Below are 72,089 nucleotides of genomic sequence, written 5' to 3'. Positions count from 1 at the left end.
AATAGCAGGAGCATTCGTTAATCCAAAAAGCATAACTAAAAACTCATAATGCCCGTACCTCGTTCGGAAAGCAGTTTTTGGAACGTCTGAATCTTTTACTCGCAACTGATAGTATCCCGATCTCAGATCTATCTTTGAAAACACAGTAGCTCCTTTCAACTGATCAAAAAAATCGTCAATTTGGGGCAAAGGATATTTTTTCTTAATAGTCACTTTATTCAACTGACTATAATCAATACACAGTCTCATCGTTTCGTCTTTCTTTTTCACAAACAGAATAGGAGCACCCCAAGGAGAAAAGCTCGGTCATGCAAATCCTCTATCGGTCAACTCTTACAACTGAGATTTCAATTCTTTCAATTCTGTCGGAGCCATTCTATATGGAGCTATCGAAATCGGAGTAGTCCCCATTACTAACTCAATACGAAACTCAACTTCTTGTATCGGAGGTAATCTCGGTAATTCTTCAAGAAACACATCAGGAAACTTACAAACAACATGCACTAATTCTATTTTCCTTTCTGTCATTTTCATATCAATCACATAAGCAAAGTAGGCTTCACAACCCTTTTTCACATATTTTAGAGCTTTCGTTGTAGATATCACAGCTGGTAGCCCATTCAAATCACTGGACTCAATTTGGATTATCTCATCATTCTTGCATCTCAAATCAATAGTTTTTCGATTGCAGTTCACAATAGCATCATGCAAAGTTAGCCAATCCATGCCTAAAATTATATCAAATTCGTCAAAAGGTAATAGCATCATATCAGCTGAAAAATAAATATCTCAAATCATCAACGGAAAATTCTTGCACACTATATCAACCAGGACACTTTTGCCTAAAGGGTTCGATACTCTAATAAAAAATTCAGTAGACCCTAGAGGTAAAGTCTTACTAGATACTAAATTCATGCATATATGCGAATGCGTTGATCCTGTATCTATCAATGCAATCACAAAAGTATCGTAAAGAGTAAATGTACTCGTAATCACATCTAGAGATGAAGCTTCCTCACAAGCTTGGATGGCGTAGGCTCTGGTAGGTGCTCTAGCCTCAAATCGAACAGTTATATCTTTAATAGCTCTTCAACTACCACTCACATTTCCCGTATTTCTGAGAGGCCTACCTCTAGCTGCTGTAACACCCCTTACCCGAGTTCGACGTCAGAACAGGATACGAGGTGGTACAGGACTTGAACACATACATACAAACATGTTCGAGTCATAAAATTTTGCTCGAATTTAAAACTTTCAAACTTCCTCTTAACAACCCTAATCTAGACCTACGAGGCCTAAAACACGCTTTTGAATTGGTTCGGGAATAAACTAAACACTTTAGAAAACTTTGTAAAATTCCAAAGCAGACAGGGGCACACGCTCGTGTGGAAGGGTGACACGCCCGTGTGCATTCTTAGCATGGCCATGTTGTAGGCCCGTGTGGCTCACACGGCCTGAACATATCGGGATACGCCTATGTCCCTAGCTCGTGAAAATTTATTTCTCGATTCGAACCTACAGGGGTTTTTACACGGCTTGGCACAAGCCTGTGTCCATGGCCCGTGTCCCCCACACGGCCATGATACGCCTGTGTCTCAGCCCGTGTACAAAAATCTTGACATTCTATTCCTGACGTCAGTAACCCTTTAGAGGCACACGGCCATGGTACACACTTGTGTACTAGACCGTGTCCTCCACACAGTTGGGACACATGGCCGTGTCTCTGCCCGTGTGGTTACTACTGGGCATTCTGTTTTGCCAACTTTAGGTGCAGGGGACACACGACCTGACTACACGCCCATGGGGCAAACCGTGTGTCACACACGGTCTAGACACACGTCCGTGTGTCTGCCTGTGTAGACAAAAACAAGGCTATCTACCAAGCCTTTTTGCCACCCTTACTTGCACCAACCTACACAACATCAAACATATCCAGTCCAAGCATAAACACACATAACTAAAACAACCACAACCTTGAAAATTTTTATCAAATGCATTTAATAATAATCAATATTAGCCAATATCAATGGTCTATACAAAATGAATATCACATCCATATGAGACGACACTTGTGGCTAAACTAACATGACATTAAACAAAAGACCAAGTCCCTATACATGCCACACTCAAAACATTTAAACTAGCTATACCAAAAGCTTCAGGTAATAGTGTGATAGATGCCTCCGACGTCCCTTAATTTTCGAACTAGCTTTACGGCACTATAAGAAAATGGAAAAGAGAAGAAGTAAGCATAAAGCTTAGAAAGTTACAAGTAAATAATTAACATTGATTTACCAAGTAACATCATACTCATAACATATCATACACTTGCACAAAATTCTTGAATGACTATAGACATAACTTACTCATTTCATCCTTCCTACTCATATACATAACTTGATCTCATTCTCATGAGTTTCATGTAGGTACCTGTACCACTCGTAACGTAATCATAACTTTTCTTAATCATGGTATAATCTTTAAATCACCCATTGAACCATTTGGAAAATAAATGTATATTCGCTAAGCCTCATTCAAAAAGGTAAGATGCCGATGCCATGTCCCAGACATGGTCTTACACTGGCTCTCATATATCTGTTTCGATGTGATAAACCGTGATTTATACATATTTTTACCCCATTCTTAACGCATTTTATGGATGATTTTCCCTTAGAATTGGTGAATTCGATGCTCCAAATGCTTTAATTTCATGTTTTATACTTAGGAGAGCATAGGAGAGCGAAAGGAACAAGAAACAGGCCAAAAACGAAGAAAATGGGCCAAAGTACGAAATCAACACGGCCTGGACTTCCTCACACGGGCAGACCACACAGTCGTGTCAATTTGGCAAATTCAAAGCACGATTCACACGGGCGTCTCCCTACCGAGCCCAAGTTGAGTCGAATTCGGAAAAGGCCAATTTTGAGGGCTCTTAGGCATTCCAAAGCCTATAAATACACCCTAGAGGAGGAAGAAAGAGGACACACAGAGAGGGAGTAAGAAATTACTCCAAGGAAGCTGATTGATCCATCTCAGAAGCCAAATTCATCATCAAGACTAAAGATCTCTCATCAATTTCCCCTTTAGGAGTTTTTGGATTTCTTTATGTTTTGTATTCTTTATTATTCTGAGATATTTTCTTATTTAGTTATGAACTAAAACCCCTAAATACCTAAGGGGAATGAAACCTATGACAAATCTTGTTATTATTTTCTGAATTGTATGATAAATAATTAACTTGTTCTTAATTATGTGTTCTTAATTCTTGTTTTGATATCCTAGGATACCGATTCAAGATAAGCTCTTATTCATAGGAGGAATAGACCCTGTCTAAGAGTACATTTGTCATAATTAAGCGGATTTGATTGCGCGCCTAGACATAGGGTGACAAGATTTTGCCGGATTAGGGTGAAACCTACTAAGGGGATCCACAGATCAAGTTAATGCAACCCCAGGGTGTTAATTAGAGAAAAGTCTCAATTATTCAATCTAGGGATTAGACGTTATTAGTCTTGAATATGAATAATAACATAACTTAGGGATCTCCACGAAACAAGTTAAATGAATAAATCATCCAATTCGGAGCCAGAATAACAAGTACAGTCTAAGTGGATTTTTCCTTAGGTATTGTCTTAATTCAATCGTTTTCCAAAAGTAATCCCCCAATTCCATTCTCTGTAAGTTCTTAGTTTAGATAATTAGTTAGTCAAAACAAAACCTCTTTATTCTTAGGCTAGATAATAAAAAGACAGTCATTACTAGTACTTTTAGTTCCTTTGGGTTCGACAATCCGGTCTTGCTAAAACTATACTACTGTTCGATAGGTACACTTTCCTACATCGTGATAATAGTTAATTTCAAGAACGATTAATTATAAATATTTAAAACCTATCACGAAATAACGCGATCAAGTTTTTTGCGCCGTTACCGGGGAACTAAGATATTAGGAACGCTCAATTTTTATTACTTTAGCCATTTATTTTTCTTGCAATTTAATTTAATTTTTTTATTAATTTATTTTTCTTTCTATTGGCAGGTTTATATAGTTTATGACTAGAAGAAACCCGTCAAGACCACTACTTTTTGACGAAGAAATCAATCGCACAGTTCGTAGAAATCAAAGAGAAATAAGGCGAAGCTTAAGATACACATAGAACGAGCAAGAGAAGGATACTCAACCCCCAACCGAAGAGATGGCTGAAAACCAAGACAAACATCTACCTCCTGCAATTGCGGTTAATCAAAATCCTGCTCCACGCACTATGTATGGTTATGCTAAACCTTCTTTAACAAGAACTGAATCGAGCATAGTTAGACCTGCTGTAGCTAAAAATACTTTTGAACTAAAACCTAACACTATTCAAATGATACAGCAATTTGTTCAGTTTGATGGTTTGCAGGATGAGGATCCCAACACTCACTTAGCAAACTTCTTGGAACTATGCGATACATTTAAAATTAATGGTGTTTCTGATGATGCTATTCATATTCGGTTATTCCTTTTTTCATTGAGAAACAAAGCTAAACAGTGGTTGAACTCATTAACACGAGGGTCAATCACTACTTGGGAACAAATGACCGAAAAATTTCTATTAAAATATTTCCCGCCAGCTAAAACGGCCAAATTACATATTGGTATCTCTTCGTTTGTGCAGATGGACTTAGAAACTCTTTACGATGCATAAGAGAGATACAAGGACTTACTGAGAAGGTGCCCTCACCATGGGTTACCGCTTTGCCTTCAGGTTCAAACGTTCCATAATGGCCTGAATCCTTCGACTCGGCAAATGGTTGATGCAGCTGCTGGAGTAACCATCAATAATAAAACACCTGAAGATGCTTATGAGTTTATAGAAGACATGTCACTGAATAACTATTGGTGGCAAGTTATGAGGACAAAGCCAACAAAAACAGCCGGTGTTTATAAGTCGATTCAATCACCATGCTCTCTAATCAGGTAGAACTCTTGAATAAGAAAATTGATGGTTTTCTTAGTTCTTCACAGGTTCACCCAGTAATGCAGTGTAAAGCAAGTGGAGGTGGAACAAACCATTTGGAATACCAACCTTATGGCCACAACATGGATAACGAGTAGTTAAATTACATGAGTAATAATTCTCGATCTCAAAACAATCCATATAGTTAACACTTACAATGTAGGTTGGAGGAACCACCCAAATTTCTCATGGGGAGGCCAAGGAAATTAGAGACCACCTCCAGGCTACCAACAACCACCCTACCAACAGGAAAAGAAGCCGAACCTTGAAGAGATGCTCTCAAAGTTTATATCGATGTCAGAAACCCATTTTTAAAACACCGAAACAGCACTTAAAAATCAACAAGCATCAATCCAAGGGCTCAAAACGCAGATAGGCCAACTATCCAAACTAATTTCGGAAAGACCACTAGGAAGTTTACCTAGTAACACCAAATCAAAAGTGCATGTAAAAGCAGTTACACTAAGGAGTGGGAAAGTGTTAGCGGAATTTGAAAAGAAGCAAACACAAGAAGCTTTGACAAGCGAAAGGGGGGAAGAAAAACACAAAAATAGTGACAACCCAGTGCCGAAGGAATATAAACCACCAGTTCCATACCCAGCAAAATTGAAAAAAGACCACATTGATGCACAATTCAGTAAGTTTCTTGAACTTTTTAAGCAATTACATATCAACTTACCTTTTGTTGAAGCCATCTCGCGGATGCCTACCTACGCAAAATTTTTGAAGGAGCTTCTAACAAATAAAAGGAAGTTCGAGGACTTATCTACAGTAGAACTCAACGAGGAGTGCTCAGCCACACTCTAAAACAAGCTGCCAGCCAACCTGAAAGATCCAAAAAGTTTCACTATCCTTTGCTTAATTGGTAGTCTGAATGTTGAGAAAGCACTAGTTGATTTAGGCGCTAGCATTAATTTGATGCCATATAAAATGTTCAAACAACTTGGTCTTGGGGAACCTAAACCTACTAGGATGAGTATTCAATTAGCCGATAAATCTGCTAAATATCCTAGGGGTATTATAGAAGACGTACTTGTGAAAGTAGATAAATTCATATTTCCTATTGACTTTGTTGTGCTTGACATGGATGAAGATGTGGAAGTGCCTTTAATTTTAGGGCACCCATTTTTAGCCATTGCTAGGGCTGTAATCGATGTGAGAGGCAGTAAATTGGTACTTAGAGTGGATGACGGGGAGATTATCTTTCAAATTTATGATGCTATAAGGTTTTCTAAGGAACAGGATGACTCATGTTATTTTATTGACTCTATTAATCATACTACTCAAGACTCTTTTCAGGAAATTGAACAAAAGACATGACGGAACTGTATCTAGCTCAAGAAGAGGAGACAGATGATGAACCTAATGAGCATTCTTCAAGACAAGTAGAATATGAGGGCATTAAGATAAATGATGAACTTAAGCAAAAACCCTCTGTTGAAGAGCCTCCCAAACTGGAACTTAGACAATTACCAAACCACTTGGAATATGCATTCCTTGGAAATAATTCTATATTACCAGTTATTATTGCTTCTAACTTGCAACCTAAGGAAAAAGAGGAATTAATCCAAGTATTAAAAGAACACAAAAAGGCCATAATATGGAAAATTTTCGACATTAAAGGAATTAGCCCTTCTTTTTACACCCACAAAATTTTTATGGAAGATGAATACAAACCGTGTGTGCAAGCTCAAAGATGACTGAACCCCAACATAAAGGAAGTTGTTAAAGCCGAGGTAATTAAACTTCTAGATGCTGGAATTATTTATCCTATTTCTAACAGTTCTTGGGTAAGTCCAGTACAGGTTGTCCCTAAGAAAGGAGGCATGACGATTTTGACCAACGAGAAGAATGAATTAATCCCAACAAGGACAATCACAGGATGGAGAGTTTGCATTGACTATAGGAAACTGAATGATGCCACAAGAAAAGATCACTTCCCCTTGCCATTCATTGACCAAATGTTGGAAAGATTATCCGGGCACATGTACTACTGCTTTCTAGACAGACTCTCTGGTTACTTCCAAATCCCAATAGCTCCTGAAGATCAAGAAAAGACGACATTCACATGCCCATATGGTACGTTCGCTTATCGAAGAATGCCTTTTGGATTATGTAATGCTCTTGCCACTTTTCAGCGCTGTATGATGGCCATCTTTGACGAACTCGTAGAAGATATCATAGAAGTATTTATGGATGATTTCTCGGTATTCAGTAACTTTTTCCATCTCTGCCTTAAAATTTTAAAATGAGTTTTAATAAGATGTGAGGAAATGAATCTTGTGCTTAACTGGGAGAAATATCACTTCATGGTTCAAGAAGGTATTGTATTAGGGCATAAAATTTCTAGTAAAGGGATTGAGGTGGACAAATCTAAAATGGAAACAATCGAAAAGTTACCGCCTCCTAGTTCGGTTAAGGCTATTAGAAGCTTTTTAGGACATGCTGGTTTTTATAGAAGATTTATTAAGGATTTTTCTAAAATACCTAAGCCTTTGACTAAATTGCTAGAAAAAGATATACCTTTTAGTTTCAATCAGGAGTGCTTAGAAGCATTTAATACTTTAAAGGATAAATTAATTAATGTTCCAATTATAATTGCACCTGATTGGAACTTACCATTTGAATTAATGTGTGATGCGAGTGACTTTACAGTAGGTGCAGTATTGGGAAAGCGAAGAGACAAGCATTTTCAACCTATATATTATGCTAGCAAAACTTTGACAGCTGCACAAGAGAATTATACTATTACAGAAAAAGAATTGCTAGCTATGGTTTTTGCATTCGATAAATTTCGATTACATCTCATATTGTCTAAAGTCATTGTTTACACTGACCATTCCGCCCTTCGCAACCTTTTAACTAAAACTGATGCAAAACCTTGACTCATTCGATGGATTCTCCTATTGCAGGAATTTGACTTGGAAATTCAGGATAAGAAAGGAGCTGAAAATCTCGCAGCTGATCATCTGTCCAAGCTTGAGAACTCCAATACCAAGGAACTAGATGAAGTTGAAATAAATGATTCATTTCCTGAAGAAGAATTTTTCGCTATATCTGACTCCAAGGTACCTAGGTTTACAGACATCACAATTTTTTTAGCCGCTAAACATTATCCTAAAAGGGTTAACACACCAGCAAAAGAAGCGATTCTTTAATGATGTGAAAAACTACTTTTGGGACGACCCCTTTCTTTTTCGCAGATGTGCAGATCAAGTCATTAGAAGATGCGTTACAAGATCCGAAACATCAAAATACTAGAACATTGCCACTCAGGGCCAACTGGAGGACACTGTAGTGGAACTACGACCGTACATAAAAATACTTGAATCAGGTTTTTACTGGCCCTCGTTATTCAAATATGCTAATAGGTACGTTATTTCATGTGACAAATGCCAACGGACAGGTAACATATCTAAACGTGATAAAATGCCTCAAAACTATATGCTTTCATGTGAAATATTTGAGTTTGGGGTATTGATTTCATGGGCCCATTCCCCAGTTCATTTGGGAATAAATATATCTTAGTAGCAGTTGATTATATGTCCAAATGGGCGGAAGCCTAAGCTCTACCTACTAATGATGCTAGAGTGGTAGTACATTTCCTTAAGAAACTCTTCTCGAGATTCGAAACACCTAGAGTAATTATCAGTGACAGGGGCACTCATTTTTGTAATACCCAATTTGAAAAAACTCTTAAGAAATACGAAGTTCATCATAGAACAACCACCCCATACCATCCTCAAACTAATGGACAAGTTGAAGTGGCAAACCAAGAAATCAAACGGATCCTTGAAAAAATAGTAGAATCAAACAGAAAAGATTGGCTAATGAAAGTAGATGATACCTTATGGGCTTACAGAACTGCTTTTAAGACCACCATAGGGACATCACCTTACAAACTTGTTTATGGAAAAAGTTGTCATCTACCATTCGAACTAGAGCATAAAGCTTTTTGGGCTATTAAATTTCTAAACCTTGATCTCGAACTTGCAGAAAAAACAGGTTGATGCAGTTGAATGAACTTGATGAGTGGCGAGACAATGCATACGAAATCTCTCGCCTATACAAAGAAGTAACAAAGCGGCGCCATGACACTCTTTAAAGCAACAGAAACAATTTGAAGTTGGAAATCTTGTCCTCCTATACAACTCAAGACTCAAATTGTTTTTTGGGAAACTTAAATCGTGCAATAAGAGAGAAGGGTAGTTTGATTCCTAGTTAGGTTTCCGGCTCGGTACTGAATTTGTTTTCTTTAAGAGTGAGTAGTAATTCAATCTGTTCTTCCATATGGCACAATAGAGGTAAGTCACCCATCACATGGTACTTTCAAAGTAATGGACATCGTCTCAAACTTTATAATCAGAAGAATTTTAAAGACGATGGAGAGGAACTACAACTCCACAAACTGCCCTGAATAAACCAACAAGGTAACAGTCAAGCTTAGACTATAAACAAGTGCTTCTCGGGAGGCAACCCAGGTACAACGGTTTTAAATTATTTAAATTTAAATTTTCAAACATCTAGGTCACTAACAGAGTCTTTGAACCACAGGTTCCCAACTCCACACGGCCGATCACACGGCCGTGCTTAAGGCCGTGTGAACACCATAGACAGAAACACGGCCGTTCGAGAAGGTCGTGCGAAAATAGGGTAAAAGTTATCTTTCACAACACGGGATGCGATAAGCCGTGGTCAAATCTGCCAAATGCAAATGGACGTGCGACACGTCCGTGTCTATCACCCGTGGACAACACTGTCAAAATAACACGGACGTGTGCAGAGCTACACAACCGTGGGAGAAGCGAACCACATCACACACGGTCGTGTAACATGATTATGTAGCCACACGGCCTAGACACACGGGCGTGCCCGAAGGCCTTTTGACAATATCTCACTTCGCGACAAGCATGGAAGGGACACGATCCACACGGGTGTGTAAACCGGTCGTGCCACTTGGGAAAAAAATTAATTAGATTATTGATTTTATTTTATTTTTGAAGATTCTTTTGTTTTTAAAACGGCTTATCTTTATGATTATTATCAAATTATTCCCCCAATCCTCCTTTTGTCTATTAGAATCATGTTTGTCTTCCAGCTTTATTTCCATCAACTCGCTCTCACTAATCCAGGAATATCATCCATTTTAACTCAAGAAGTTTCACTTGTCTCCCTATCTTCTTTCTATATTCTTATATCTATCTTTGTACATTGAGGGCAATGTACATCTTAAGTGTGGGGGGATATTCATATTTAGGATAAATTTTGATTGATTTATGATTTTGATTGATATATCTTGAATTAAAACATAGGCATTTATGCATTGATTGTTTAAACTTTAAGACATTAGAGAATCAAGCATTATAAGTTGATTTTTAAGAATTTAAAATCTTAGGTTGTTTCCCCAAAGTTTAGGTATTACCTTGAGTTGGAATTCACAAGTTTTAAACATCAAAAAGCCATAATTTTTGCGATATTTTTGAGCCTTTTGAGCATCTATTAATCCTTTCATGCTCACTTTTATTATTGCTTTGAGTGCGTCAATATTGAACTGTTATTCTAGAACTTACTTGATTATACATGTCAAGACCACACCATTTGATTTGATATGTCAAAATGATTAAGGCACTTAGGATTAACCCACTCATGCCATGAAAAGCCTACCTCCACGATTAACCCCTAGTAAACCCCCTTGAGCCTAACAAACCATTTCTTGTATTACCCTTAATATTAACCCTTAACCCATTATTGTTGAAATCCCCTAAATTAATTTGATCCCTATTTTTGTCGAGATTTGAATTGAAATAGTTGCTTAACTATGTTTTATTCTATTTTGTAATTTAACTTGTTCTTTAAAAAAATGTGTACATCTTAATAGTAGTAATCTTCTGAGCTAAAGAAGTTAAATTTCATATTCTGAGAAAAAGCTCTGTTGTACGCAATTGATGACTAGCTATTTTTCTAGTTCGCCAAATTTTTCAAGTCAATCTCAATTCTAACCTTTTCTTTCAGCTTGTAACCACACCCCCTAACCAAGCCTCATTACAACCCTCTAAAGACCTTTTGATTGATGTATCATCTCAAATTATAGTGGTGGAGATTTGATTTTCATACAAGCCTATGGTAATGACTTTTCATTATTGACTATTGAGTGCTTCATTTATTTTCCTTAAACATCTCAAGTGATTTGAGTGAATCTTTAGTGAGGATGTAAAACTTTGTGACATTTTGAATACAAGGTAATTACTAGACGATGGGAGACACCTATGTTTCCAGAATAAAATGCTCAACTTAGAATGATTGAAACTGTGATATTCTTTTAGTTGAATTCTCAATGTATGATTACCTATGGATTATTTTGAGATATTATCGATATAAATTATAAATTGAGAAGAATTTATTCTGATTATGAGTTGAGAATTTTGCTTGAGGACAAGCAAATGCTTAAGTGTAGGGGTATTTGATAAACCGTAATTTATACATATTTTTACCCCATGCTTAACGCATTTTATGGATGATTTTCCCTTAGGATTGGTGAATTCGATGCTCCTAATGCTTTAATTTCATATTTTATACTTAGGAGAACATAGGAGAGCGAAAGGAATGAGAAACGGGCCAAAAACGGAGAAAATGGGCCAAAGTATGAAATTAACACGGCCTGGACTTCCTCACACGGGCGGACCACACGGCCATGTCAATTTGGCAGATTCGAAGCACGATTCACACGGGAGTGTCCCTACCGAGCCCAAGTTGAGTCCAATTCGAAAAAGGACAATTTTGAGGGCTCTTAGGCATTCCAAAGCCTATAAATACACCCTAGAGGAGGAAGAAAGATGACACACAGAAAGGGAGTAAGAAACTACTCCAAGGAAGCCGATTGATCCATCTCAGAAGCCGGATTCATCATCAAGACTGAAGATCTCTCCTCAATTTCCCCTTCAGGAGTTTTGGGTTTTCTTTATGTTTTGTATTCTTTATTGTTCTGAGATGTTTTATTATTTAGTTATGAACTAAAACCCTTAAATACCTAAGGGGAATGAAACCTAAGATGAATCTTGTTATTATTTTCTGAATTGTATGATAAATAATTAACTTGTTCTTAATTATGTGTTCTTAATTCTTGTTTTGATATCCCAGAATACCAATTCAAGATAAGCTCTTATTCATAGGAGGAATAGACCCTGTCTAAGAGTACATTTGTCATAATTAAGCGGAATTGATTACGCGCCTAGACATAGGGTGACAAGATTTTGCCGGATTAGGGTGAAACCTAATAAGGGGATCCATAGATCAAGTTAATGCAACCCTAGGGTGTTAATTAGAGAAAAGTCTCAATTATTCAATCTAGGGATTAGATGTTATTAGTCTTGAATAGGGATAATAACATAACTTAGGGATCTCCACGGAACAAGTTAAATGAATAAATCGTCCGATTTGGAGCCAGAATAACAAGTACAGTCTAGGTGGATTTTTCCTAGGTATTGTCTTAATTCAATCATTTTCCAAAAGTAATCCCCCAATTCCATTCTCTGTGAGTTCTTAGTTTAGATAATTAGTTAGTCAAAACAAAACCTCTTTATTCTTAGGCTAGATAATAAAAAGACAGTCATTACTAGTACTTTTAGTTCCTTTGGGTTCGACAATTCGGTCTTGCTAAAACTATACTACTGTTTGATAGGTACACTTGCCTACATCGTGACAATAGTTAGTTTCAAGAATGATTAATTATAAATATTTAAAACCTATCACGAAATTACGTGATCACGATGCCATGTTCCAAACATGGTCTTACACTAGCCCACATATTGAGGCCGATGCCATGTCCCAGACATGGTCTTACACTGGCTCATATATCAAGGACGATGCCATGTCCCAGACATGGTCTTACACTGGCTCACATATTGAGGTCGATGCCATGTCCCAAACATGGTCTTACACTAGCTCTAATATCAATGTCAATGCCATGTTCCAAACATAGTCTTACACCAGCTCACATATCAAGGCCAATGCCATGTCCTAGACATGGTCTTACAGTAGCTCTCATATCAATGTCAATGCCATGTTCCAAACATGGTTTTACACCAGCTCACATAACCCTAGTATCACGGCATGGATATCCAATCTATTCCTACGGTTCAACTAGGAGTTTCATAACATCAAATTTTGTCATGCATATTCTTAACAAAATCGAAAATTTCATGCAATATCCATAATTTAATGTATAATAAGAATAGAATTGTAATATTTACGTGCAACATACCTCAGTATACAAAAGGCGGGCAAATAGTTAGATTTAGTCTACTAGCTTGGTCTTCCCCCGGTCTAGGTCCGGATTTCGTATTTCTTGATCTAAAATGATGAAATTCACTAATTTAATCATCACATTAATTGAGACATATCATAAACTATATTTTGGCTAAATGACCATTTTGCCCCTAGACTTTCACAAAATCACGATTTTACACATAGGCTCGTAAATCGATTTTCATCAAATTTTCTCACTAACCAAGCCTAGCTGTATTCATTGTGTACTAGAAGCAGCCCACAATTCCAACTATTTCACACATTTACCACATAATTTATAACTTATGCAAAATGGTCCTTAGTTAGGGTTTCCATGAAAACTACTTCACAAAAGTGGTTTATTTAACAACCGTAACTCATTTTCTTCCATAATATTTCAGCAAACAACACAAAAGCTTTCATGGAAAAAACCCTAAACTTTCAACTTTTGCAAAATAGCCCCTCATTAGTTAGTTTATGCTACATGGGTCCCAAAAATACAAAAATTACTAAGAAAAGCCATCAAAATCACTTACTTGCAAGAGTAAAGAGTGGCTGCAATTTTTAACTCCCAAAACCCTTAAAATGGTTGGTATTTTCGGTGGTATGGACAAGAAGATGAAAAAGATGACAACCTCTTTGTTTTTGTTTTATTTCTAGTTAGAATAAGCTACCAACTTCACCTAACTTTGACTTTTCTATTCCTCTTTGTCTCTATGGCCGGCCACCCTTATAGAAATGGGTTTATTTGCCCTTTAAAGACCCCTAATTATGATTCTTTATCTATTTAACACCATTTTCTAGAAAAACAAAACTTTTGCCCTTTATACAATTTAGTTCTTTTTCGCAATTAAGCTCACAATCGCTAAAATTAATTCATCAAAATTTTCATGCATCCATGTAAACGTGCTATAACACATAAAATAATATTAAAAATAAATTCTTCAGCCTTGGATTAGTGGTTCCAAAACCATTGTTTCGACTAGGCCCAAAATTGGGCTGTTACAACTGCAGTGTTACTCGGCCTCGTATTCTGCACTGTATCTTGCTTGGTCAACTCAGGGCATTCACGAATGAAATTATCTAATGATCCACATTTGAAACAAGCCCGATTATTAAATCTACAACTCCCTGGATGTCTTTTACCATAGTGTCTACACTCAGGTCAATCAAATCGGACATTTCCAACACTTGCAATTGAAGTAGCTGGAGCTCTGAAGCTCAAATGTCCCACATTAACCTTTGAACGGTTATAATCATCTCAGAATTTCTTTGATGCAAACTAAAATTATTTACTTATGGATCTCTTTCTCGTATCTATAGCTTCTAATTTAGCTTTTCTTTTCACTTTCCCAAGCTTTTCGGCTTTACATGCTCGTTCAATAAGCACAACAAACTCTTTTATTTCTAGAACCCCGACTAACAAGCGTAAATCTTCATTTAAGCCATCTTCAAACCTTTTACACATTATTGCTTTAGGCGAGACACATTCTCGTGCATACTAGCTCAATCTCAGGAATTCTCGCTCATATGTCGTAACAGACCTACGACCCTGTTTCAACTCAAGAAACTCTTTGCGTTTCTGATCTATGAATCTTTCACTTATGTATTTCTTTCAGAATTCGGTTTGAAAGAAATCCCAGGTGATTCTTTCTCTCAAAACCACTAATATCAAAGTTTTCCACCAATGATACGCAGTATCCCTTAGAAGTGAAACACTTTAACACATTCTTCCGAAGTAAAGGACAATTCATCGAATACTCGAATTGTATTCTCGAGCCAGAACTCAGCTCTCTCAGCATCATCATCAGTAGTAGCATGGAATTCTTCAGCTTCATGTTTTTGAATCTTATCAACTAGAGGCTTATTCAGACAAATCGAATCTACAGCTTGGGGAGCTATGGGAACTTGTAGGGGCAGAGGTTGGGGAGCAGCTGGATTAGTTCTAATATACTGAGTGAACCACTCAATCATCATTTGATAAAAGGCTTGCTTAGCCTCTCCCTCATGACTACTTGTCACGGGTTTAGAGTCAGATTGCATTGTCTTTTCAGCAGAAGCAGGCATGTTACTCTCTACATCATCAGCTACGGCTCTTTCGAGATCCATTTACTATATAAAAGTACATTGTGCTTGTCAGGATTCATCACACTATAATAGTTCGTATATATAGCATGTATAGCTAGACTCACATACACTACGTTAGTCCTACAATCAACTAAACTGTAGCTCTGATACCAATAAAATGTAATACCCCTAACTCGTATCCGTCGACAGACTAGAGTTAAGAGGCATTACCAAACATTTCAGAACATTTTACGATCAATTCAAAAACATCAATCATATATCATAATTTCATAGCAGGACATACACAAAGAACCATTCTTAGGTCAATGAGACCTTAACCATGCTTTAGAAAGGAATCAGAACTAATCCAGGCACATACAAAATCTCTCAACACTGCACAATTTTTCCAAGTTACAAAGGTCACACGCCTGTGTCAACAGGCCATGCCCTTCACACGACATTAGACACACCCATGTGTCTAAGCCATGTCAAAACAAGGCATACATACTGACTTATCCATACAACTGGAGACATGCCTGTGTGCCTTGACCATGGTCGAACCTGACTTGTGTAACACAGTTAACCACAGGCTCGTGTGCATAACTCGTGTACCCTTCAAAATGGTTACAAACGCCCATGTGCCAAGGCCGTGTGCCTCACACGGCCACCGACACACCCGTGTGTCTAGGTCGTGCTTAAGACTGACTTTAAATTGTAAGGTTACCCTAGGGGACACACGGCTATGTTTCATGACCGTGTGTCACACACGGCTGAGACACATGGCCGTCTCTCAACCCGTGTGGACAAAATAGGCTACTTGAAAAGCCATTTTGCCACCCTATATACATAAGCTTTTAAGACCACATTTCATAACCCAATATGCAACCAAAACATTTCCAAACCAAGCATCACTCATACTTCAATATCATTAATCATTTCCATATATAATTCCAACTCAACTATACTAATTCCATGTAACTAATTCATACCATGAACACATGATTCATATCACATTTATAACCATTTCAACCACAAAACTAACTTACCAAAAAGACCATTTCACTAGGCCATATATATACACCAAATTTACCATTTTTGCATCACACATCATATACCAAAATCAAACCATATGTTCAACCATAATCAAGCCATATCTCATGGCATGATGTATCCATCTCAAAACATACCACATTAATCCTAGCCTATACATGCCATACTTTGATATATATTTTTTCAAAAGGTACCAAAATATTATTTGATAGTATGGTGATGATCCTTGACGATCCCCAAGCTTTCAGTAGCTTCGATAATCTATAAAACAATTGAAAAACACACAAAGTAAGCTTTCAAAAGCTTAGTAAGCCATATACAAATAAACTTATCACATATATCACAATTATAAACCAATTCATTCATATGAATCATGGCATAACACAATAGTAAGTTCATATTTCTCATTTAGCTCAATCGTTCATAATCACTTACTTGTAAGTACATCATATTGCCATGTAACTCGCATATCAAAAGATCATATTCATAATCACCTTTCATTGCCAAATCCTATATACAGTTCATACGTACCTGAATCAGATATACATTCACGTAGTTATTCATTTCTTGGGATACCCGTTGAACCGTACGAAATCAAATAGGATACGCGGATAGCTAAGAAAGCTCGTACAATGCCAACGTCCCAGACGTGGTCTTACATGTAATCAAATATCAATGCCTGTGTCCCAGACAGGGTCTTACACAAAATCAAATACAATGTCGATGTCCCAGACATGGTCTTACATGTAAATCTCAAATCGATTCCAACGTCCCAGACGTGGTCTTACACAAAATCACATATCAGAATCCTATGTCATGACATATGTATCCTAACTATTCCTATGGTTCGTACGGGGCTTTCGGACGTCGTCACATTATCGAAACTTTCTCAATTTCACATATTCAGCTTCTATAACCATTCATCAAAATTCAATATCAAATAAGCACGAATAATCAATTCAAACACGTTTATTTGTATATAGACTTACCTCATACGGGAATGAATAGAAATGAACGATTATTCAACTACTTTTGACTTTCCCCGATCTAATTCCGTTTTCTTTGGTTCTTGATCTAAACACATTCAAATTTGACTTATTCAATCTCACATTCATTCAAATCAATCCATAAACACATATTTAGGGCATTTTACAAATTAGCCCTCACATTTTCACATTTTAACACTTTAGTCACTAATTCATAAAATCACAAAATACACATAATTTCCTATTACACATGCTTGGCCGAATATTCCCTTACCTCATAGAAACCCACATATTTTATTTATTTCACATTTTAGTTCCTTAAAATCTCATTTTCACAATTTAGCCCAAATTACTCAAATTCATCAAAAATTCAAATACAAAACATATTAATCTAACACATGTCTTTCATTTTTCATCAATTAACATCACAAAGCTCACAAAATCAATAGTGACATCTCATGAAATCATCAACAATTTCAGAAATTGAGGCATGGGCTTAATAGAACACAAAGCAACTATCATAAAAATGTAAAGATTATCGAAAACTAATCAAAGAACATACCTTAATCATAATAAAAAAAAAAAAGCCGAACCCTAAAAGCTTTTATTCCTTTCTTATTTTCTTTGTATTTTCGACAAAATGATGAAAAGATGAAGCAAAAATAATGTTTTGTTTAATTAATAAACATTAATTCACCATTTACTAAAATAACCTTATTATATACATTTAAAATCCACTAACCCTTGGCATATATGTCCATTCATAAATTCAATGGTCTAATATCAACATAAGGACCTCATAATTAATAAGCCATGTCAATTCGGCACTTATTCATGTAGCACACAACTTTTATATTTTCTACCATTTAGTACTTTTATTAAATTGAGCACACAAACGATCAAATTTTCATACGAAACTTTCACACATGCTTAACCACATACTGTAAACACAGAAAATAATATTAAAATATTTTTGACTCGAATTCGTGGTCCTAAAACCACTATTCTGACTAGGGTCTAAATCGGGCTGTTACACATTATGAGTTTCGCGAAGTATCAACTTTTTCAATTTAGAAACATCTAGAACGCAAATTCGATTGTGAAATCTCAAGCAACCACAATAATCAAGGCTGAAATTTTCTAATATACCATTCTGAACCATTTCTCTTTTCTTCACCAATTTGTCATCTTCTAACTGCGCTGACTTAATTTGATCAACGTCACCGATTTGATTTTTAATTCAGCCAATAAGCTTTCATCATCGTTGATACTAAGCTGAGCAAACATTATTCACAATTCAATTATTGCTTTCCTACTCAATGCATCAGCTATACATTAGCTTTACCAGGGTAACAATCAATAACACAATCAATTTTTTTCAAAAGCTCTATCCAACGACGCTGCCTTAAATTCAACTCGTTTTGAGATAAAAAAAATTTTAGACTCTTATAATCGATATAAATATAACACTTTTCATCATACAGACAATGTATCCAAATCTTTAGAGCAAAAACCACAACAGCTAGTTCTAAATCGTGTGTCAGATAATTGCGTTCATGCATTTTTAGCTGATGAGATACATAAGCAATCACTTCCCGTCTTACATCAAAACACAACTAAAACTGCTCAAGGATCATCACTATAAACGACAATATCCTTTCCATAAAAATTGAAAACCTTTAGTAGATTATCTTTGAAGTTATTCTTATAATCCTATATTTCCTTTTTCTACTCAATTGGTCTTTTATTTCTTTTCTTTCCACTTAACTAGAAGTCTTTTCTTCATCTAGTTTCTTAAAATCATCTCTATAATTCTATATTTCCTTACTACACATATTTACCTAGCTAATCATTTATATTCATTCTCTATCCTTTCTTTTCGTTTGTTTTTATCATTATTCTTATCACAACTATCTTATACAAATCACGGCACTATTCTTTTTAACATTTTTTTTAGGCTCTACTTTGTTATACTTTTATATTCTCATTTTCGTTTTCTTTCTTTTTTTCTCTTTTTGAAGCAAACAATGATTATTCCAGTTATGAATCAGAGTTATTACTCTTAATCCAAACCTCTTAGAAATCTATTGGCCCAGTTGCTGTCAACAGTCTCCTTGAGGTAACTGTTCTTTCCAAAGTTTGCCTTTTTTATTATACAATTTATAACTTTGTTATTTCTTCTTCTGCTGCTTCATCTTCTTCTTCTTCTTTGCACACTTTAGATTGCTCTTTATTCACTAATTCTTAAAATCATTTTGCTACCTTTTTATGTTCTCTAAAGTACTTACACTATTTTTCATGGTCAATTCTATTCTTATCTTCTATAATCTATTTTGATTTTTTTTTATATTCAATTTATTCTCTTATTAATACCCATTACAGACTGTTTCTTGGTTTGCTCAACAATTTTGAACTATTCTTTATTCCATGTCTTTTAGAGCCATATCTAAAAGCATCTTTCAGAAAATATCCAATCTTTACTTCAATGAGATTTTCTTTTTCGTATTAATCACAATGTCGAATAGTTCTTTTCCTTAAACTTTTAATACTTGTCTTGGAGATAACCTGAAACTTCGTATACAAGTACAAATTCTCGAGCTTCTTTACCTTTCTTAATTGATCGTAATAGAATTGAACTTGTCATCACTCTTTACCTAATTCACTCTTTTACCTAATTCTTTTCTCTTTTCTTCTTTTCATACTTTTCAAGAAAATATCCAATTCATCTTCTCACTAGAATTTATACATTAAAATTTACCATTAATAATTTTCATATTTTTAACAAAATACTACGCTTCTTGACTATAACTTATCTCTATTAATACATTATAATATTATATACCATCAATCATTTAGACTTATTATATTCTCTTATTCAAGAACCTTTATTTTCTCTTATTCTCTTATTAATATTCATTATTATTTATTTAACTAAGGTCTTTATTTCTTTCTATACTTCTTTTTTTTAAAAAATCATTTTTGATCTTCATAATTGGAAAATATTACTATTCTATTCCACTTCTCATATTTCTATAGTCTCTTCCATTTCCAAAAGACTAACCTTATATTAATATACCAAAATTTTCATTCAAAAGCTCCCACTTTCTAAGTTATCATTTTGTACATGTACAACTATATATACATTTATACTCATTTTCCTTCATATTCACTAATCCCTAACTTTTACTTTTAACCACCTAAATCCATTTCTGCGTCTTCTTCCATCTCTAATTTTGTATCTTCCCTTCGAAAATTTTCTATATTAAGTTCTAAATTCTCTTCAAATTTATCTTCTACGACCCAATTTGGAAATTCCTCATGATCTTCTTCCTCTTCCATCTTTATAACGGGTATTGAATCTATAAATTCTCTCGGTAATTTCCTAACAATTAATTTTTTCATCAATTGCATATTAAAGACATTTTTCTTCCCAGTCAACTTCCGTGAGCCTACAATTTGTCTCGCTATTTTCCTTGCTCCTTTAGAGATTATAAACTTCGCGTAGTGTATAACTATATTTTAATAAGTTTGTGGTACCAATGTCTTCCAAAGTTGATCTAAAATCATTTGATGCTCTCGTTCTATTAATGTTCCTCTAAGGGTCAAGTATTGTACTTTATTCTTTTTAATTAGTTCATGACCTTTCCATAACACTTATTGCATCTTTCGATTTACAGTAATAAGGTGTTGAACAATGTCTTCTTCTGGTTTTATTCTATAATCTTGCATTTCTCTCATCATCCTATCAACTTTCTCCTTCTGTGCTGAAGTAGTTATCTCATCAGGCAATATCAGATTTATTGCCATTTCTTCCAATATCTATGACAGAAAATAAGTTTTTATCAAATTTATGTATTTATCTATCTCCTTTCTAAGTCATTACTAACTAATTCAAAATCATTTCCTTATCAATAACAATTCATATTTTCAAACTTATCAATACTTCTAATATTGATATCACATCTCATCACATCGATATATCATATATGACATGTACTTCTAAACTCGTTCATTTCCCAGAAATCAGAAAACCAAAGCTTTGATACCACTAAATATAACACCCCCTATACTATGTTCGACCCAAGGAACCTGATATAGAAATATTACATTTGGTGCCAAAGTGATTTTGGCTAATCACTAAATATATTTGAACATAAAAACAAATAATAAATTTAAATAATTTATATTTTAGTCCCTACTACTACTTTAAACATACTTGATCTTCGTAAGTACATGCCATTCTATTCAAAATTTTAAAACATACCCTCTTGATACTTGGAGATGTGATGAGATGAATGCTCGTAATCTCAAATACAACTCTTCAAAATTACTGTACCTAATCTACGCAGGAAAACAAACCATATGCTGATTATACACTCAGTGGTATTACTATAATTCAAATACTTAAGGTAAAAACAATAAATATACACATTTAATCTTACCACCATTTACTTTCAATGAATTATTCATGCATTTAAACTTTAAATTTTCTTAATAATATTTATCTTAAATAGCTTTTCTTCATTTTAATTTACATATCTACTTATTATATCAATACCCATTTCATGCATTTCATCAATAACCATTTCATAAACCATTATTTCATACATTTCATATCTAAAATCTTACAACATTAGTCTTTCAATAATTAGTTCATACGTTGTTCTATCATTTCTTATTAATAGCTATTTCCAAATAGCACTTCTTTACTTGGATTTAAACATAATCTCATTATATTAAAAATCATATTATTTCTTTTAATATTTCATTTTATTATCTTATTTGAATTCTTATTCAAAACCATTCAATATCTTTTCTATTACCAATTCATTTATTTACCCCTATTAACACGACTCAGACTTTAGCGGATACACATATCCAACCAAAACACACCAGCATGGCACCCAGTGCCTCATCGGATAGTTCGAAGCAATAGTTGACACCCAGTGTCTCATCGGCCAAGCTGAAGTAAGTTGGTACCCAATACCTCATCGAATCTATCCGAAGTAACAGTATGACACCCAGTGTCTCATCGACTCGAGGTCGAAGTATCCCTGAACACTTCCAATCCTATGACATGCCAACTATATCTGACTTAGCCCGACTAGTTAATAAGGAATTCAAAACACATTTCAATTTCACTCAATATTTATATCAATTTCACTTCAATCACAATTTCTCATACTTTCAATTCAAATCATTTTTCACTTTCCAATTATTATACATTTCAAATACTCACATATATTCATAATTCAATTCAATATCAATACTCACCTCATTTTACTTACCATGCATTTTAATTAAAATATAACAATTAATAATAAATAAATTTGAATTATAGTAATACAAACCATATATCCCCGTGTTATTCCTCGTTAACTTTCTCTTTCCCCTTCTTAGCAGATGTTTCTGGCAGGACATTAGCTACAAAAATTAAAACAATTTAAAATTATCAAAACAACACCAATTCACATCAAATACTTTGATTTTCTATTTAACTTTTGCCTAAATTCCAATTTAATCTCTAACTAAAATTTTCTCTATTTTCATCTCCATTCACTCTTTATTTTCACTCAATTTCTACTTATAACTAAACTTAACTCTCTAATTTTCTCCATAAAACCCTAATTTTGAAATTCTCTCAATTTAGTCCCTATTACACAAAACTTATAACTTATTTTACAATTTAATCCTTTAACCAATTCTAACTTGAAATTCTTTCAATTTAACCCCTAATTTATCAATTTGTTCAACATGAACTATGTTTAAAAATACAATAACTTCTAAACTTTTAACATAATTCAAGTAGTATTTTATTTTAGGATTCCAAAACTCATAAATCATAAGAAAAGGGGCTAAATTGACTTACCAAATTAGCTTGGAATCTTTAAAACCTTATTTTTCCCTTTTCTTTTCTTCCTTTCTGCTTTCTCTGTTTTGTCCCTTGCTATTCTATTTCTTTTCATTCTTTTGTTTTGTTTTATTTAGTTTAGTTATAATATAATATAATATAATATAATATAATATAATATAATATAATATAATATAATATAATATAATATAATATACTAATATGCTTATTTATTAAGTAAATATATATATTTTAATTATAAAAGTATTTGATATTTTCCATATTAAACCACCTCAACTATAGAAAATGATTTAATTGCCTCTTTAGTCCCTTTAGTTTTTCTTTAATATATAATTAAACTTTCACTCTTATTGCAATTTCATCCTTTTCCTAATTACTCCTAATTTAAGCTAATTCTCCTAACCAAAACTTAATCAACTACACAACTAACTTCGTAAATATTTTTAATAAATATTTACTAATCTGTTTTACGAAAAAGGAGACCCGACAACACACTTTTCCGATGCCCGTAAATTTTGGATGATTACAGAAATAAATATTTTGTTACTTTTATTGATAATTGTTCTAGATATTGTTAAATATATTTATTGCACTCAAAAGATGAATTGTTTGATAAATTTAAAGTTTATAAATCTGAAGTCGAACTTCAGTTTGAATCATTTATCAAGTGCTAAAGATCTGATAGAGATGGAGAATACTATAATCCAAGTTATTCTGAATCTACTGGAATTGTCCATAAAGTTTCAGCCCCTTACACACCACAACAAAACGATGTAGCTGAAAGGAAAAATAGAGTCTTGACTGAAATGGTAAATTCAATGGTATCATATTTAGCTCTTGGCAAGGTTTTTTGGGAGAAATTGTTCTAACATCTTGTCATATATTGAATAGAGTTCCTAATAAGGAAACTAAAATAACCCCTTATGAAAAATGGAAGAAAGGAAACCAAACCTTATTTGAAGGTTTGGGGCAATAGAGCTTTTGTCAAAGTTCCAATACCTAAACGTAAAAAGTTAGGTGAAAGAGGAATTGAATGCATATTTATAGGATATGCACATAATAGCAAGGCATATAGGCTCATGGTAATTGAACCAAATGATTCAATTTCAGTTAATACTATTATTGAATTAAGATATGCTATTTTTGATGAAAATAGATTTAAATCTATTTCAAGACAATTATAGCCACAACAATTGATTCATTCTTCAAATGAAAATGAGAATCCATTGGAACAAATTGATAATAATGATGAATATTGTCAAGAATTAAGAAGTAAGAGGATTAAAAAGGTCAAAGATTTTAGACCAGATTCCATTATGTTTCTTGTAGAAGGAAAATGTGAAAGTATATGCAATAAGATACCTTATAGTTATAATACGAAATCTGATCCAATTACATTTGAAAAGGCAATGAAATTTTAAGACTCTACTTTTTGGAAAAAAGCAATAAACGATAAGATGGATTCAATAATGGGAAACCAAACTTGGATCTTAGTTGATCTTCCACCTGGTTCCAAACCAATAGGTTGTAAATGGATCTTCCAAAAGAAAATGAAGGTCGATGGAACCATTGATAAATTTAAAGCAAGGTTGGTAGCCAAAGGTTTTACACAAAAACAAGGTATTGATTACTTTGATACCTATGCTCTAGTCGCAAGAATTGCTACAATTAGACTCTTAATATCAGTTACCTCTATATATAATTTGGTTGCTCACTAAATGGATGTTAAAACTGCACTTTTAAATGGTGAATTGGAAGAGGAAGTGTACATGGAACAACCTGAAGGATTTATTGTTCCAGGACAGGAGCAAATGGTGTGTAAGCTTGTTAAATCTTTATATGGACTTAAACAATCACCAATACAATGGCACCAAAAGTTTGACGAGGTTGTTTTAGTTAATGGCTATAAAAAAACGAATCCGATAAGTGCATATATAGTAAATTTGAAAATGGAAAATGTGTCATAATTTGCTTATATGTAGATGACATGCTAATTTTTGGCACGAATTTGGAGCAAATAGAAAATACAAAGAAATTCTTGTCAAACAACTTTGCTATAAAGGATATGGGTGTAGCATATGTTATTTTTAGGATTAAAATAACCCAAGATGAAAGCATTATAGCTTTATCACAATCACATTGCATTGAAAAGGTACTTAAAAAGTTTGATCTTTTCAATTGTATACCAGCATCTACACCCATGGATCCTCAAATAAAATTAGTATCTAATGTTGGTAGGAAAATTGATCAATTGAAATATGCAAGTGGTTGACTTATGTACATAATAACTTGTACAAGACCAGATATTGTGTAACACCACTAACTCGTATTCGTCACCGAAATAGGGTTACGAGGCATTACCGAATATTACACGTCATTCACATACATTTATGCATTCATTATCGTAAACTATTCACAAACATTCACATTATCCTTTACAAGGCTATATGAAACTTTAAAACATGCTTAAGAGTGGTTCGCGACTAAATCGATCACATATAAAAGCTTCCAGACACTTAGAAAAATTATGCAATCACAGGTCACACGCACGTGTGAACAGGCTGTGTGACTCACACAGTTATCAAACACGCCCGTGCCATAGGTCGTGTGAAAATAAGGCATACATATTGACTTGTACCACAAGGTCGAAGACATGCCCTATGCCTTGGTCGTGATTGAAACTAACTTGGGTCACACAGCTAACCACACGCCTATATATCTAGCCCATGTATCTAGCCCATGTACCTTTCGAAACGGCCACACGTGCCCATGTGCCAAAGCTGTGTGCCTCACACAGCCACCAGACATGCCCATGTGTCTAGGCCTTGCTCGAGACTGACTTTAAATTGTAGGACTACCCCATAGGACACACAGTAGTGTAACATAACCATGTGTCGCACACGGTTGAGACATGCGCTTATGTTTCTTCCCATGTGGACAAAAATAGGCCATTTGCAAAGCCAAATTGCCACCCTAATCTCAAGCACACAAAGCAACCAAAATTGCATCATTCCAATACACTTATAGGCAGCCAAATTCACCAAAACATACACATATCATGTCATCTAAACACAACCATTTCAACATCACATAAACAGGCCACACATAAGACATCAAATACATCACATTATTAACCTTTCAAGCTCATATCATAAGCCAACTTAAATGGCTAAAACATACCAACATTTACAACCAAAATTAAGCCAAATCTCATGGCTATAATATTAACACAAACTATATCATATACTTACTAGCCTATACATGCCATACATTAATATTTACAACTTTAAAAATACCAAAATATAGTTCGATAGTGTGACGACAATCCTTAATGATCCCCAAGCTCACGGTAGCTTCGATAATCTATAAAATAATTGAAAAACACACAAAGTAAGCTTTCCAAAGCTTAGTAAGCCATATACAAATAAACTTATCACATATCAAAATTATAACCAATTCATTCATATGAATCATGCCATAACACAATAGCAAGTTCATATTTCTCATCTAGCTCAATTGTTCATAATCACTTACTTATAAGTACATCACATTTCCATGTAGCTCACATATCAGAAGATTACATTCATACTCACCTTTCATTTCCAAATTCCATATATAGTTCATACATACCTGAGTCGGATATACAATCACATAGTTATTCATTTCTCGGGATACCCATTAAATCGTACGGAATCAAATATGATACGAGGATAGCTCGAAAAGCTCAAACAATGGCAATGTCCCAAACGTGGTCTTACATATATTCAAATGTCGATGCCACTGTCCTAGACAGGGTCTGACACAAAATCAAATATGATGCTGATGTCCTAGACATGGTCTTACACGTAAATCTCAAATCGATGCTAATGTCCCAGACGTGTTCTTACACGAAATCACATATCGGAATCCTATTTCATGACATATGTATCCTAACTATTCCTATGGTTCGTACGGGACTTTTCGGACGTCCTCACATTATTGGAACTTTCTCGGATTTCTCATATTCAACTCAAATAGCCATTCATCACTATTCGTTAACATATAAGCTGTAATAATTCAATTAAGACACATTTATTTGTATATTGACTTACCTCATACGAGAATGAACGGAAACGAACGGCTATTCAACTACTTTCATTTTCCCCTGATCTAATTTTGTTTTCTTTGGTTCTTGATCTAAACACATTCAAATTTAACTCTTTTATTCACCAAATCATTCAATTTAATCCATTTACACATATTTAGGGCATTTTACAAATTAGTCCTCATATTTTCATATTCTAAAACTTTAGTTCTTAATCACAAAAATCACAAAATATACAAATTTTCTATATACACATGCTTAGCCAAATTTTCCCTTAGCTCATATAAGCCCACATATTTCATTTATTTCATATTTTAACCCCTCAATTTCTCATCTTTACAAATTAGACCAAAATACTCAAATTCATCAAAAATCCCAATACAAAACATATTTATCTATCATCAAGCTTCCATATTTCATTAATTAATATTACAAAGATCACAAAATCAACAATGGCATAACTCAAAATCATCATTAAATTCTAAACTTGAGGCATGGGCCTAATAGAACACAAAGCAACAATCACAAAAACATAGAAATCATCAAAAACCGAGCAAAATACATACCTCAATCAAGCTCAACCATAGCCAAACCCTAAATGAAATTTTATATTTTCTTTTCCTTTGATTTTTGATGATAGTGATGATAATTTAAGCATATAATGACTTTGTTTTATTTAATATAACATTAATAATCAAATACCAATTTTACCCTTTATTAAACCATATAAAAATCACTTAATACAAGCCCATTTATGTCCATCCATCATTCAAATGGTTTAATATCATCATAAGAACCTTTGATTATAAAAGCCATAACACTTAAGCACTTTTAACATATGGAATGCCACTTTTACAATTTACGCGATTAAGTCCTTTTTAACAAATCGAACACACAAACGTTAAAATTAAATCACAAAATTTTCACTCATATCAAATAATATGATGTAATTACCAAAAATAATATTAAAATAATTTTCTGACCTCAGATTTGTGGTTCTGAAACCACTGTTCTGACTAGGGTCTAAACCGGGCTGTTACATATTGCATATGTTGTTGGGAAATTGAATAAGTACACAAGTAACCCAAGTAGTTTGCATTGGCAAGCTTTGAATAGAGTACTTAGGTACTTAAAGAAAAATATTAACTATGGATTGTGTTATAATGGATATTCTCAAACTTTAGAAGGGTATTCGGATGCTAATTGGATTACAAGTTTGGAAGATCATGCATCTACTAGTAGATGGATCTTCATTCTTGGTGGAGGAGCCATTTCTTGAGGTTCCAAGAAACAAGCATGTATTACTGATTCCACCATGGCAGCAGAATTTATTGTATTAGTCACTACATCTAAAGAATCAGAATGGTTAAGAAATTTGTTTTATGATGTACCTTTATGGCCTAAACCAATTTCACCTATTTCTATTCATTGTGATAGTGAGGCTACTCTAACAAAGGCATATAGCCAAGTATATAATGGAAAGTCTAGACACATTGGATTAAGACATAGCTATGTCCGGCAATGAATTTCTGATGGAGTGATCACTATTAATTATGTGAGGTCAAGTGAAAATTTGACAGATTCTTTAACAAAAAGTCTTGCTAGAGATGCAGTAAAAAGGACATCAAAAGGGATGAAACTCAAGCCCATTAATTAGAGTCACCCATGATGGAAACTCGACTCAACGCTTAGCATAATGTTAAGTCTTGAGTTCAATGAGACAAAGTACACCATTAGTATGTGACTGTTAGCACTATAAATAAATCCATCCTAAGATTAAAGTGCTAGGTACCCATAATGATAAGGGAATGATGAGTAATGTTCCCTTAATGGACCTATAACATAAACATGTTAGAGTGTTATAATTACGAGAACACTCTTGATGGGATCTACCTATGTGAGTGGAAGTGTGGCCGCTTCTAGGAGCTTAAGGACTTGGCTCTAACAGCACTCATGAGAAGAGGACACAAACACATGGCCATAATAGTGTCCCTAGATACTATGCATTGACCAATGTTAAAATCATTGTATGACATGTGTTCGGTTAATCAAATGGAATAGTTGGTTCAAAGTTTAGTCTACCATGCAATTTCGATTAACTTTAACATATTTTCACTAAGTGAAGGTTCAATCGTAAGACACCTTCATTTATGCAAATTGATTTCCAAGAATATCAAAATCTAAAATATTTTGAAAATAAGGGAGATTGTAGGAACATTTTCAAATATTTATAGTATTCTAATAACTATAAATGAATGGGTGTAATTAATCAAAAGATAAATCTTTTGGTTATTAGTCAAAAGTTATATTATTTGATTTTTGAAAAGAATTATAACTATTCAAACAATATTATTTGAATAGTTATAATATTAAATGAATAATTATGTGTTTATTTTAAAGACATTATTATTTAGAAAGACACCTATTAAAAGAAGTCTCTATGAAGAGCTATGAAAATTCCTATAAATAAGAATGAGATTTCATTTAGAAAACACAACAACAAATTCTAAAATTCTTTCTTTCCTTCCTCCATTTTCTAATAATATTAGATTATTCTATAAAATATTACTGCAGAAATCTTTTGTAGAATTTGAGTTTTTTGTTATACATTGCTCAGTTCTTAGTGGACTATACTCGTCAGTGCAAAACACAAATAGTCATTGGCTTCATTGTATCCTCGAGGTTAATTTGCTTGAAACTCTTTTGCACACTGAAGATAGGTGGGGGCGAATATAACCTTAATGATAGTGGCTTGATACACACCTTGAAGCCTTATCCTATTTCTTCTTTTTATGTTCGAGTTTCATTCGTGTGTTCAATATTTTCCTCACCAAAAATTTGTACTAACATATCTTGCTTCCAAGCCCCTAAAGATATGTTCCAAAGTTGGTCAAATCATTAAGAATTTTTTATGGGGACATAAAGAGAAGGGGTGTATGTTGCACTTACAAATTGGAACAATTTTCATCAATAAATCAATGAAGGTTTGGGTTCCAAAAATCCATAAAGCTTGAATAGAGCCATGCTTGTTAAGTAGGCATGATGAGTTGTCAAAAATGACAATTGGCTCATCTCTGACACCTTAGTAAAAGAGATATTGTCATGATGAGAAATTCATGGAAGCAACATGTAAGAAAAGTTACTTAAGGAGTTCAAAGAGTACACTAATTGGTATAGAACTTCTCTTGAAAGGCTTTATTTTGTAAGATGATGTTTCACATCATAAAGAATAGGAAAGGCCATGTATTCATTCCATCAAATTAAAAGGTTTTCAAGATCTAGATGTTAACTCCATTGGGTTGTAAGAAAATTCTCTCTTTTAAGGATAATTATCAAGTGATCTAGAAACATTCCTTTAATGGTTGTTTTATGATAATACCAACCTACAACTTTTATGTAAATCTAGAGGACGATAGGTAAAATAATAAGTAAATGGAAATAGGAAATTGTGGGATAGATTGTGGACTCTAAAACTACCTTTTAAAATTGTGATCCTTTTCTAAAAAATTAATAACAATTGTCTACCTTGTGAAGAGGGAATTTAGAAAAGAATTAACACTAGCGAGATGGATTTCCTATCGTGCAATGATGTAGAAGAACCAAAGGGCCATCTCTTTATTGTTTGTTGTATCGCAAGAGTAGTCTGTGAAGTCACAATTTAAGAATCTCTTCAGTAAAAAAATATGGTTATTGAAGTGCATTTGTATAAATAATAATATAATAAACTTGAATCAATACCTATACATCAAATACATTGCCTGCACCTTGTGGTCAAATCGCTTCAACATAACAAAACTTCTTTGAAAAGACGCAAACCAATGTTATGGCAACAATTCGATAAGAAAAATACATCTATCAACACTTTGTGAGTGCTTTCCAAAATAGTTCAATTGAAAAACAAGTAGAAAGAAGATGTTAGAAAACTTAAATGAGACTTTTGTTAGGGTAGTTCACAACCTGATTATTGAATGGAAACAATACCATGAACTCTTTGGAATTATCTTTCTACTTGAAAATTCCAACAAAGAAATAACATGATAAGAGACAACCTCCTTTTCTTTAAGGAACCTCCTTACAACAAAGCTACAAATAATGAGAATGAAATTGCCAAAATTATTGCACAATATAATAAATGGATGCACAATTTGGAATGGAGATAAATTGTTCATTCGCATATTAGAGAGGAAACACACCAAAGTACATTAGATGCAACTACTAAGTTTCTCATATATTCAATGGATGAAAATGTCGTTCATCAATCTTACAATAACTAAAGAACATCAAATAAGACATTGGGTAACAAAATAAGTGAATTAGACAAAGCTCGAAAGTCAACCATGGTTCCAAGCTCTTAAAACTTTTAATTTCGTCTAGATTATTGCATACCAAGATGTGGGTGAAAAAAATTATATAACAAATTTCTTTATAAAAAATTGATTTAAGGATCAAATAGAGCTTTAATTGAAATGGTTAAGACATTGAAAATTATAGTGTTTTAGGTTTGAATTCCATCAAGCACATTTTTTAAATTTTATATAATTTGAAATGACAAAAATATCTTCAATAGTTTTTATTATTTTATAAAATTAAGAGTTTTCACAATTGCACAATTGATTTAGGACATAGGTGATACTAACACGATAAATCTCTTAAATATAGTAAAATTACATCAACACATTTTCTCATATTTGTGTTTCGATTAAAAAAAAGTTCATAAGAGAGTTCATTTGGTTTCTTATCCTTTGTGCCAATGAAAATATTTTTTGTTGTTCATTTATGCCAATGAAAATATTAAGCAAAGTGTCGATTGAGTATAAGTTCGATTGATATAGATATTGTTGTTAATGTAAGAAAACATGAATTTGAGTGTGCTGAAGTGCATTATCCTCCTATTTTGTGTTTTAGTTTTAGGTATTGTGTTATAAAAAATAAATATGATCAAAATCTATATGTATATTGTTAAAAATAAAAAAAGAATTAAGCGTTAAAAATAAAAAAAAAGAATTAAGCAAAGCAAAATTCAAGATTTGAATTAAAGAACTAAATAAAGTTGGAGCAAAAATATAATGCGCGTGCCGGATTTTTATAAACGGATAAACCCGTTTTCTACTCGGATCTTTATAAACTTTAGCTTCTCCTTCTAGCTGCCGATGATCGATTTAATTCCCGAATATTATTAACTCGACGAAAATCCTAAACAATGCCAGTGAGAGTCACGGAGAGCTCTACACCTTCTCAAGTTTCAGGTTTTTCCTTTTTTCTCTAAGTCCCCTTTTTAAGGGTTATATATATAGTTTAATCTGATTTCGGCAGTTAAGGTTTCTATCTTTTTGCTTTTCTGTTCGATATATTTGTTCAATTATGAAGGTACAAATTCCGGAGATACTTCACCTCCAGCTTGTACACTTTTGAGTGTTGGACAGGTCAATGAAATTTCCCCCTTTCTTATTTCTTGGGATTTTTAACTTTTAATTGTATTCCTTAACAACCTTATGTATCCTTTGATAATTCGTTGTTATAGGTGTTTGATTTTAGTTTCTGAATAGGTTTTTTTAGTTGATTTGGGTTAGTTTACTGCAATTGGGTGAAACTTTCTATATGTTATCCTTTAGTTGATTGTATAATAACACAGTTTTATTTGCAGACATTTTCTGGCACACAAAATGTCTCTAGTTTACAAAAAGAGGAAGCTTGGCGAGTTAATGTTCGAATACAAGGATGTGATCTCGAACATGGGTATCTTTGTGGGACTATGGAAGCTCTAAATGTTCCTATGGCCGATACACCAGTAAGTTGAATGCTTTAACCATCTGGATAGGTTTTGAAATGTTTGCTGGGAGGCTTCCTCTTTAAGTTTCTTAGTGTAATGGTCATTTGATTTTACAATGTTTGATGAATCTTCTACCATCCAAAGCAGAAAGATTTTAACTTTGACATGGACACTGTCTTATAATTTGGTTGATTATATTCCTTCCAACATCTTCATTTCCATTTCTTCGTGGATTTTACCTGCCAAAACTATCCCCTTCTTAACCTCTTGTATTAGATAGTTATCTTTATGATATACATAAGAGACACTAACGCATAGGATTTTACTTATTTAATACAAAAAAAAAAAATCAAAATTGATAGATGGTAATAAAGAGATATTATGCATTTTTCTTTTCAGATTGTAAGCGGTTGTTATCACTTCTGCAATTGTTTCCTAAATGCGTTCTTGTTGACTTCAACCAACATGGGAAATCTAGTTGAACTGCGGGACTTTTGATCTTACCTCTTGTGTCCTTGCTGTTTTTCTTTTTAATGTTTCTCAGGTGGTAACCTTTTGGGAAGGGGAGATTGTAGATACAAAGAATTATACTTTCTATACTGGCAAGTGGGAAGCATCGTATGTTTCTTTCTGTCGTTCTCTTTTTTTCTTTCTTTTCAACAATGGAGCTGTTTTCCATAAAATTGATGATAAGCAATTCTTTCCATGGAAAGTTGGAAGATTGACGTAATTCATTTCCTCCTTTTTAACAGGCCTGAGGATGATAAAAGGCATTGGACAAAGTTTCCATCTTTTTCACCACTACTGGTAAGGAGTTAGAGCTTGTAACCTATATGCAGAACTGTGCTCACTTAGCTGGCCCTTTTTCTTTTCAGAGTCAAGTAGAGGTTGATGGTGGGAAATCTTTGGACCTGAGTAATTACCCATACATATTTATGGTAATTCAGTCTCATTTATTTTCACTAATTTGAAGAATTACTTAAATTGACTGATGATTTGTAACTCTTCTGTTGCTTTTATTTTCCTGGTTCAGAGATGGAAAGAGCAATACTTCGTAAATGTTGGGACAGACTGTGGGCTAACCATAGCCGGATTTTACTATGTTTGCTTCTCTTGCAGCGATGGTTCTATCAGCGGCTTCTATTACGATCCTAATAGCAGGTATCTGTATTTCTTCATGGTATTCCATAATTCTGTTAATGATCTAATTTGAGCAAATACTTGAAAAATGCTTGATCTCTTCTGGTGGAAGACCAGAATACTGAATAAACTAGATTATACCATACCTCTTTGCTTCGTAACCCAATGTTCAATGCTCTTGCCATCTCCCCTTTCTCTTTTGTGCTCAATTGTTTGGCCAAATTCTCCTCTATGAATTTGCAGTCCATTTCAGAAGCTTGAGCTGAAATCCACAAATGAAGGAAGATCAGGATACAGTTTTTCATCATATGAACTGCAGTAAATAAGAATGTAGGATGTTGATTCCAATATTATCTGGGAAATCTGATTTCTCAAACAGTTCCATATGCCATCCTTGTGATGTTGGAACAAGAGAGAGACCTTAATGTAGTGATCATCTAGAATGTAAGAATTGATATCTTTTCATTATCTTTTTCAGCTGAATGTAATTTTCCGGATGTTCATTAACTATTATCGAATTGAGCTGTATGTGTTCTCTTTCATGAGTTCTATATCGTTGAATGCTTGGAAGTTGCTGGTAAACAATAGGGTGTGTAATCAAACTTTGTTAATCTCATCTGACTTTTATTATCAAAACCATAGCTTATAGTCAAATAACTTTAAAGAGCACTAACCTAATAGTCCTCCGAAATTTTGTTAGCCCAGTAAGAGAAAAAGAATAAAAGAGGGGAATAAATCAGGATGGATAAAATGGTATATAAATTTTCAGTACGCATGGGCAGATATTTTTGCTGTTCCATGGCATAAAAATAGTCAGTTTCTGCCCTGATTAGTTGGCTGCACAATGAGCAGTTACTGCGGCCTTATGATCCATTGAGTTGAAAACGAGGCCCCACGCACAACTGACGAACCCAACGTGAAGCGAGCCCCACCTACACCTCTCCTTACAGCCTCAAACTATCTGATTATAATAAAAAAGGTAAATTTGATAGTTGGTCACTCAACTTTCACAAGTTTTCATTTTAGGCATTTTTGTTAAAAATCATTTTCATTTAAGACACTTTCATTAAAAACCGTTTCTATTTTGGTCACTCACCGTTAATTTAATATTATTATACATTCATTTTAGTTATTCAGTTTTAATAAGTTTTTGTTTTAACTACTTATTTTATTTTTCTTTTATAATTAATTTTAGTTTTTTTAGTATAAGACAATTTTTTAGTATAAGACAAAATACCTAGGATTTATAAGAAAAAACATGGGTTTTACAATGAAAACCTAATTTTAAATGGAAAATTAATTTTATATTTTAATTTCCTTTATTCTTTTCTTTTTTTTTAAATTAAGGGAAAACTTGAAATTTTATAGTAATTGCTTAGATTTTTATAGGAAAAATTGGGTATTTTAAGGAAAACCATTTTCTTAATTTAATTCACTTTATTTTTAGAATTAATTTTAATTTTTTAATAAAAGGAAAACTTTTGGGGTTTTACAAGATATTTATAGGAAAAATTATTCTATTTTCATTTTCATTCTAAATTTAGTTTTTGAGTAACAAGGAAAAATTTGAATTTCGGTTAATTACCTCGATTTTTAAAGGAGAAAACTTGAGTTTTTACTTGAATTTAAGTTAATGCATCTAAATAACTCAATTCCATGTAAAAATAAAAATCAACGACATATAATTAAAATCAAAATTATTTTTAATAAAAATACCTAAAATAAATATAATTTTTAACAACAATGCTTAAAATAAAATTTTTATTTTTCAATACCAAAGAAAACTTATGAAAGCTAAGTGAATTCCTGGCTAGTTTACCCAAATAAAAATCGAGGGTTTCTTTTCCAACGTTGAGGGGCTGCACATTTATGAAACCAGCTCAACCATCCTCGTGCGTTCACGCAATTGGTTACTGCACAGTCAAAAAACCAAATATCGCAACCGCATTTACCCCACTTCATGAGGGAGGTCTCCCCCCTTTTATGTCTTCTATCACTCCCCCATTTCCCCATCCAACTACCCCACTACCCCTTGGGAAAAAAAACTTGATAATTATAACTGCTCTATACGGCTAAACCCATTACTTAACCCTCTCAGGCTATGTCGTTTCTGTTGCTTTCTCTTTCGTTGTACCAAAGTTGAACGTACAGTACAAGGTGACTATCATGTCAGACCATCTCCTATGTGACATTATCATTGAAAATTTTTAAACTTCTACGTACCTTTCTATATGAGTTCTTTCTCGAAATCAGAAAGCAGAATTGCAATGGAGAATTTGCTTTGTGATGAGGTTTGGCTTTCGAGTCCTGGAACTCCAGACCTCAGCCATGAAAGTGAACATTACATTTGGAAGGGCTATGGCTATGCAGATTTATTTTATACGACAAAGGAAGACTCGGAGCAGGCTCTTGTAATATGCCTGAAGAAAGAGCTTAGTTACATGCCTGAAGCTGGATATCTAGATTATCTCCAATCTAAAAATTTGGTGTTTGCTAGGTTTAGAGCGGTTCAGTGGCTTATTAAGGTTCAATTTCTTTCCTCATCAATGTCCTTACATTTTCTCTTAGATGGCCGCTAATACGAAATGGTTTTATAATAAATTTCGGTCTGTTTTCTCTCATTTGATGTTTTTCTTTCAGACTTGTACTCGGTTAAATCTGTCTATTGGAACCGTTTTCAATGCGGTAAATTACCTAGATCGTTTCCTATCAATGAGTCAGTGCCATGTAAGGAACATTTAAATTGTGGATTTTTCTTTTTCCTTCTTCTGATAGCTTGCCATTTTATCTTTCAAGTCTCAACTACAATTTGTAGTTTTAAGAATTAAATCATCTACTTTTTTATTCGTAACATGCATAATTCAGGGATGGAAGCATTGGATGATGGAGTTGCTATCCGTTGCATGTTTATCCATTGCCGCCAAGTTCAACGAGACTTCCCTCCCTTCCTTGGATGAACTTCAGGTGAATGCAATTAATTTTGTCTGATGACGACAAAAACTACTGAATCATATATGTATCAATGTTTCTCAAAAAATTTGATACTAACCAGTTGGAAGTTAATGTTTTGATTGAAGATGGAAGACTTGGAGCATTGTTTTCAACCGAGCACAATCCAGCAGATGGAACTGATGGTGTTACAGGCTTTAAAATGGCGTCTTGGTTCTACAACATCCTATTCCTATATAGAGCTGATTACATCAAATTATATCTGTGATATCAATTATAACCTTCACAAGGAGTTAATCAACCAAGTTAATAGGACACTTGTCAAAGCTATATTGGGTAATACGCATATATATATTTTCAAGAAGAGATTGAAATCAAAGTAAATCGAATGAACCTTGGTTGTTGTAACTTGTGTAATTGTCATGGTGCAGATTTCGAGTTGGTGCCATATCCACCTAGCGTTGTTGCAGTATCTGCTTTATGGTGCAGTCTAGAAGAGTTAGTTCCATCATCATATAATGCCCATCTCACCAAAATTTTGAAGCTAATAAACCAAGATCACGAGGTAAAAATATTAAAATGCCAGGTTTCCTTATCTTGATATATATATATTAGTTTACTACTGTTCCATTAATATTATAACTAAAATATCCCAAGTGGGGCAGGATGATATTATGGAATGTCGTAGGATAATGAAAGCATGGCTGGTTCATCCATTCTACAACATGAAAGTTTCAGAGCAGTGCTCCCATTACTACCCTCCAAGTCCTGTGACCGTTTTGTTGACGGACAGGATTGACATGATCAATGATTGCCAAGTCGATCTCTCAGTCTTCAAGATGCCATTGGCAGGTTCAAATGTTTTTAAACTTGATCGTGAATCAAGTGGGAATAGAAAAAGGAAGAAAGAAGAATAGATCCTGGAAATGGTTTTTAGTTTGACTGTCCAAGACGAAGACCCGTAGAATAATAATATTTGTATTCATTTTATCATTTTCCTTCCGATAATCCATTTAATCTTTGTTACAACTCTCAATTTAATAGTGATTGATTGTTGTGACTGCAAGTATATTTATAATCTACTACTATTTCATCTACATCGTTAATTCAACCACGCAATAATCTATTGATTAATACTAAAAATACGTTTTAAAATACGTCCAAATTTAATCAAATTGATTTATCTTTTGTCTCTCAACAAATTTAAATCTCTATTAACAATGTTTACAATCCTCTTACCTTCTTTACTTTTTATTTTATTATTTTTAAAATCGTCTCAAGCTGCATATATTTTCAACCTACAAAGCTTAGGTATAAATTGTTTCATTATGAACGCGTGATCATAATTTATACAGTACGTGCAATTTTCCATGATCTCTCTATTAGGTGTTGGAAACTTGAAATTAATTAATAATATTAAAGTTAACCTTTATTGATTATAGCTGTGTGGCAAAAATCGTTATTGATTTTTGTTTTTTTAGTCAATTTCCGTTAAGTGTTACTAAGTATGTGATGAAAAGGTGAAGGTCGCTGTCCAAATATTAGTATAATAATAAATTTAGCTATTAATTTTTACATATTATGTCAGTTTAGTCATAATTCTAAAAATTTAACCCTCAACACTACTTAACTAAACATATTTTCAAATATATATATATATATATATATATAAATTACATTATGTTTTATTTAAAGTAACATTCACATTCTATTTTCGGCCAACAACTTGATTAACTTCTCCATATTTTGTGATAGGCACCGGCAGGAGGTGGCGATAGCAACGATGTTGAAAGAGCTGGTGACTTTGCCAAAGCAATAATAACCTTGGGTTTATATTCTTTGAATTGATAATCATTTCTCTAGCTCCAATGAAGCTCATGAACTTCATCATTGATTAGGATAAAAATGGAAAGGTCAACTTCAAAGAGTTCCTCTTTGCTTTTATCAACCGGGTCGGGATCGAAAGTAATGAAGAACTACCTAATTCAGGAAGCTAATGACTCTTAGAAGGGCTACATGATAAATCTGGATGAGGTATATTAAGATTTGTTCATATGCCTAAGACATCCCAAGTACTTAGTTGAACTGTTGATGTTATATAGATCTTTGCAATATATATATTAGAGTAATGTACTCTAGCTTGTAGCTTAGTAGAGTTATCTTAGCTTAGTTAACTATATTTCTATTAGTTAGTTAAAATGACTGTTGTGTTCCTGTTAGTTAGTTGCTGAGAAAGTTAGTATGGGTTGTTGTTAGTACTGATTAGTATTTGCAATTATTAACCTTGGTGTATAAATACATGGCTTGTCTCATTTTGAGATATTAGAGTCACTATCAATAAAAGAAATAAACCCTATTCTATTTCTATTTTCTCTTCTTGTTTAGTTTCTTTTCTCCAAGTCTGGTAGCTTTTCTGATATGGTATCGGAGCTAGATATTTTTGTATAAGATTGACTATTCTTCTGTGGTACAAGTTGTCATCATAATGGATACTAATGTTGAAGCATCCTTGGATAGTGAGACTAAACCTTGTGACTCTGAAGGTGTTCAAGGGCAACTATGAATGCAACTCATTGTTGGATTTGGTGCCCTGAGTATAGTATATTTGTTTGTAAACTTGTAATTTTTTTCAAACAAATTGATTAATAAAAAAAATTCATTGATTACATTAATATACTTTGTATAATTGTCCTTTTATGGTTTTTGCATGCAAAGTAAAATAGAAGCAAATGTTGTTCATTGGTTGACTAATGTTTAAACTAATACTAAGCGATATAATGTGGTCAGATCGTAATACAGAAAGATAATTTATATTAGTAGACGAACCTAAATATGTCTTTAGTGACCAGAAATGAGCAAACAAATTGAAAAATTAATATGCCATCTATCAAGTCCAATTATAGAGATGATTTGTCTTAGGCATCGGAGCAGATGACTCCTAGAAGATAGGGACATAAATATGACTGACTGGACTGGCAGTATATCAGACAGGACCTAAGAAGAATAGATTCCGAATTCGTTTATGGATTTATTCACTTGTGATGTTCATAGTGTGGCATACCTAAATCCTAAATGGATGACAAACTATGTATGTGTGACTCGTACACTTTGATGTAAGTAAAAGCCTGAGTTCAAATAGATAAGGAACCAAAAGCTAGTATGTTGGGTTACGACTTTTGCAATATGTAGTGTCATTCACAACAGTGGAATTCATAGCACGAGACATGAGTAAATGATATCCTCTCGTTGACATTACATGGTTGATGAAAAGTAAACGTCGCCATGGGTCGTTCATATTTGTGATGAATGACTTGATTACTATTTGATAGTAATTGACTTTTCACAAAGGAAGATATAATGATTATTATGAGATAAATTAGAATCATATTGGGAAAACAAATATTATCCCAAAGAGATTAAGGATATCCTATGAGGGTAACACACTTATAACAAGGTCATTGGACGAACACTAATCGAGTTGTTTTCATTATAGTATGTCATTGGGGAGAGTTTAGTCACGATACTATAGTAGAATGAATTCATTACTAAATGAGTATATAATTAATAGGCGAAAAGTTGGAACTTAATTATAAATCATTTGAGCCTCAATTGCATATGTCCAATTGACCCCTCCACTAGTTTCATTGAAACTAGAAATGAATTGCATGTTGAACCAAATGAACATAAATGTTGAAATTGAGAAATAGGAAACATTTAGAAATGAATGTGGTTTTTTCCTAAATGAAAATAGAAATAAAGAATGAAAAAGTAAAAATAATTTTAAAAATGAATTTATGTTTTTGAATTAAATGAAGATCGAAAATGAAAATAAACCATTTGGTCATAGTGAATCGTTATATGCAAAATATTAAATATATTTTCTCATAATTATTTTACGTTAAAATCGTCCTGATTTTAACGAAATTAGAATTTGGTTGAGAAAATTATTTAACTGGAATATATTAGTTTATTTTTGGGAAATAGAAAAAAATTATAAAGTATTAAGTTAAAAGCCATGAAGTACTTGTAATTGGACCCGATATGGAAGAGGCCGAAAAGCCCTTTATGTAACAAAGGGGGACGACAAACCCTAGTTGAACTAAGATTTCATTTTTCTAGTTGAAATAAACTTCTACACTTCAACAAGGGTTATACCTTCTCTCCTTTTAAATAGATTACACCAGTAGGGATATACACATAACTTTTAGATATTGTTATTTTGCCTGAAAATAGAGAGACTTTTATTCTCTAGAAATTGAATATATTTTCCAGAATAACGGTTCTACCAGTTTCTATTTGAGAAGAGAAATTATGTTTTCACCCTAAAGAAAAGAGAATTATTTCTAGTTTTGTGTCTAATTCAAATCATTTGAGCCCACACTCGAAGCAATTCGTGGTACGAAAATAACAGAGAAGATTGTTTAGTTGAAAACCAAGAACGACAAGGATTCATCTATCCGAAAACAAAGGTACGATTTTGGTCTAAGGTTTATTGCTCTAAATATCACAAATCGGATCGATTTTCAATTTTTTATTTTTGTTGCAAGAAAACCATTTTCAAGCCAGATTTTTTCAACAATTTGGTATCAGAGCTACGATTGTGCTATGTTTATAGTGTAAACTAAGACTAAAATTCTCTCTCTTCTTCATGTATGATTATATTTGATAAGATGTGACATTCTCTTAATTATATGCATGTTTAGGGGAATGTATGCGAATGAATGCATGATATTATTTTATTATATTATTATTTTAGTGAAACTTGAAAACCAAGACGCATCCAAGCTGATCGTGACAACGCAAACCTGATCCAGCCACACCGAAAATGGCCGATAGTGGTTCGGCAATGGTGATGACGACACGAAAATGGTGGTGAAAAGATGGCAACGACAGAATTGAAGACCTTAAGTATGCTTTGTGGTGAATTTTGTAATTTTACAATTTTTATTTTTCTAAGATGGAATCATAGAAACTTTGACTGGTCAAAGTCATTTAATTTTATGAGATAAGTATGATGATAATTATATAACTGCGAATGTATGTCTATGCATATATGAGATAAGCATGCCATATAAATTAGGGAAAATGTCACATGTACTTGTCATGCATATATGATCATTCATGATTAAAATCAGGCATTAAAAAACCTTGTACGTTTTTTAAAATATTGAGTGAAAGAAAGTCCTTAAATAAGACTTATGACCTCCATCAATCGTCTCTTATGATGACGTGGAAGTTTAACTACCCTACTGTATGATTGTCATGTGGATCTTACTAAAGAGATTTCCTGAAAGTAAGTAGAAATCTCTTGTGATCGTATAATAATTAGACCGACCTTCGTGATAGGTATTATCACAAGAAGTTCTATTTTCAAAGATAACAGCATGCTGCTTAGTGAGATTTTCCTGCAATGACTCATTTGTGGTGCATGATATGATAGGTGTTGAGTTAATGGTTATACACTCAAGATCTTCTAGTTAAGTAACTTCGTACGAAGCTCTACTTAACTTAGACAGATGGCCATATGCTACACGATTATTAGAATATGTGAGTGTCTAAGAAATTAGGTTCTTATGCTAATTGGATGGAAATTCATGTTCTTACTAGTTGATCATGATCACCCCACGATGGCTTGATTCAATGAGTGTTGGAATTATCATTTCAACTGCTTACAAATGTTTTCAAGGTTTAATGTAAGACACATGCATCATCTTAATGCATATCGTAATGTTGTAAAACATTTTCAAACATTTTCTTAATACAAAGATTAATATATATATATTAATATTTTATTTTCAGTTCGAAAATGGCATCAACTCGCTTTCTAAACATACTCACTAAAAATAAATTGAACAAAAATAACTGTAAGGAATGGTAAAAAAACCTATTTATTGTCTTGAGATATGAGAAACTTAAAACAGTTCTTGATAATAAGTACACTCCAGCCACTCAAGCTGAGGCTAGAAAATGTTGGAAGGAGTTTGATGAGATAACTTATTTCTATATACTGGCAAGCATGACCAGCACTGGTGATCGTGAAACTAACTAAAAATTCGACTAAGGCAAGCACACCTATCGAACAGTAGTATAGTTATGGTGAGACCAAAAATATCGTATCCACAATGACTAAAAGTACTAGTATTTGCTATCTTTTTATTATCTAGCCCAACAATTGAGAGAATGTTTTAAATTAAGACTTATTATCTAATTAACTAAAATTACGACAGAGATACAAAATTGGAAAATACTTTTAGAAAATCGACGGAGAAGACAATACCCAAGGAAGAATCCACCTAGACTTCACTTATCACTTCTGAATTAGACGATTTATTCACTTAACTTAATCCGTAGAAATCCCTGATTTATATTAATATCTCTCTCGAGACTAAGAACAACTGACTCTAGGTTGATTAATCGAAATCTCTTTCTAAGTAAAACCCCTATTGTTGCATTAACTCGATCTATGGATTCCCTTATTAGATTTGACTCTAATCCGGCAAATTTATGCCGTCCTATCTCTAAGATTGCATGCAACTCCGCTTAATTATGAAGGATCTACTCTTACAAGGACTTTTGCTCCACTGAATAAGCATATCAAAACTTGAATTAATATCATGAAATATCAAAGCAATAATTAGAACTCACAATTAAGAATAAGAACAAGTATTTATCATATAATTCAAATAGTAATAAGATCCGTCCTAGGTTTCATCTCCCATAGGTATTTAGGGAGTTTAGTTCATAATAATGGAAGACATCTCAAGATTGGGAAAACAAAAAAATATAATGAACCCAAAGAACTTCTAAGGAAATTGAATGGAGATCTTCAGTCTTAAAGTAGATCCTACTTCCAAGCTGATTCTGATGGCTGTCCTTGAGTATTTTCTACCTTCTACTCTATGTATCCCCCTTGATCCTCTTCTAGGGTGTTTATATAGACTTTGGAATGCCCAAAATTAGCCTTTTCCAAATAGAATTAGACTTTGGCTCGATAGGGACACGGTTGTGTGCCATACCCGTATGAAGGTCCTCAGGCCGTGTACAATTCTGAGTTGGTTTAATGTCGACACGGCTATGCCACACGAGTGTGTGGCTTACCCGTGTGTCACACATGGGCATGTGGATTACCCATGTAGAAGTGCCTAGGCCATGTGAAACACTGAATTAGACCCAACTTGTTCGTTTTTGGCCCGTTTCTTGCTCTTTTTGCTATCCTAAGCTCTCCTGAGTATGAAACATGAAATTAAAGGATTAGGAGCATCAAATTCACTAAATCTTATGATAATCCTTCCAAAAATATTCCAAGCATAGCGTAAAAACATGTATATATTATGGTTTATCAAATATCCCCACACTTAAGCAATTACTTGTCCTCAAGCAAAATTCTCAACTCACAATTAAAATTAATTTAACTTATAATTCTCATAAAAAAATGTTCAAAGTAATCCACAGATAATCACACATTGATTATTCAACTAAAAGAACATCAAAGTTTCAAACAATCTAAGTTGAGCATTTTAATCATAATATCATAGGTATCCGCCTTTATCTAAGTAATCACCTTTAATTCCAAATTGACAAGAGTTGATATCCTCACTAAAGATTCACTCAAATCACTCGAAATGTTTAAGGTTCAATAATTAAGCACTCAATAGTCAAACATGAAAAGTTATTACCATAGGCTTGCATGAAAATCAAATCTCCACCACTATAAATGAGATGATACACGAATCAAAAGGTCTTTAGCAGGGTTGTAATAGGGCTTGGGTTAAAGGTGTGGATAAAGGATGAAAAAGTGGGTTAGAATTGAGATTAATTTAATAAATTACCCAACTTAGAAGAAAAAAAACAAATTACTGAATTACAAACAGGTGCCCGAAATAAAACTTTCTAAGATGAAGTGAGCTTTCCCTCAATAAACTAACTTTAACTTATCCAAGCTCTTTAAAACAATATGTAATTGAATGAATAAATGTACAATTGTTTTTGTTTTAAGAACAAGAACAAGTAATGGATAGTACATAATAATTCAACAACTGAAATGGACGGAAATAGTTAGGTAACTAATCAAATCAAAGCTCGACAAAAAAGGAGTCAATAAAAAGAGAAATTCTTAACGAATCAAAAAGGGTTCAGTCGTGGGTAAATCATTAAGGGGAAAATCAAGAAACAATGGTTAAGGTTCAAAGGGGTTCACTAGCGGTCAATTATGTGAGTAGGCTTTTTATGGGGTTAATGGGTTAAAACCTAAGTGCCTTTATCATTTTAGTATATCAAATCAAATCTGTTGTCTCGACATGTATAATCGATGCAAGTTCTAGAATATCAAATCAACGTTGACACACTCATAACCAATAAAAATAAGTGAGCAAGAAAGATATATGCTTAAAAAGGCTCAAAATCTTACGAAAATTATAGGTATTTGATGTCACTCTTGTAAATTCAAAACTTCAAGATAATACCTCAATTCAGGGAAACAACTTAGCAATTTTACTACTCAAAAGTCAACTTATCATGCTTGATTCTCTAATGTTTTAAAGTTTAAACATTCAAAGCATAATTACCTATGATTTAATTTAAAACATATGAATAACCATTATAAATCAATCAAAATTCATTCTAATAGTGATATGAGAAAATTATTTGAGAACATGATATGATTCAGGGATTTTCTGATAAACAGAATATCATAACCTCCCTACACTTAAGGTGTACAGTGTCTTTCATGTACAAAGATAGATAATAATGATATAAGCATAATATTATAGAGCAGGGGGAGAAGTGACACTGGCCTGAATTTGGATGTAGTCCTTGGAAGAGCGAAAATGGGTTTATAGACATTGGAAATGATGTGCATGTGACATTAGACAGAAGTAAAGGTGGTGGTAGAGGTTGGGTTCCATAATCACAACACCTAACTAAGAGGTTATCGTGGTGGTCGGTGTCGTGGTGGCTATGGTCATGGTCGAGCAGGACATGGCAGTCGTGGATTCTCTTTTCCCATAGGTCTGTTTGTATATTTCTGAGTAGCACCAATCGACTGAGCCTTTTGAAACTATAATATCACCAGTGATGTTATGGAGAATTGTATTGATGGGGTTGTTAGGGTTACTCATAAAAGAACAGCTATAGAATTCAGAGATTTAAAATAAACTAATCAAAGTCTTTTTAGAACATAAAAAATAGGAATAAAACTAAAAATAAAAGGAAAAAGAAAAACAACTAAAGTGAAAATGAATGGACTCAAAAGTCCTCATCGGCAGCTGGATCGTTTGGTGGTGCTCCTGGAGGCGAAATGTGGAAATACTGGCAAATCTGTTGCAAAGTCGCCTCTATGTTGTCAAATCGCCAAGTGCAATATTACTCAAATCGATCCAAGTGGTTAGAAATTTCTGTTAATAAAGCAGCCGCATGAACTGATAGGTGTCTTGGCAGTGGCAAAGACGGTAGGTCCTTATGAAATGAAGGGATATCGTCAGGAATATCCTCGGGGTCATCCTCATCAGTGGCTCGTGCTAATCGGTATTGAGAAGGATCAAACCCGTGACGACACTCTATCATCCTCATGTGGAGCATACTCGAGATGCCTTGTGAAGATATCTTGCCCATGAGTGTGAGCGATGAGGACTGTACTGATGTGTTCAGGAGCCCAAAGTGTCGAGCTAGTCGAGTCACATATGGGCCAATGCTGATGACTCCCTTTCGGTGTCGTTCTGTCTGATAGCGAAAGGCAAGGGCGATGAATTATGCGAGATCAAAAATATGCCATTGCCTCATGCTTTACAGGAAGTATGTTTCATGAGTGTTAACGATGCCAGTGCTTTCTTGTCTCCCTATTAATGTGTGTGCCAAGAGGGCGTAAAGATATTGCAGAGCTAGAGCTAGAGCTGATACCTTTGAGCGGCTGGGGTCATAGATACCTGTAACAAGCATGAGGGCTGTCCAACACGATGAAGGTGCATAATAGATGTAGCGGTGGAGGTGGGGAAAATTTTCGACCTCCATAAAATCGTCTGTATAGAGTTCCAAGGCAGCTCCAAATTCTAGAACACTTAACTGCAATACTAGACTGCCAAGGCAGAATTGGACTGTTCCTAGGTCATCGTACTCTACCATAACCGTTTGCAACTGAAACGTCGAGTTTAGTTCCAAAGTGAACTCTAGATATGTCGGCTTGATGATACCAAAGAAGCGGTCCCACAGAGCAGTGGCGAGGAGGGCCCAAACTGAATCAGCTAGGTGGACCTGTTCTAATGCAGCCCAATCGACGTAACGGCCCACACCAAGAGGTCGGGTACATAGAATTTGAAATAATTCTTCCTGGGGCCCTGGTGGAAATTGGAGGAATCAATGGCGGATCTCAGTGGTGGCACTCGAGGACGTCGCACCTGATCTCTTTCGCTTTTTAGAGGTGGGGACAGAAGTTTTCTTTCCTCAAGTGTTTGTCATGATGTACCTAAAAGACAAAACATTTCAATATGAATAGAATCGACATAATTAACACTTAACCAAAGACATCGTCTATATAGAGTCCCAAGACAGGTCCAAATTCTGGGACACTCAACTGTCGTACTAGACCGCCAAGGCAAAATTGGACTGTTCCTGGGTCGTCGTACTCTGCCATAACCGTTTGTAATTGAAACATCGAGCATAGTTCTAAAGTGAAACATCGAGCATAGTTCTAAAGTGAACTCTAGATACGTCAGCTCGATTATATCAAAGAAGTGGTGGTGAGGAGGGCTCGAACTGAATCAGCTAGGTAGACCTGCTCTAATACGGCCTAATCGATGCAATGGCCCACACTAAGGGGTCGGGTACGTAGAATCTGAAATAATTCTTCCTCGGGCCCTAGTGGAAATTGGAGGAATGGATGGCGAATCTCAGTGGTGGCACTCGAGGAAGTCCCACCTAATCCCTTTCGTTTTGTAGAGCTGGGGACAGAAATTTTCTTTCCTCAAGTGTTTGTCATGATGTACCAGAAAGATAAAACATTTCAATATGAATAGAATCGGCATAATTAACACTTAATCAAAGATATCGAGAAGCTTAGGAAGAGATAAGACAAAAATGTAGCTTAGAAAACTCTATTGTGATAACAAGATGGAAATTTAGTCCTATATGCACCATTAACCAAACATGCGAAAATAAAAATTTGACAGTATGTAAATATAACTTAAGAGCATACGAATCTAAGTGGTCATAATAAGAGCAAAGAGAAATTGAAACTAAGCTAACAAGACAACCCACGACACCAAAAATAGACATAACCAAAGAAATATAATAATGAATTTAAAACTAAGAAAAGTAATAATAATACAGAAAAATGGCAAGAATAAAAGAAAAATAGAAAATAAATAAGATAAAATATAAGCAAATAAAAGAAATTAGAGGAAATGGGGGAAAGAAGGTGAACTGACGCCGGGATGAATGGTAGCCGGACGGAGGTGGTGTGAGTGGGCTCGGGTCGTACGTGTTGGGGCGTGGTGTGAGGGTGATGGAAAAGGGGGTTATGGGGTTGAGCAAGGATAGAGAAAGAGAGATGAAAGAGAGGAAGAAATAAAAGAAATGAGAGTGGGGTGTTGGTCGCCGGAGGTTCGTCGGAGAATGGTGGCTGGAGTGGAGAAGGTGAATAGTGGAAAGGTTGATGAATAGTGATAGTGGGGTTCTAAATAGGAAAGGGAGAAAATTAAGGTTAGGGGAGGAGAATAAATGGGGGCAACAGTTGTGTAAGCCCTGTTTTGGGCCACACAACCGTGGCCCACGCCCTTGTGGTGTGTTCCTAGCCCGTGTTTTTTGTGAAATCTTTGTCAATGTCACACACGGTCCTTTCGACACGCTCGTGTTTATAGGTCGTGTGACCCACACAGTCGCGTCGCATGGCTGTGTGCACATTCATTCGTTTCTCTCAAGCCTGTAGTAGGTCCAACATGCCCATGTTCATGACTTGTGCTTATGGTCTGATGATTCAAGTCAGTATTGCACATGGCCTGTGGCCACGCCCATGCCACATGGCCTGTGGCCACGCCCATGCCACATGGCCTGTGGCCACGCCCATGCCACATGGCCACATCGCACGGCCATGTGGTGCTTCATTCGCTTCTCCCACTCCCGTGGTAGGTCGAACATGCCCGTGTCTAGTAATCAGGATTACGCACAGCTTTTGGGCACGGCTATGGCTTAAGCCCGTGTTGTATTTTGACTTGTTAAAACTTTTAGTTGTTTGTGCAATTTCCCACACAGCCTCAACCACGCCCGTGTTCCTGACCGTGTAACTTCCACGGCCGCCTTCCACGGCCGTGGTGATTTAACGCATACCATGCCACTATTAATATTTCAGAGAATTAAAATACAGTTTCACCACGGTCTGGGGTACGCCCGTGTCCCATAGCTGTGTGCTGCACACGACTGTATCGCACGGTCATGGCCATATATTGGAGCCCGTGTGTCATCCTGTCTTGGGGAAAACGTTTTTCCTATTTTAGCATAGCCATGGCCACACCCGTGTCTCCTACCCGTGGTGAGCGTACGGCCCAAGGCACGCCCGTGTGTCAGGCTGTGTGTGCCAAAAATACTTGCAATTAATTTATATAAAAAAATGGAAAAACAAACTAAAGTTATTTAGTGGGGTTAGTGCTCGGGTTACCTCCCGATGAGCGCTTATTTAGAGTCTAAGCTTGATTTTACCTTGTAGGTATGTTTAGGCAGGTTCGCGGAGCAGTAGCTCCTCTCTATTTTCTTTAAAATCCTTATCGTTATAAAGTTTAAGACAATGTCCATTTACCTTGAAAGTGCCTTAGGTTGGGTGACTTACCTCTACTGTGCCATATGGAAAGACGGTTTGGACTACGAAAGGACCTGACCATCGTGATTTAAGCTTTCCAGAAAACAATTTGAGCCTTTAGTTATATAGCAGGACAAGGTCTCCAACTTCAAATTGCTTGTCTTGCTTTAACCGAGCATCATGGCGGCACTTCATTGCTTCCTTGTATAATCGTGAGTTTTCATATGCATTAGCTCGCCATTCATCTAACTCGTTTAGCTGCATCAATCTCTTTTCACCTACGAGTTTGGGATCAAAGTTCAGAAATTTTATAGCCCAGAATGCTTTATGTTCTAGTTCAAATGATAAATAAAAACTCTTCCCATAAACAAGTCTATAAGGAGATGTTTCTATAGGGGTCTTAAAAGCAGTTCTATAGGCCCATAAAGCATCATCCATTTTCTTTGCTCAAGCCTTCCTATTTGACTCTACAGTCTTTTCTAAGATACATTTAAGCTCTCGGTTCACGACTTCGACTTGTCCACTAGTTTGAGGATGGTAAGGGGTAGCTGTTCTATGGTAAACTCTATATTTCTTAAGGGTTTTATCAAATTAAGCATTACAAAAATGAGTACCCCTATCACTGATAATTGTTCTAGGTGTTCCAAATCGAGAGAAGAGTTTCTTAAGGAACCTTACCACCATTTTAGCATCATTAGTAGGTAAGGCTTGGGCTTCCACCCATTTAGACATATAATCAACGGCTACTAAGTTATATTTATTCCCAAATGAGCTAGGGAATGGACCCATGAATTCAATACCTCATACATCAAATATTTCATATGAAAGCATGTACATTTGAGGCATTTCATCACGTTTAGATATATTACCTGTCTGTTGACATTTATTACAAGAAGTAACATATCTATTGGCGTCTTTGAATGGTGTGGGCCAATAAAAACCTGATTCGAGTGTTTTATGTGCGGTCTTAATCCCACTATAATGTCCTTCAGTCGGTCCTGAGTGGCAATGCTCCAAGATTCTAATTACTTCTGACTTCGTAACACATCTTCTAATGACTTGATCTGCACATATACGAAAAAGAAAAGGATCTTCCCAAAAGTAGTTTTTCACATCAGTAAAGAAGCGTTTCTTTTGCTGATGTGTCAACCCTTTTGGTGCAACATTAGTAGCTAAATAATTCACAATGTTTGCGAACCAAGGTTCCTCGGAGTCAGATATAGCAAAGAGTTGTTCGTCAGGGAACGAGTCATTTATCTCATGTTTATCAATCTCCTTGAGATGTGGGTTTTCTAATCTAGATAGATGGTCTGCTGCAAGATTTTTCGTTCCCTTCTTATCTTGAATTTCTAAATCGAATTCTTGCAACAATAAAATCCATCTTATTAGTCGAGGTTCTGCATCTATTTTAGTAAGGAGGTATCAAAAAGCAAAATGGTTAGTGTAGACAACAACTTTAGATAATATTAAATATGGTCTAAATTTATCGAATGCAAAAACCACAACCAACAATTCTTTCTCAGTTGTTGTATAATTTTCTTGTACGGCTGTCAATGTTTTGCTAGCATAATAGATTGGTTGAAAATGCCTGTCTTTCCGCTGTCCAAGAACCGCACCCACTGTAAAATCACTCGCATCACACATTAGTTCAAAGTGTAAATTCTAATCAGATGCAACTACAATTGGAGCATTAATTAATTTATCTTTAAGAGTAATAAATTCTTCTAAATATTCCTGACTGAAACTGAAAGGCACATTTTTTTCTAGTAAATTTGTTAAGGCTTAGCTATTTTAGAAAAATCTTTAATAAACCTTCTATAAAATTCAGCATGACCTAAAAAGCTTCGAATAGCCTTAACTGAACTAGGGGGAGGTAATTTCTCAATAGTTTCAACTTTCTATTTGTCAACCTCGATTCTCTTGCTAGAAATTTTGTGGCCTAACACAACCCCTTCACGAACTATGAAGTGACATTTTTCCTAATTCAATACTAGGTTCATTTCCTCACATCTCATTAGAACTCGTTTTAAATTTTTAAGGCAAAGATGGAAAGAGTTACTGAATACTGAGAAGTCATCCATAAATACCTCCATAATGTCTTCCACGAGCTCATAAAAAATGGCCAACATGCATCGCTGAAAAGTAGCAGGAGCATTACATAATCCAAAAGGCATCCGTCGATAAGCAAACGTACCATATGGACATGTAAATGTCATTTTCTCTTGGTTCTCAGGAGCTTTTGGGATTTGGAAATAACCAGAGATTCCATCTAGGAATCAATAATACATATGCCTAAATAATCTTTTCAACATCTGATCAATGAACGGTAAGGGAAAGTGATCTTTTCTTGTGGCATCGTTTAATTTTCTATATTCAATACAAACTCTCCATCCTGTGACTGTTCACGTTGGAATTAATTCGTTCCTCTAATTGGCCACAACAGTCATGCCTCATTTTTTAGGAACAACCTGCACAGGGCTCACTCAAAAACTGTCAGAAATAAGATATATAATTCCAGCATCTAGAAGTTTAATTACCTCGACTTTTACAACTTCTTTCATGTTGGGATTCAGTCGCCTTTGAGCTTGCACACAAGGTTTATATTCATCTTCCATTAAAATTTTATGTGTACAAAAAGAAGGACTGATCCCTCTTATGTCAGAAATCTTCCAAGCTATGGCTCTTTTGTGGTCCTTCAACACTTGGAGTAACTCGTCATTTTCAGTTGGCTGTAAATCTGAAGCAATAATCACTGGTAATGTGGAATTATTTCCAAGAAACGCATATTCTAAGTGATTTGGTAGTTGCTTTAATTCCAATTTAGGAGGTTCTTCAACAGAGGGTTTTAATTTTAATTCATTGTTTACCTCAATACCATCATAGCTCTTCTATCTCAGTGAAGACTCATTGGAATTTAGTTCAGCTTTTATCTTACCTATCGCAGAATCATCATCATTTACCTCCTCTCCTTTGGCAAGACATAGTTCCAATGTGTCCCCATGTACGATTTCCTGTAGAGAATCTTGAATAGCATGATCAATAGAATCAATAAAATAACAGGAGTCATCTTGTTCCCTAGAAAATCTCATGGCACCATAAATTTTAAAAATAATTTCTTCGTCACCTATCCTAAGCACAAGTTTAACGTCACCTACATCAATAACAGCCCTAGCAGTGGCTAAAAATGGGCGACCTAAAATTAAAGACACCTCAACATCCTCATCCATGTCAAGCATAACAAAATCAACAGGGAATATGAACTTATCTACTTTTACGAGTACATCCTCGATAATACCCCTAGGATATTTAACAGATCTGTCAGCTAGTTGAATACTCATCCTCGTAGGTTTTGGTTCCCCAAGGCCAAGTTGCTTAAACATTTTGTAGGGCATCAAATTAATGCTAGTGCCTAAATCAGCTAGTGCCTTTTCAAAATTTAAACTACCAATTAAGCAGGGAATAGTAAAATTTCATGGATCTTTCAGTTTGGTTGGCAATTTATTTTGGAGTATGGCCAAGCACTCCTCGTTGAGTTCCACTATAGATAATTCTTCAAACTTCCTTTTATTTATTAGAAGCTCCTTCAAAAATTTTGCGTATGTAGGCACCTGCGAGATAGCTTTAAGAAAAGGTAAGTTAATATGTAATTGTTTAAACAGTTCAAGAAATTTACCGAATTGTGCATCTATGCAGTCTTTCTTCAATTTTGCTGGGTACGAGATTGGTGGTTTATATTCCCTCAGCACCAGTTTTTCATTGTTTACGGGTTTTACCTCCTCATCTTCTTTTCTGTCAGCTTCTGGTGGCAGCTTTGTTCAGATTCAGCTAATATTTTCCCACTCCTTAATGTAACTGCTTTTACATGCTCTTTTGGATTGGGTTTGGTGTTACTAGGTAGACTCCCTAGTGGTCTCTCTGAAATCATCTTAGCCAACTATCCTATTTGATTCTCGAGCCCTTGAATTGATGCTTTCTAATTTTTAAGTGCAATTTCAGTGTTCTAAAAATGAGTCTCCGCTACTGAAATAAACTTTGTCATTATCTCCTCAAGGTTTGGCTTTTTCTCTTACTAGTAAGGTTATTGATGAAAGCCTGGAGGGGGTCGTGGTCTTTGATTGCCTTGGCCTCCCCACGAGAAATTTGGATGGTTCCTCCAGCCTGCATTTTAAGTGTTACTATAAGGATTATTTTGAGGCCGAGGATTATTACCCATATAATTCATTTGCTCGTTCTCCATGTTAGGGCCGTAGGATGGATATTCTAAATTGCTCGTTCCACCTCCACTTGCATCACAATGTAAGGATGGATGAACCTGTGTAGAACCAAGTAAACCATCAATTTTTCTATTCAAAAGTTCTACCTGATTGGAAAGCATAGTAACCGAATCAATGTTAAAAACGCAAGCTGCTTTTGTCGATTTTGTCCTCATGACTTGCCACTGATAATTATTCAGTGGCATCTCTTCTATGAACTCATAAGCCTCTTCAGATGTCTTATTATTGATAGTTCCACTAGGAGTTGCGTCAATCATTTGTCTAGTCGAGGGATTCAAACAGTTGTGGAAAGTTTGAACTTGTAACCAACGAGGCAACCTATGGTGAGGGCACCTTCTCAATAAGTCTTTGTATCTCTCCCATGCGTCATAAAGAGTTTCTAAATCCATCTGCACAAAACAAGAGATATCATTCCTCATTTTAGATATCATTCCTCATTTTAGCCGTTTTAGCCGGTGAAAAATATATAAGTAAAAATTTTTCGGTCATTTGTTCCCAAGTGGTGATTAACCCTCGCGATAATAAGTTCAACCACTGTTTAGTCTTATTCCTCAATAAAAAGGGAAATCAACTACTGTTTAGTCTTATTCCTCAATGAAAAGGGAAAAACCAAAGGTGAATTGTAACACTCCTTACTCGTATCCAACGTCGGGATAGGGTTCGAGGCGTTAACGGACTTAAACATTCACAACAACACATAACATATTACCAACCATGTATGATAAACAAGCATATGCACATCACCAATATCAAACATAACATAAATAGCTAGATTTATAAGTCAGAATCATTAGCTCACTAAAGACCAATATATTTGGCCAAATTATAATAACACATGTTATAAAACTAGGTCCCTATACATGCCACTCACCTGATAATTCTAACATATCTGTTTATACTGTCAAGGTGTTGGCTTGATAGTATGATGCTGCCTCCGACGATCTCCAACCCTGAGCTAACCTGACAACACTAAAAGAAATGGAAAGGAGGGGGTAAACTTTACGCTTAGTAAGCTCGCATGAAATAATAATAAGCAATTTACTAACATGCTTTCCACAGTAAAACTAACCCAATTGTACATTTACACATGTTCTGGTTAAGCTGCTTTCTTGAGTCAGAGTCACTAAATCATTTATATCTAGAGTTACGGTGCTCCAAATTAAGATCCGTAAATGTTTACAGAAACTAGACTCATATATATTTCTACCATAAAATATTTAGAATTTTTGATCCAGCCAATAAGTACAGTTTATTATTCAAAGTCTCCCCTGTTTTGCTGTTTGACAGCTTCGACCTTTCTTCACTAAATTTATTTATCTCATAGTACGAGACTTGGATAATGTTCCTATTTGTTTCTATTAAAAGTAGACTCATCAAATATTCTAATCATATAAATTATAACCCATAATTAATATTATACAATTTTTAAAAATTTTTCCAAGTTAGAATAGGAGATCTCGAATTCATTCTAACACTGTCTCACAAAAATTAGAATATCACATAATATACAACTCTTTTGCTCCCCATATTTTATTTATATGAAAATAGACTCATTATGCTTTAATTTCATAATTTATTTAATTCAACTTACACAATTTTTGGTAAATTTTCAAATTCACACAATCTTCTTTGTCCAACAGGTTTACTACTAAAATTCACTCTTACATAATTTCACTTAATCCATTTTGTCTTATCGAAGTTCACTCAAATATCGAGCATATTGCTCAAAATTTTCTTAAACATATACCTGCACTTATTCATCAAATAATCATGTTCACATGTATTTTTACTCAATTGATTTTTCCCGTTGAACTTTTCAAAATAATAACTGATACTCAGTTGCCTACACATATTTTCTCACTTATAGCCAAAGCTATCTGGTACGCATAGTAGCCTGCACTTAGTACTACACATGCGACCAATTATCCGGTACACGTAGTAGCCTGCACTTAGTACTACACACGTGATCGAAGTTATCGGGTACGCATAGTAGCCTGCACTTAGCACTACACATGCGACCTCATAATAGATCATTCGTATCGTTTCTATTCTGAAGGCTCAACCAAGAAATTCCTCACTTTCCAACATGTTACAAATTTATTCATAGTCCTTTTTCAATTTGTAATTTAAGACAAATAGTCATTCTATAGGTAACCATATTTCATATGATAACAAAATATAATAAAATAAAAAGAATCGATAATTTTTTTTACGTACAAACTTGTCGAAATCTCATCAGGTACAACCATGCAGCAACTCATACAACCCAGGTAATAGTAATTTAACACTCAATTCATGTAACAATAATTTTCCATTCAATTTCACATGACACAACAAGCATTACATTTTTCCATATCATACATACCATCCATCAACTTCTCTTAAACATATTAAATCATACAATTTATGCCATATCAATAGAGAATTACAATTCATGCATGGTATTGCATTATTATTAACACACGAACTTACCTCAATCCAGAAACGACAATTTACCATTTTAGCCCATAACCTTGTATTTTCTCGATTTAAGCCCGAATCTCGATTTCCTTCATAAATGAGCTTGGAAAGCTTGAAAACCCTAGACATGGTGTTTTTCATGAAATATTCGGCCATGAGGAAGAAGATGAGCAAAATTGACTTATTTTGGCATTTTTTATTCATTTAATTACCAATTTACTAAAATGCCCTTAATGAAAAACTTTTAAAAACCTATCATACCATGTCCATTTTTGTCCACAAACTTCAAAATGGTCTAATTTCCATTTAAGGACCTTTGATTTAAAAACTCATAACAATTAAACACTTCTAACATGTAGAACTCAACTTTTGCACTTTTTACAATTTAGTCCTTTTGACCAAATTGAGTGCCCAAACGTCGAAATTTTCGAACGAAATTTTCACGAAATTATTTCGTGAAATCGTAGACCATAAAAATATAATAAAATGAAAATTTTCCTCATCGGATTTGTAGTCCCGAAACCACTGTTCCGACTAAGCCCAAAATCAGGATGTTACACGAATGGCATCATCAGAGACGCCATTGATCTTAAATGTGTCGTAGAATTCCAGAAAATTTACTAAATAGTGTTTGGATCCTCGTCCTGCAAACCATCAAACTGAAAAAACTGTTGTATAATTTGAATAGTGTTAGGTTTCAATTCAAAATTATTTGCAGCAACAGAAGGTCTAACTATACTCGATTCAATTCTTGTTAAAGTAGGTTTAGCATAATCATACATAGTACGAGGAGCAGGATCCTAATTTACTGGATTTGCAGCAACCACAGGAGGTAGCGGATTATTCTGATTTTCAGCCATCTTCTCGGTATTAGTGTGAATATCGCCCTCTCGCTCTTCCTCTATGTATTGTAGGCTTCACCTTATTTCTTTTCGGTTTCTGCGAGCTGTGCTCTCGATCTCACTATCAAAAAGCAAAGGTCCTGACGGGTTTCTTCTAGTCATAAACTATAAAAACCTGTCAGAAGTAAATAGAAAAAAAATTTAATAATTAAAACAAAAACAAAAAAAAATTAAATTGCAATAAAAATAAAAAATGGCTAAAGTAATAAAAATTAAGCATTCCTAATATCTTAGTCCCTGGCAACGGCGCCAAAAACTTGGTGATCGTGAAACTAACTAAAAATTCGACTAATGCAAGTGCACCTATCGAACAGTAGTATAGTTACGGTGAGACTGAAAATATCATCTCCATAAAGACTAAAAGTACTAGTAATTGCTATCTTTTTATTATCTAGCCTAACAATTAAGAGAATGTTTTAAATTAAGACTAATTATCTAATTAACTAAAATTACGACAAAGACACAAAATTGGAAAATACTTTTAGAAAACTGATGGAGAAGACAATACCCAAGGAAGAATCCACTTAGACTTCACTTATCACTTCTGGATTAGACGATTTATTCACTTGACTTAATCCGTAGAAATCTCTGATTTATGTTAATATCTCTCTTAAGACTAAGAACAACTGACTCTAGGTTGATTAATCGAAATCTCTTTCTAATTAAAACCCGTATTGTCTCATTAACTCGATCTATGGATTCCCTTATTAGATTTGACTTTAATTCGGCAGATTTATGTCGTCCTATCTCAAGGATTGCATGCAACTCTGCTTAATTATGAAGGATCTACTCTTAAACAGGGACTTTTGCTCCACTGAATCAGCACATCAAAACCTGAATTAATATCCTAGAATATTAAAGCAAGAATTAAAACTCACAATTAAGAATAAGAACAAGTATTTATCATATAATTCAAATAGTAATAAGATCCGTCCTAGGTTTCATCTCCCTTAGGTATTTAGAGAGTTTAGCTCATAATAATGGAAGACATCTCAAGATTGGGAAAACAACAAAACATAAAGAACCCAAAGAACTTACAAGGAAATTGAATGGAGATCTTCAGTCTTGAAGTAGATCCTACTTCCAAGCTGATTCTGATAGCTGTCCTTAAGTATTTTCTGCCTTCTACTCTGTGTATCCTCCTTGATCCTCTTCTAGGGTGTTTATATAGACTTTAGAATGCCTAAAATAGCCCAAAATTAGCCCTTTCCAAATAGAATTAGACTTTGGCTCGATAGGGACACGACCGTGTGCCACGTCCGTGTGAAGGTCCTTAGGCCGTGTACAATTCTGACTTGGTTTAATGTCAATACAACCATGCCACACAGGCATGGGGCCTACCCGTGTGTCACACACGGGCGTGTGGATTACCCGTGTGAAAGTGGCTAGGCCTTGTGAAACACTGAATTAGACCCAATTTGTTCATTTTTGGCCCGTTTCTTGCTCTTTTTTTGTTATCCTAAGCTCTCTTGAGTATGAAACATGAAATTAAAGGATTATGAGCATCAAATTCATTAAATCTTATGATAATCCTTCCAAAAATATGCCAAACATAAGGTACAAACATGTATATATTATGGTTTATCAAGCACCCTATATAAGGAATTAGAGAGCTGTAAGACTGCCAAAACGATTCTGGATAAGCTAGAAGAAATGTTCGGAGGCCAAGCTGCCTTGGCAAGTTTGTTATAACTACCTTGATGAATGCTCAACAAAAACTCGGTACTCCAATCAAAGACCTATGGTAACTCTTATAGGATACTTTGCTGAGGTAGTTGACAATGAGACCAATTTGGACCAAAACACTCAGATCGAGATGGTGTTCAAGAGTTTGTCTAAGGACTTTGCCAGCTTTCGAGTCGCATATAACCTTGGCAACAAAAACTTGACACTTACAAAACTCATAAAGGAGTTACAATCTTATGAGTTAATGTTGAATGGCGATCAGCCGATCCAAAGAGAAAAAGAAAATATAGTTGTAGCTTCTTACTCAAAAAGGAAGGGAAAGTGCGCTAAGAAAGGCAAGGCTAAAGTCTCTAAGCCACATAAGTAGAAAGGAAGAGAACCAGAAATGAGTCAAGCCACCTTGCGGTGATCATGATCAACTAGTAAGAACATGGATTTCCATCCAATTAGTATATAAATCTAATTCCTTAGGCATTCACACATACTAATAATCATGTAACGTTTGACCATCATTTTAGCTTAAGCATGGCTCCTTAGGGAGTTACTTAACTAGAAGATCTTGAGTGTATACCATGAACTCAACACCTATCGCATCATACACCACAAATGAGTCATCTTGGGACAATCTTACCGAGTAGCATGCTGTGACTAGTTGTCATTTTTGAAAATAAAATTTCTTGATATATTGCATGATAATACATACCAAAAAGATCGGTCCAACTATCGTACAGTAATAAGAAAATTTTGCTTACCTTTAGGAAGTCTCCACAATGAAATCCACATAACAACTTTTGGATCACCGGTATGCCTCGTGGTGCAGTGGAAAAATTATTCCAGTGATCATCAACCATGCATCCATGTACGAGGAATTAATTGGGTTAAAACAAAGGTCGACAATATACTTTTTCAAAATAAGAAGAGTGGCGAACAACATTATTGATATGATTCCTTTTAACAATGTCGATCCCAAGTCGCAACAATGTCTTGGTCTATACATAATCTACCCAGTCAGAAATGAACAACAAAATTGTCTTGAAATTTTCAGTAAGAAAAAAAAACTTAAAAATGGCTACTAGACCTTTTGACATTGTTTTTCTTGGTAACCCTAACACACTAAGGGATTTTATTCCTTTTATTTTCTTTGATATCACATATCATAAATAAAATGAGACTATCCCCTTATCATTAGAGAAACAAACGGAAAACCAGATTACGTAAAATTTATACGAGCTTACTAAGCACTCGTTGCTTAAGTAGTTTTTTTCCTTTGTTTTATAAATCATCGGAAGCTCAATTTGGTTAGAAGCTTGTTGGAGACCTATCATAATATTCAGTAGTCAATTTGGTAGTTTTTGAGCATTTTGGCCAAGGTTTATAATGACATGTATAGGGTGTTGTGTAATGGTATTTTGATGAATGTGTTAATGTCTTTTTGGTATGTATAAGTTTTGAAAGTTACATTGGATTGGTACCATTTGATGCATTGTCAAATTATGTCATTTTGGTTACCTTGTTATGCATGTTTATAAGGATTTTTATGGTATGTTTTGAATGGTTTGAAAATGGTTATAAGTGGTATGTTTTGGTAACTAGTTGGGATAGGTTATATTGAATGAAATGGTGTAATATTGACATGTTTTGATAGTTGTTTTGGTATATTGTGGTGCTTTTAAATGGCATATTTGGTAGTTGAATTAAGATCTTGAAATGGCATCTTGATGTGTGTTTGGATGATGTTAAGATCCTTTTAAAGTGTGCACAAATGGATTAAATGTTTATGCATGGTATGGGTTTGAAATGGCTTGATTTTAGGTAAATTTTGGACTGGCATGGCTTGGGACATGGGCGTGTGGCATAGCCGTGTAATGCACACAGCCTGATGACATGGCCATGTGTCATCTGTGGATTTCTTAGAGTTTAAGTTAGTGTGTTATATGGCCTAGCACACAGCCTGGCACACGGGCATGTGGGGCTACTCAAAGAGTTACATGGCCTAGCATACGGGCATGTAACACGGTCTTGTGACCCTACTCAATGAGTTACACAGGTGAGGACATGGTCGTGTGTCCTTTGTTCGAAAGCTACACGGCTCGAGGAGATTTCACATGCCGTGTGACCACTGTTTCTAATTTTTGCAACATTTTCCTAAACTTCCTATTTTGTTTCAAATTAGTCCCGAATTGTTTCTAAGCTATTTCTTGGGCCTCGAAGGCTTGATCTAGGGACAAAATGTATGAAAATGAATGGTATATGATATAATTTAAAATTATTGAATGTTATGATGTTTAAATCTTTCTAGCATATGTCTATGTTAAATTAATTAATTAATTTTCATAAACAGGCATAAGGTTGGGTGAAGTAAAATATATATATTGAAACAAGTTTAATCACAACAATCTTTAGGTTATGCAAGGCAATAATATTGTTTAATTCTAGTACTCATTTAATCTAATTTTATATTTAAGAAGGTTAACTTGCACCATTTAGATAGTGTGTTAATTAGTTATAATTTTAATATGATTAAATAATTAATTCAATTGCAATCTTACAATGATAATGCAAGATTAACATAAACATGATTTTTGTGGTGCCCCAAACCTGGTAGGGACGGTCCAAATTGAATTTTGAATGTCACATTAGCCACTGAAGTGACTCTCCGTTAAAACATCACAAACACACTAGCCAACCATGCACATCACGTATTTGCAGTATTATTCATAAAAAAACATACCTAATAACAAGCCTTTCTAGTCACACAATAAAAAACAAGCATAGAAATTCCAAGTTCAAGCTACCTACGAACCCTCCTCATGCACTATCTAGCGAACACTAGCTCGTAACCTACTCGCTAGCCTAGCTCGCAACTTGGTCTTGCAAACCACTAGTTATTTCTATCCTGGGACACCCCTTCACTTAGCGAGCTCTTATTACTGGTGGATGGATACACGCAAACTCCCTGGTTTGACGCGCTCCCTCACATTGGTAAACTCAACTACTCTAGTGAATTGTCCTATTATGACGAACACACTAGGTTGGTGAACTCATCATTGGAGAACCCAGCCCTTTTTAGCGATCCCTACTGGTGAACTTCTAAGTGGCGTCTCCCATAATTTTGGAGAACCTATCAATTTTAGTGAACTAATCTACTGGTGAACTAAGTTTCAGTGTACACACTTTATTTGGCAAACCTCTCTAAAAAGAGCGAACTTTCCCCTAAGGGCAAACACTATACTATGGCGAGGTCCTATTTCCCTCTTGTGACTCTTGGCTCGCAATATGCTAAGTTAGTTCCCAAATTATTTGTTTTTATTCAACTTGATGTTATTTTTTTATTTTAAGCATACTAAGTCATTAATTTGGTAAAACACATATAAAGTGTAAGTGCATACCTTAGTATTCGGTGATCACCTTGGCTGCATAAGTATGTTAGTGCTACAGTTTAATAACCAATCAAGCATTCACCATATGATGGGCAAAAATTAAGCGATGGTGTTTCCGTCTGCACAACTTATATTTTATGTGATTAAGGCTTGTATTTGACCTAATAAGGGCTGTTAAACTCAGTCTATAAATAATTAAGTTGAGGCATGGCTTAAGGAGCTTTTTCTCAAGCTGTTTTAGGGTTTTAGTTTTTATTTATTTTTAGTTTATTTTCAAAGACAACTTATTTTTTTGTTCTTTGACTTAGATTCGTTTTGAATCCAATTCTTTGTTATTAAGTATTTCATTATTTTTATTTTGTTTCTTGTTTACAATTGACGATATCTCAGTCACTGTCAAAGGATTTCGCGATTCCGAATGCATCAAGCTTATCAAACAAAGCAATTTCTATCATTCTCTCATTTTAATTTATTTGTGTGTTTGTGCATAAGTAAATTGATTTAGAGAATATGGAAATTGTGTTCATGGGTGGCTAGATCTTTAGGAAGATTAACAAGCGGATGTGGGAGTGACTCATGAAAGAATTAGAGTTTTCCAATGGAATTAGTTGGTATAAATTCATGTGCGTTGAAATTCTAGGATTGACGACCCTAGGGAGTAATCTAGGATAAACGAGGTCGATAGATAAGTTTACCGAGTAAATTGTGGATTTATCCCAGTTAGGAAACTGAGGTCAAGAGATAAGTGTGTGTTGGTCGATTAGTTAAGTAGTAGAGGCAAAGAGGTAATACTAATTAATTAATAACTATTTCCCTAATAAAATCTGAATTCTGGAGTTAATTGCAACCACAAAAGTGAGTTAATCTTCTGTCTGTTAATTGAGATTTTTGGCTGCTAACTTTGTTTTTAGTATTTAGTTTTTATTTTACAATCTTAATTCTCAATTTTAATTATCATAATATGATTTTTGGAGATTACTATTTAGACCTAATGGTATAGATAATATATTTATATTTAATTCAACCTCCATTGAGTTTGATCCTTGGAATATTTTCCTGTATTTCGTTGTAACACTAACCTATATTACAATTTGACTTGTTCGACTACATATACCACATTGATTTTATATCTTTTTATTTGCACAATTTTTACTCTAAATTTCCACACGTTTGGAGGTGGTCAACAACTTAATTACTATTTTATAGTAGTTGACTTTTCATGAAGGAAGATGTAATGGTTACCATGAGATAAAATATGATCATATTAGGAGAACGGATATTATTTCAAAGAGATTAAGGATACCCTATAAGGGTAAAACACTTATGAAAAGGTCATTAGAGAAGCACTGATCAAGTTGTTTTCATAATGGTATGTTGTTAGGGAAAGCCTAGTCACGATACTATAGTGGAATGACTTCGTGACTAAATAAGCTTATAATTAATAGGTAAAAAAATTAGAATTTAATTATAAATCATTTGAGACTCAATTGCATATGTGCAGTCGGTCCCTCCACTAGCTCATTGAAACTAGAAATGAATTGCATGATGAATCAAATGAACAGAAATGATAAAGTTAGAGAAATAGGTTACATTTGGAAATGAATGTGATTTTCTCACTAAGTATGAAATGACTTAAGAATTAATTTATGATTTTTTGAATTATTATTTAATTTAATAATTGAAATTAAAAATGAATTTAAATTATTTGGTCATTATGAATCCAATTGAATGTAGAAAAATTAAATATATTTTCTCATAAATTCTTTTATGATAAAGTTGTCATGATTTTAACGAATTAGAATTAGGTTGAGAAAATTATTTAATTGAGAAATTAATTTATTTAAATTAATTGAACAAATAATATTTAATTTGGAAATAAAAAATGTACTGGGTTGGAATAAATTATAAAGTGTTGGGTTAAAGTTTAAGAATCACATATAATTGGACTCAATATAAGAGAGACCCAACTCCCCTTAAATGGAATACACGAGATGACAAACCCTAGTATTCCTATCTAAGGTTATCGCCTCTCTCCCTAAATAATAGGGAGTTGGAGATTTTTTTTTCTATCAAAATAATATTATTTATATTCTACCACTTCAACTAGGATTTTACCAACTCTCCCTATAAATAGATGACACTGGTAGGTTTCAAATCACACCAACAAAAAGAGAAAAAGACAGGTTTCTCTGAAGTTTTCAATATTGCTATTCTGGCAAAAAGTAGTATAAATTTATTTTAAGAATAATTCTATTTTTTGTGAATTGCATTTCTACATGTTTCTATTTACGAGAGATTTACTTTCTCATTGAAAGTAAATAAAATATTTCTAGTTCTGTGTTTGATTCGATTTACTTGAGCCCATACTCAAAGCAGTTAATGGTACGAGAATAGCGGAAAAGATCGTTTGGTTGAAAATCGGGAACGACAAGGATTCGCCTATCTAAAAATATAGGTATGAATTCGGTCTAGGGTTTATTGTTATAAATTTTACAAACCGAGTTGATTTTTAAAATTTTAATTTTCCGCCGTACAAGAAGATCGTTTTCGAACATAATTTTTTTCCAAAAAAAAAAACTACACTTCAACTTTTTTTTACCTCTCATTACACTTCCATCGCAACAAATATAACACTTAACATATCCAAACTTCATAAATAAAAAATATACTTCCACTTTATTCCAACTTGTGGTGAAAATATCATTTATGCCCTTTCCACAATAAAATGCAAAAAATGCAATTTAATCACTATACTTTCCCATCTTTTCAAATTTAGTCTAAAAGTGATTTCCATCGTCTTAATTCATATTTTAAATTATTCTCATGAAAAATAATAATCAATACCTCATATTTTCTCAATATGATCAAATTGTACTTTAGAGTCCTCCAACTTTTCAAAATTTATAATTTATTATTATTTTTTCCATATTTGCGTATTCACAATTTCTACTTTAATTTCCATCTCCGATGTTAATTTAACTCTTTACTGACTCATTTTTTAATTTGTTATCTAAGAACTGTACAAAGTGTCTTAGTGAAAATTTTAAAACCTTACAATTGACCCTAATTAGGGAAGCATCAGCAAAAGGATAAAATTATTAGTCAGTGTGAAGGTAGCTATTGTTGCGGATAAAAAAGTGTTTTGGCCTTAATGGCGAGTGTATAAGCAAAAAAACCATAGTGTATAAGCAAAAATAAGAAAAAAGAAAAAGAAATGTAAGTTATATCATCACTCTTTTCCATTTCCTATACCACATAGAGGAATGTACGAAGCTGAGGATGCAACTATAAGTGAGTTTAAATAGATTCTCTTTGAGTTTAATAATAATTCTTTTCCGGGCAAATCATTACTTCTACTATAAGTTTAATACTTCTTTAGTAAATCCAGATCAATAAGATGCAGATTACTAATTACCAAATAAAAATAATAATTTTTAAAATTTATTTTATCAAATTTAAAGCTTTGTTTATCGTTGAAGTTGAAAAGCATTTTTCAATTCAGACATTGATTTTATATCAAAACTTTTGATAACTAAGTACCTTTACAAACTAAAACTAGATTATTAACAAGAATTTTAACCCAAGTTAAAAGGTCAAAATTTTTAACACTTTTGAGAGTGTTTTTCAATGAAGTTATATTTTTATCCCCTTGTTAAATCTTCTCCTTTATAATATAAACTAAATAGGTATATTTGATTATAATAGACGTACATCAATGAAAGAGATTGCCAACTCCAGAGAATGGCTGCTCCAGCTATCCTATAAGTCATACAACTTGCTCTGTCTCCGCCCCACCTCCTTAAAGTACAGCCTGATACCTTCCTATCTATCTAAATCAAGCTTTTATCAATCACAAACACTGAAACAAGTTCGGTTATTTGGGTTTAATATGCTATCTTTTGAGACAAAAGTGAAAGGAAAGAAAATCTTAAACTACACGATTAAGAAAGTAACGAGCATAATCATATCATATATCCTAGATCCCCTTACACTTTTCTTTTTAATTGTAGTTATAATATTATTTCAGGGTATTTTTATTGCAATCTGTAAGTACTGTTCTTTTTTAGCAGTGTCTGGGAATTGGAATACTCTCAAGACTCAACCTTTCTGTTTTAGTTTCAAATCACATGGTATGATATTCTTGAATGGACACACCTTTATGCATGTTCAGGCTATCACTACCAAAGCTCTGATCTTAAAGAAGTAAATTTATATTTTTGAAAGAGAAAAGAAACCCCTGATATGAAGCAATGGATATATGCCATATATCATCAAAGTAGAAAAGAGAAAGGAGAGTAGAAAAAAGAAAGGAAAGGACGGCTGGTGATTCAACTGTTGAGATTTCCTTTTCTTGGCCATTCAAGTTAAAAGCTGGCGGTTGTCCAATTCTATCCTAGTGGCTATCTGGAACCCTTGATTGAATTCAAGAACTTGACCATGCCAGTATCTTCGATTTTGCTTTCTTTCTTCCTATATTTGTTAGCACTTTCCTCCATTTCAGGTACATGGTGCACTGTTATATGTTTATTCTTGTAAGTAATAACTTCATATTTTATGTCAAGGATTTGGTGGGTTTTTATTTTTATTTTGTTCATTGCAGATGGAGAGCAAGTTATACTTGTGAACAACTGCAAGGAAAGCATTTGGCCTGGGGTACTTGGCAGTGCAGGTCAGTCCACTCCTAAAAATGGTGGATTCCATCTTGGTAGTGGTGAAGAAGTAGTTCTTGACGTTCCACAGAAATGGTCTGGGAGGATATGGGCCAGGCAAGGTTGTAATTTCAACAGCAATGGCAAGGGTTCTTGTGATACTGGTGACTGCTCCGGACGACTTCAGTGCCAAGGAACAGGCGGTACACCACCTGCAACCGTGATAGAAATGACTCTTGGGTCATCTTCTTCACCACTGCATTTCTATGATGTAAGTTTGGTTGATGGCTTTAATCTGCCTGTTTCGATGAAACCTGTTGGAGGCGGAATGGGTTGCGGAGTTGCATCATGTGAAGTTGATTTGAACGTTTGCTGCCCATCAGCATTGGAAGTGAAGAAAGGAGCCAAGGTGGTGGGATGTAAGAGTGCCTGCTTGGCCATGCAATCAGCTAAATATTGCTGCACTGGGGAGTATGGAAATCCAAAGACGTGCAAGCCAACGCTTTTCGCCCACCTCTTCAAGGCTATTTGCCCAAAGGCATATAGCTATGCTTTTGATGACTCTAGCAGCCTTAACAAATGTAGGGCTTCCCGTTACGTAATCACTTTCTGCCCTCCTAAATGAGCAATTGCAGAATAAAACAAGCTTGGTGCCATTGCGTTAGAAAGTCAATACCAATGGATTATTTTTATGATCTGTACTAGTAATTATTATTAGTTCAAAAACACATGGGTCAGTTAATTTCTCCCCTTCGTCTTAGGAGTATATATGATCTGTCAGTAAAGAACTGGATGAAAAATCAGTTTTCCCCATGTTTTGAAATGCATCTTTCTCCCGTAATAGATACTGATTTCTGCTTATGATACGGTGACATTTTTGTTAACAATGGTTCAGTTGTTGTCGCAAGACTCGTTAATAAGCGTGGGATGTATATGTGTTTAACCTGGATATACCAAATATTCAAATTTTTTTCTTGACTTTGAAGAGGAAGCTAGAGGGTAAAGCAAAAGAAATGCCACTTGAACATAAACTTAGGTCCCGTGCAGGAATGCTTTTAGCACTCTAAAAGCATTTTTACACCGCATAAGCTTTCCCAAACAGTTAATGGTTTAGAATAAAAAACACTTCGAGCTAAAATGCGAAGTTGCCATGCCCCTATTGCAGATTTAGCTTTTGTGGTTTGGGTGTGAATACTTATGCCATTTTGTGAGTTTTTTTAATCATCTTCAAGCAAGTTATGATATGTTTTTGTTCTTTATTTGTGCAAGCTTAACATCGTAAGATGTTAAGAATAGATGTAAAATAAGTTCCGCAAAGTCCAAAGGTCTTTGAGTTGTCCTGCAGCCAGGTGTCAATACTTTGCACCTATTAATTTTTGTAATATTTAAATTTCATAGATGCATTAATTTAATAGTAATTTATTATTATATTACTAATATCTAATATACTGTTAATATAATTAAACTAAATTACTTAAAATCATTTAAATTAACTAATTTAAGGATAACTGTTATTATCAATCTAATGGTAATTGTTATTATATGAATTTTAACATATTTAATATAAATATTTTAACTTTCATCTATAATATTTTTACATAATTCAATTACAATTCACACAAGCATAAATCTACACTACCATACAGGTTAAACTTGTTGATCGGTTTCACATATTAGGAACATCTTTTGGCAAATTAGACCCAATATTGGGTTCTAAACTGTAATTTTTAATAGACATAAGGATAAAATTAGCCCCTAATGTTTGGGTGTTGCGCCACTTTAGCCTTTAAGGTATTTTTTGGAGCACTTTCATACATAATTTTTGTTTTTTTGGTCAAATTGGTCACTTTTTAACTGTCTTGCTGACGTGGCCGTTAAATGACTAATGGTGCTGACGTAAAAAAAAATTTTCCACCTAGGTGCCACACGTATGTAGATGCTGACGTGGCATATAAGACAAAACAATGACATGTCAGCAAATGAATTTAAACTTAAAAAATAATTAAAGTTAAAAAAATTTTAAACCCCTAACTAACACATAGACGGGCAAAATTAAAAAAAATTAACAGTTTCTAACGAAGAACCTAAATTTCAAACCATCTCCCTCTCCATTGAAATTCTTTAGAAATTAAAGCTTAAAATTTAGTGGGTTTGTAAAAGAATCAAAAATAGTGTTTGAAAAAAGTGATTGGAAACCATCAATGGAGAAGTTGCCTTATTCAAAGCTAGTTTCATCATCACGAGGGGAGTTCATTTAAACCCAGGTAGGAGGTATTATGGTTGCCCAGATTTTCTGGTAAACATATATTTAGCTAATTTTGTTTTAGGGTTCATGAGAAATTGGGGATTTTTTATTTTTTTGATTATTGTGTCGGCTAGACTAAATTGATGCTACAATTCATCGTAGCATCAAAATTAGGATTGGGGTAGTCACTGTATATTCAGCCGATATGTTTTAGGGTTCATAAAAAATTGTGTAATTTTTTTTATTTTTTTAATTGGATATTGATGAAACATTTCTTTCCCATGTGTAAAATGTATTTAAGTAAGCATATTTAGCCGATTTGTTTTAGGGTTCATAAGAAATCAAGGATTTTTTTTATTTTTTTGATATTTTTAATTGGATATTGATGAAACATTTCTTTCCCATGCATGAATATTAGAGTAATCACTGTATATGAACTCAGTTGTGGATATTTCATTTTTCTTTAATGGTGTTACCAAATTACGGAGTTGACAAGAAGGGCATTGGAACTACATTTGGTCATAGGACAAGTGTTGAGCGTGATAGGCCAATTTTAGCCCAGATTAAAACAATAAATAAAACCGAATAAATAAACAATCCAAGGCCCAAATTATAACCCAAATTAGAATAGTCTATAGCCCAACAACAAGTATGATCCAATATTTTTAAAACCAGACCCAAACCTAAAGCCTAGCCTAGAAATACAAGGCCCAAATGGCCCAAAATTAAAACACTCACAGAAACCCTAGGGTTTCCCCTTTGCGCCGCAGCCAACAACCCTCGTACAACCTCCAGCGCGCCTCCGTATGGCCTCCATGCACCACCGCACGCCACGTCGCTTCCTCCGTACGCCACTGCTGGCCTTGTACCTGCAAAACAGACGAAAACACAGCAAAACAGAGGCAAAAAACGAGCAGATTTTTGTATTTTTCTTTTCTTTATTTGCTTTCAAGTATAAAACCAAGGGATTTCATTTTTGTAAAGGTTACACACATACAGAGCAATCAATAGAAAGCAAAATTTGCAAACCGAAAGGTGATTTTTTCCTCTAGTATTGTTGTTTTCGTTTGTAAGGAAAAGAAAGCAAAAAAGAGAAACTTACCAAGCCTTTCCGATTCGGGTTTCTCTTCGGTGCCAAAAACCCAGAGCCCTTAGGGTTCAGCCGGGCCTCGGTCGCAACGGTTTCTTAGAGGAATTGAACCTTTTGGGGCTATTTTTTACCCTTTCTTATCTTTTTGGACAGAAAGTGGGTTGTTCAAGAGGGGTGTTAAAAGAAGACGGCTGAAAGGGCCGATTTTGGGCTCCTCCAGCCACCGTCTACTACGGGGATACGACGGAGGTTCGCCATGCCCATGGCCGGATTCTGGGTTTCCTCAGAGAAAAATCAAAGCCCATTTTCCCTTTTTTTTTTTCTAAAGAAACACAAAAATGAAATTTTTGTAAAAAATATACCTTTTATAACTCCACTAAACGGCGTCGTTTCATTCAGTTGCAAAACACCTCCAAACAGCGTTGTTTTACTAATGCCCGTCCGACTCGACCCATCCCATACCCACCTAGGATCCGTGTGTTTTTGGACTCAGGGTCTATTTGCGGCCTCAGTCCTTCCGCTTTTGAGGTGGTTCTTAATGTGGTCCTCATCTTAGCCTTTTCTATTTTTTGAATTTGCCTTTGAAATTTCTTTATTGTTTTATTTTGGTCCCTATTGGACTGCGCGTTTTGGGGGAACGGGTTAATTTCCCATCTGGTCCTCTCATATTATTCGCGCATTCATTTAAGTCCTAATTCGCGTCTTATTGGATTTATTTTTTTAAATTATACCCCAAAATTTTATTCTGATTTCAATTCAATCCTAGTTTTATTTAACCTTTTATACAAATAGTTCATTTGTTACTTTGTTACTTCATTATTTATTTATTTATTTAGTCTTAGTCTTGACTTAACATTTTAATTGATATTCAATTAGCTATTTATCTTGTTTATTTAATCTTTTTATTTCGCTTTTTATTATAATTGTTTTGATATATATTTTATTTTATTTTATCGTGGTGTATATTTATTTTTATTTTTTATGTTATTATTATTATTTTAAAATTATTTTTTACAAACTGTTCATTCATTTATTTAATCTTAGGATTTTAACTCTAATTTTTTTACTTTACTATTTCTCTTATATTTATTTACTTGTCCATATATTTTTACCATTATTATCTTTATTTATATTATTTCATATATTTCATTATAAGATGTACCTTAAATTTCATTTGTATTTTAAAGTGTTTCTCGAATTTTCAATGCTTTTGTAAACAATTTTCTCTTATGTTATTGGTGTATTTATTTTATTTTTCATTTCTTTAAGTTGGTATTGTCCCTTTATGTGCATGCCTTGATATTCCGTTGTTTTATTTATTTCATGTATCTTCGATTGTTCGCATTGTCATTGGAATAGTGGCATATCATGCAGTGCTTGTAAATTGTAGCATTCGATCCGTATAGTATTTTTAATAATCCATT

General features: G+C 34.2%; 3 protein-coding genes and 2 non-coding genes across 5 annotated transcripts; 4 read left to right on the top strand and 1 right to left on the bottom strand.

The window, feature by feature from the left end:
* Positions 1-4,623: 4,623 nt before the first annotated feature.
* On the bottom strand, positions 4,624-4,729 carry LOC128292026 (small nucleolar RNA R71). Its single transcript, XR_008282010.1, has one exon. It is a non-coding gene; the product is annotated as a small nucleolar RNA R71 (small nucleolar RNA).
* A 27,671-nt stretch (positions 4,730-32,400) lies between these two features.
* Positions 32,401-34,834, top strand: LOC108459395 (uncharacterized). Its single transcript, XM_017758758.2, has 8 exons — positions 32,401-32,585; positions 32,707-32,762; positions 32,984-33,127; positions 33,654-33,727; positions 33,862-33,916; positions 33,985-34,047; positions 34,143-34,270; positions 34,493-34,834. The coding sequence occupies exons 1-8, from the start codon at positions 32,540-32,542 to the stop codon at positions 34,569-34,571; spliced, it is 645 nt and encodes a 214-aa protein (XP_017614247.1). The 5' UTR covers positions 32,401-32,539; the 3' UTR covers positions 34,572-34,834.
* A 1,455-nt stretch (positions 34,835-36,289) lies between these two features.
* Positions 36,290-38,115, top strand: LOC108459295 (putative cyclin-D7-1). Its single transcript, XM_017758641.2, has 6 exons — positions 36,290-36,774; positions 36,890-36,976; positions 37,115-37,213; positions 37,327-37,534; positions 37,630-37,763; positions 37,864-38,115. The coding sequence occupies exons 1-6, from the start codon at positions 36,481-36,483 to the stop codon at positions 38,113-38,115; spliced, it is 1,074 nt and encodes a 357-aa protein (XP_017614130.1). The 5' UTR covers positions 36,290-36,480.
* A 16,453-nt stretch (positions 38,116-54,568) lies between these two features.
* On the top strand, positions 54,569-54,675 carry LOC128292197 (small nucleolar RNA R71). The gene has a single exon (XR_008282182.1). It is a non-coding gene; the product is annotated as a small nucleolar RNA R71 (small nucleolar RNA).
* A 12,301-nt stretch (positions 54,676-66,976) lies between these two features.
* LOC108459955 (thaumatin-like protein) lies at positions 66,977-68,130 on the top strand. The gene is made up of 2 exons (XM_017759349.2): positions 66,977-67,182; positions 67,282-68,130. The coding sequence occupies exons 1-2, from the start codon at positions 67,119-67,121 to the stop codon at positions 67,953-67,955; spliced, it is 738 nt and encodes a 245-aa protein (XP_017614838.1). The 5' UTR covers positions 66,977-67,118; the 3' UTR covers positions 67,956-68,130.
* Positions 68,131-72,089: the final 3,959 nt, after the last annotated feature.

Source organism: Gossypium arboreum, chromosome 4, assembly GCF_025698485.1.
Source record: "Gossypium arboreum isolate Shixiya-1 chromosome 4, ASM2569848v2, whole genome shotgun sequence".
Taxonomy (NCBI): Eukaryota; Viridiplantae; Streptophyta; class Magnoliopsida; order Malvales; family Malvaceae; genus Gossypium; species Gossypium arboreum.
Note: the sequence above shows the minus strand (reverse complement) of the source record. Positions and strands in the feature narration are given on the sequence as shown.

Coding starts and splice junctions, on each gene's coding strand:
- LOC108459295 (XM_017758641.2), top strand. CDS start 36,481: ATGAGTTCTTTCTCGAAATCAGAAAGCAGAATTGCAATGGAGAATTTG. Junction 36,775..36,889: donor CGGTTCAGTGGCTTATTAAG/GTTCAATTTCTT, acceptor TTTTTCTTTCAG/ACTTGTACTCGGTTAAATCT. Junction 36,977..37,114: donor TATCAATGAGTCAGTGCCAT/GTAAGGAACATT, acceptor TGCATAATTCAG/GGATGGAAGCATTGGATGAT.
- LOC108459955 (XM_017759349.2), top strand. CDS start 67,119: ATGCCAGTATCTTCGATTTTGCTTTCTTTCTTCCTATATTTGTTAGCA. Junction 67,183..67,281: donor AGCACTTTCCTCCATTTCAG/GTACATGGTGCA, acceptor TGTTCATTGCAG/ATGGAGAGCAAGTTATACTT.
- LOC108459395 (XM_017758758.2), top strand. CDS start 32,540: ATGCCAGTGAGAGTCACGGAGAGCTCTACACCTTCTCAAGTTTCAG. Junction 32,586..32,706: donor TACACCTTCTCAAGTTTCAG/GTTTTTCCTTTT, acceptor TCAATTATGAAG/GTACAAATTCCGGAGATACT. Junction 33,917..33,984: donor CATCTTTTTCACCACTACTG/GTAAGGAGTTAG, acceptor TTTTCTTTTCAG/AGTCAAGTAGAGGTTGATGG.